This window comes from Nannobrachium achirus, assembly GCF_963921795.1.
Source record: "Nannobrachium achirus genome assembly, chromosome: 9".
NCBI lineage: Eukaryota > Metazoa > Chordata > Actinopteri > Myctophiformes > Myctophidae > Nannobrachium > Nannobrachium achirus.
In genome coordinates, this window is record NC_137818.1 from 55,732,787 (window position 1) to 55,804,875 (window position 72,089).

The window sequence follows — 72,089 nt, forward strand, 5'->3', positions numbered from 1 at the left end:
GACATAATAAGACATAATAAGACATAATAAGACAGAATAAAGCCATAATAAGAAATAATGTGTTGATAATTAGAGCTAATATATTTTATTAGACAGAAACAAAGACAGAATAGTAGAAAGAGCGAATACATTCTCTGGCACCGTTACCTGCCGCGGAACTGCAGCGGCAGATACTGCCGCACGACCGCTAGTTCGACCAGCAGTCGCACTGCATCGCCGGCGATAGGACCAGCAGTCCCGCCAGTAGGACCGGCGGCCGCCGCACGGACCGGCAGGTCCCGTAGCGGTAAACTGCCCGTCCGTGCGGTGGTGGCTGCCGCGGCAGTTACCAGCGATGCCGGTGCCAGATAATGTATTCGCTTTCTGCTATTCCGTCTCAGCCACCACCGCACGGACGGGCAGTTTACCGCTACGGGACCTGCCGGTCCGTGCGGCGGCCGCCGGTCCTACTGGCGGGACTGCTGGTCCTATCGCCGGCGATGCAGTGCGACTGCTGGTCGAACTAGCGGTCGTGCGGCAGTGTCTGCTGCTGCAGTTCCGCGGCAGGTGACGGTGCCAGAGAATGTATTCGCTCTTTCTACTATTCTGTCTTTGTTTCTGTCTAATAAAGTATATTAGCTCTAATTACCAACACATTATTTCTTATTATGGCTTTATTCTGTCTTATTATGTCTTATTATGTCTTAAAGTGTACTGTAAAAGAGGATGGGACCGTTATTAATGCAAGTACACAGGAACACAGCCAACACAGGGCACCCAGGAAAGGTTAGATTTATCATGGTGACATTTTACTGGTATTATGCACCCACTTTCTCCATGTGGCTCAGAGAAAATGCAACAGAGGTGGAGATACCCTCCAACATTAACACAATCCCGGATAGGAACTATAGTCTTAGAGTTTGAAGGTTGAGCTGCTGCCTGCATGTTCACCCCGTCCAGTGGGGGAAACTCCCCCCTGTTGAGAAGTGGCTTGGACTCCTCCTCATGCATTGAAGGAAGCATGAGGTCAGTCTGTTGCTCTCCCCAGGTTGGCAGAGGGAGTGTAGCGCCCAGGAATACATTAGACCATTGACACTGGGTGAAAAAATGGGTTACAAAAATCGAGGGTCTCATGTCGCTATGCGAGGCTACCACGCTAACAAGAGCAACAGTCGGGGGAGAGAGCAGTCCTTGTTTCCTGTCCCTCTGTGTATCTTACACCTTGAGGTTGATGTGTTAATGGAGTGAGTGCAGCCTTGCGAAGCAAAGCCCTCAGTGTTTCCTCATGATCATCTGAACTCGCCAGAGCTTACTTAACCTTGTGAACATACTGCTAATGCAAGATGAAAGGGGCTGCATGCTAAACTCCACAGTGGGTCAAGAAAGACCCACTGGTTCTCCGCCTTTTCCAAACACACTGACCTGCGGTAAACACATGACCTACATTACATAAGTGAGTCTCAGAAGTAATGTTGGAGAACCCAAACGTACTAGTGATGTCAGTCATCTCCAAATTTGGGCACCGTTTCAGCCTGAGGCTGTTACCATGGCGGCGGTATCAGTGATGTCAGCGCTGAGTCGGCTCATGCAACCTTCGCAACGCTCGACAGAGCGACTCACTCGCTGCCGCTCGCTCGGCGGTGTCTCACGTGGATCAAAGGCCGCCTGAGACGGCGCGCCTCCATCATGGTCAATGGAAACAAGGGGCCCTCGCCCAGAACTCGTACACGATTCCAAATCAAGCATCAGTGATGTCAGCATGCATGTATATCAGACAGACATCGGACAGACAGACAGACAGACAGACAGACAGACAGACATTCGGTTGTTTATTAGCAGGATCAAATCAGTCAGCTCCATGTATGGGTACAAAAGGAGGAATGTCAGTATATGGGGATATACTGATGACATCAGGGATCTCAATATATGGGTATAAAGAGGAAAATAACGGATACTATGGCATGGGGATTTCAAAGGCCACTGTGAAAGCATCATGGCAACAGTGAGAAACTCCTCTGTGGTGCTGAAGACTGTGCAGAAAATAGTGGTTCAGTTCTGTCCCTTCGAGCCGAATGTTCGATCCACCAGGGAGTTCCTGGGCATGGTGTGCTCAGAGAGGGCCAGGTCCACCAACATCAACTGTGAGGTCACCGCCCTGGTGAAACACGACCAGTCAGAGCCTTTGGTAGACGTCACGTACGTGGACGGAGAGAGACTGCTGATGAAGGGCGAGAAGCTGACCTGCAGTGAGATGTTCCAGGCCTTTCACTGCCGCTGCGATGCCAAAGACACACAGGCCAAAGTAAGAACATAATGGCAGTACTTATGCATAGCTTTCTCTGTGTGAGTACTGTATGTATGGATGTCTTCAATAGAATGTCTTTAAAATGTGCACATTAGGGCATTCACCAAATATTCGAATATAAAAGTCACTATTCGACTTTGTTCACCGAAGTCGAATATTCGCTTATTTAATTTTTTTTATAGTTTTTTTATTTAAAAATATATAGTTTATAAAGCTTGGCTAGATAGGAAGTCATAAGAATGAGTTGTCAATGCCCCTGGTGGATGAATGTGTTAATGCTCTATACCAGGGGTTCTCAAACCTTTTTTGGGGCGTGACCCCCAAAATAAACATATTTGAAATGGGGACCCCCACCCTGACAAGCACTTGGAATTGTAGGTATTACATTTAATGTGACTCGGTTCCGCAGATAAATATTGTGAAAATAGCAGATCTACATGCTCGTTGCGAGGCGTTGTGAGCATGTAGATCGGCTATTTTCACAATGTTCGCCTCTTGCTTACTTAATATTTCACAGTTTGGCCAGTCCGGTCGAATATTCAACTATTCGAATACTTGAATAATTAGAATCCTACGTGAATGCCCTAGTTTTAGTGAAAAACACAAAGTTACTTATTGGAGCACCACTCAAAAGGAGTGATTGTTTTTCTTCCAGTTCACCTCCCGACCGTGCTCCCCCGTGGCAGGGTGAGGGTCGATTGCAGGGTGAGGGCGGAGGCGGAGAGGTGGACTGCCAGGTGAGAGCCAAACGCATGTGATAAAGATGAAGAAGGCAGGATGAACTGAAAAGCTCAGAGGCTGAGGCATGACGGGGCCAGAGACACATCCAGTCCCTCCCCTGCACAGTCACTAATAGTCCAGAGCTCCCTGCCTTCAAAAGAAAAGCCAGAGTAATCTCTCCACAACTCCAATACGGTATTGATTGTTTATTTGTTTGGCAGGAAACCGTTAGTGCTTGACCCTGAGAGCACATTTTCATTATAGGTGTTGCTAGGTCAACTACAGAAAGCCAGAGTGTGACAGGGGTTGAAATATGTAAAACAAGTCCATACACATTACACAATGCATCGCTGCAAAGTTTCACAGCAATCACACGCTGCGTTCAGACAGGTCTGCAGGTCACAGACAGACGGACGGACAGACAGACAGACAGACAGACAGGGTGCAAAACATAAGTCTCTGCCACGCCTTCGGCCTTTGCGGAGACGATTCTTGAGAAGCTGAACTACGGGTAGGCTATAAAAGGTACAAGGCCAAAAATTGATTCCTCTGAGCCTGGAATGGGGCTCACTGTTAGCTGAGTGCATCTAGGGCAATGGTTTTCAACCCTTTAACACTTCGCCAGCCGAAATAGAATGGCTTGTTGGTAGATTAGCCGTGAAATTTCTATTATTATATTATGATCTGAACCGCATTCATTTTACAAGACCATCAGCGCTATATCACGTGGTCTTCATCCCCCATAAACATCACGCGATCCCCGTTGTATTCTCACCACAGTCACCAGCCAAATTCCTCCCTCTGCATTGGCTTAGAGTGGCGGTTTCGGCCGATGCATCTCCTCCCTGTGCGTTTCGCGTGCGCGATCCGTTCACGTAAATGTCGGCTCAAATAATCCAAGTGTGACTCTACAGTAGATATGAACAGTTTCGCTAGCTTAGCCCCCAGCGCTCCAGCTGTGCTAGCACTAATGTCTAAACAGAAAACGGACGGTAGCAGGGAAGCTATTACTGGGAAAGGACCTGACGTCACTTCTGCTTCATGTCAGAGGAGCCATGTGCTATCGATGGACGAGCGGTGACTAGGGAAGGTTAGGCGATCGCCGATTTTCGGATAAAAATCATTTATTTGGTTTTTAATGACATAGTACGGTAAAAGAGGGCGCGGCTGAGACATCCTTGCTCAGATGTCCGGTATATTACGGTTTTAAAGGTGATACACCATGCATTTAAAAAGTAGTTATGTCATATTGTTTGTGTCCCAAAAACGTTTTTCAAAAGGTTTGAGGCTAAATTACCACTCCTAAATAGAGAGCCTCTCTCATTTTTGAATGGCTCTCAGAGCATTTCAGCTGCAGTACCACCTTTGGCCTGAACTGCGCCACCGATTGTGATGACGTCACAATCGGCAGATGACGTCACAATCGGCAGCAAATCTGGACAGCCTGTTTTGAGAACCCGTGGGATACTTTTAACCTTCGCCTTCTCAAAACCAGAGAAAGACACAACAGTCAGAAATGGGACTTTGTGAGGATAGAAGGTGCTAGTGGGACCCCCAAAAAAGGTTTTAAAATAGGAAAAGTGAAATTTCATGGTGTATCACCTTTAATATTAAATGGCTCCCTGTGGCTTGTAAAGGGTTAAGGTTCATTATTTATTCGGCATTTGAGCCGCGGACCACCATTTGATGAGATTTATAGACTCTCAGAGCCAAAACTTTAAATATTTTGATATCGTTGGATAAGATTTTGTCCATAGCTCTATGCTGTATTGATGTGGTGCCATAGGAGAGATAAAAGGCAAACATTGACCAACTTCTTTTAAATGAAGTAACGGAGGTGTTTAGCAGTAATTTAACTCTTGAGAGCAGGAGTCCATTTGTTTTCATGACATCCAGACCAAAACACATATAGGGTTAAATCTGCCTTTTATCATACCCCTTCATACCTGCTTTAGTCCATTTTTTTCATAGCTGCCCCTGTTGCTAGATTTCGGCTGCCCCTTTTGCTAGATTTCGCAGGCTCTCTCATAACTAACACAGTGGATTGTCCTTAGGCTAGTGCGGTCATTTCTTTAGCTTCAAAGTTAGTTTTTTTTTATTGGATTGTGTTTACACAACGTCCTGAGATCAACCAAACCGCTGTTTTGACCTCACAGGCACCCTTACATGTCAAACGGCTTCTGCTCTGCACCAGAGCAGGGAGAGGAGAGGCTAGAAAGGGAGGGAGGGAGGGGTCTGTTTGACAAGTAAGGGTGCCTGTGAGGTCAAAACAGCGGTGTGGTTCGTCTCAGGACGTTGTGTAAACACAATCCAATAAAAAATTCTAACTTTGAAGCTCAAGAAATGACCGCACTTGCCTAAGGACAATCCACTGTGTTAGTTATGAGAGAGCCGATGAAATCTAGCAACAGGGGCAGCCGAAATCTAGCAACAGGGGCAGCTATGAAAAAAATCGACTAAAGCAGGTATGAAGGGGTATGATAAAAGGCAGATTTAACCCTATATGTGTTTTGGTCTGGATGTCTCCTTTAAAGACCTATAAGGGTCCATTTGGTTACCGACTCAGTTACACTGAGTGTGTGTGTGTGTGTGTGTGTGTGTGTGTGTGTGTGTGTGTGTGTGTGTGTGTGTGTGTGTGTGTGTGTGTGTCAAGGTTATTATAGTAAACGAAAACTAACTAAAAAACGAAAACTAGAATGGAAAAACATTTTAGTTAACTGAAATAAAAATAAAAACTAAGCTTTTTAAAAAAACGAAAACTAACTTAAACGGTATTGTGTGTTTACAAAACTAACTAAAATAAACTATAATTATAGAGAAAATCTCCTTAGTTTTCGTCTTTTGTCTTTTGTGGAAATAAAAAAAAAAAAACACCAGTTGGTGAGGTCAAAGAGAGAAGTTTATATGTCTCAACATTCCTGCCACTCTCAACAATATGATGTTTTGTTGATTTTCTTTATTAGACAATACTTTTTCCGGACCTTTTTTAATCTCACCCCTGACAAATACCCCATATTACGTAAAAGACTAAAACTAACACTAAAACTAATAAAAACTAAACTAAAACTAAGCATTTTCAAAAAATTAAAACGAAACGAAACTAGCAACCTCACCTTAAAAACGAATTAAAACTAAACTGTAATTGAAAACAAAACCTCAAAACTAATAAAAATAAAAACTAATGGAAAAATCCAAAACTATTATAACCTTGGTGTGTGTGTGTGTGTGTGTGTGTGTGTGTGTGTGTGTGTGTGAGAGAGAGAGAGAGAGAGAGAGAGTGCCGTGCAGATGCGTGTACCAGATTAATTGCTTGCGGCTAGTCTTTGTACTCCAGCCAGTTGGGTGGCTGAACCCAACTTCTCACACACCTCTGTGCGGTCTCCGTATGTGCCGACAGTACCTTTTCCACCTTCCTGTTGAGCTGGTGCTGACATTTCTGTGTGCCATGTACGGCCCCCTGCCTAAATCACCTCTGCATAGACTGAGATGTAGAAGTGGGAACAAATCTATATTTGCAAGTGATATTAAGCGCCTTAAGAGGATTATATCAACAATGCCCCATTTCATTTTATATCTGTACAGTTAACCATTTAATTTAATCAAAGGCTCTGAAGTTCCTACATGGTTTGTTTCTTCCTCAGCTCACAGAACGACATCGTCCATCCACACACACCTCATTTAGTCTTCATACAGCCTCCCCCTCATCCTCCTCTCTGAGCTCAATTAATCTGGGGTGTCTAAATGACCCTGAGAGAAGTCACTACAGATGATTGAATTGACTCTCCACACACTGCTCTTACAATTACAGCAGTGGAAAACCCTGGCACCTTAATCGTCTCCCTCTCCGTCCTTTTTGTGCCTGCTGCCTCTCAGGCTGGCTGTCGTACTCGTCCAGGTCAACATTTCATTACTGTAGATCAGTGGTGTTCAACCCTTTTCATATCGAGGTCCTTTATTTATTTTGGCATTTGAGCCACGGACCACCTTTAGATTTAGCCTCTCAGACCCAAAACCTAGAATATTTTGTTATTTTTGTACAAGATTTTGTCCACAATTCCATGTGGTAATGATGTGCTGCCATAGGAGAGATAACAGGCAAACGTTGATCAAAATAACAACTCATCTACATTCTCATTGCGTAGACTTCTTAGTAATGCATGTTTGACAATAATTTAATAATTTTGCTGATTAAGAGCGAGGAACTGCCATACAAACATGCACACACGAGCACGCTCATGCAAACGAAATGTACACATCTAAACATACAGTTTTGCCTGCCAGCTGTTTCCAAGATTAACTGCACACCCACAAACAGAGACACACAGAAACAGGGGTGAAAACATCTTACAATAAATGCGAGTAATCTCTGTGAGTATGTAAGTATGTATGTATGTATGTGCCCCACGTATCTCGAGAACCGTTCGTCCCACCGGCTTCAGATTCGGCACGTGCATCCCCGCCGCGGCGCGGAGTGCAGTGCCGGGCCTCGGCCCGACCCGATGCACGGTTTTCCCGAACCAGTGCGAAAAGTTCGGAATCTCTGTATGTGGAGAAGATTGTTGACATCAGGCTGTTTCTGAGGAAACCGGCGCAAGCACTGACTCATTGTGACATCACATCATAAAAGGCTCTGACATCACGTACACCACATGAGTCAACAAAAAATGCCATGGTTACGTACGGCACTTATGACAACATAATGGGGTTGCATTAAAGGGTAGGGCATTCACAGAGATCTCCATATATGGGCATAAAATGGATGCCCGGTATGCAGAGCTGTTGTCGGACATCAGAGTTTTCCGGAACCGGTACTGTACAGAGATCCCCATATATGGGCATAAGTGGACAAAGGCAAACAGATGGTCAAAACGGGTCCTATGACAACAGGTATAATGGGGTTTTCATTAAAGGGTGGGGCATTCATTCCCTATTTCAAATTCGGCACGCGAGTATGGGCATAAAATGGATACATACAGATAGATACAGATATCTCCATATATGGGCATAAATGGACACAGGCAAACAGATGGTCAAAACGGGTCCTATGACAACAGGGCGCGTATGTGCATAAAATGGATGCTTTCCAGCAGATACAGATATCTCCATATATGGGCATAAATGGACACAGGCAAACAGATGGTCAAAACGGGTCCTATGACAACAGGTATAATGGGGGCGGAGGCACAACCAGATACAGAGATCTCCATATATGGGCATAAAATAGATGCAGACAGACAGATACAGATATCTCCATATATGAGCATAAATGGACAAAGGCAAACAGATGGTCAATACGGGTCCTACAGAGATCTCCATATATGGGCATAAAATGGACGCAGACAGACAGATAACTCCATATATGGGCATAAATGGACACCGGCAAACAGATGGTCAAAACGGGTCCTACAGAGATCTCCATATATGGGCATAAAATGGACGTAGATATACAGATATCTCCATATATGGGCATAAATGGACACACGCAAACAGATGGTCAAAACGGACCCTATGACAACAGGTATAATGGGGTTTGCATTAAAGGGCGGGGCATTCATTCTCTATTTACATTGTTCCCGAGTTGGCCAGGTTGCAGACTAGACGCTCGGCCGGCCGAGCTTCTAGTAATATAAATTATGTCTCCCGGCCTGGTGGAGATAATACAGACTACCACAAATACCATAGTTCTGTATTTATATTTGTACCCACACACAAATGGATCAGGTGTTTTATTGTTTCCCAGCTTCAGATGGTCTACTTTTGGAGTTAATAAAACTGTCAATATTAAAATTCCCTCTCATGGTAAGTTTAATTTAATTTCTCGGTATAGTAGCTGGTTATTCTCCATGTGTTCGTTCTCCCTTTTCATACAGCAGTGGCAGAGAAATGGAGGTCAGATATGGAGATGTCAGTGAGGCACTGATTATGTGTGGATGTAATAACATTAACATTTTGAGTTATGTCTCTAGGGAACACTAGATGACGGTGCCCATTACCTAGACTACGCTCCCTTCCATCTGTACCACACATACCCCTCTCTCTCCCTCTCTCTCTCTCATACACTTATTCATTCTGTCACAAAATGTAGCATTAGTAGTATATCGTCACTGACGGGCAGAAACCCCCAGTTTCAAATTTGTAAATTATTTCGCAAAGTAAAGCCCTGCTTCTTCATATAAGGCTGTCGCACAATAGTAGTGAAAACAGCAGATCTACAAGCACACAACGCCTCGCACGTGCTTGTAGATCGGCTGTTTTCACTAGTTTAGTTCATTTTTTAAAATGATAAATACAAAACGAACGGTTTTGGATATACAACGATATAGTTTATAGCCATTCTGAGATGATTGAAAATTATTCTCATACTGTAGGTTGAAAATGTAACTGCTGTAACTGCCCATCTTATATTTGTAAGAGAAACATGGCTGAAAACTAAGGTTTTAGAGAGCTTTCTCCACATTTGCTTGATTTGTTAGGCCATCAGTGGTGAGCAAGAGCAGCTATGTTGGGAGCTAATTTAATTGTCACAGATGTCAGAGTATTTCACCAAGAAGAAGGGTTGTTCAGTGCTAACTGCATTCACAAATATTATAGAATTAGCATACAATTATCAATCTCACAAAAACAACAACAACAGATGCCGAATATACATCATTAGATACATATTTGTAGATCGGAAAGCGATGCATGCAGATATGGGGGAGTTGAGGACTTATTCTATTGTAACAAACACTGACTATGGTACACTACAACCAAAACTTTGATTATTAGCATGCGATCCTTGTCTTCACAGTATGCATCATGATCCCAGGCCCATTCCCTTTAACAAAAGCTTTGCTCTTCAATTTGTTGAGGATGTACTCTCCATTTCTGGTCGTGTTTCAAGGTGCTCATTAAAGAAATTATTCTCTCAGAGCTCATATTAAGTGATGTAGTATAATTGGACTGCGTGCTTGTTGATAGCGCCTGATGAAAGGCCGGCTCTCATCCACAGCTGGCCTTGTTATTTTTTATCGCACTTGTTTCAATCTACACTAAAGCCTGATTTATGCTGAAAATAGCTGATATACAAAATGTAGTGCAGGAGCGACGTGCTGTGAGCTTGTAGCCTATATCAGCTATGTTCAGTGTGTGACACTATTGTACGACTGAGTGACGCAAATCAGGCATAAGTGGTGATTTACTGATGAGGTGGCTTTTGACACATTGCCTTTTGTAAAAGTTTACTCAGCATAAAATGTTAATGCTGAGTAAACTTTTACAAAAGGCAATGCTAACATAACACACATAGAAGAATATATTTCCCAATTCCCATCCTTTGCTATAAGTCTGTTGGTGAAAACTTGAAATACGATTGCCTTATAATAACTAAATATCTACTGTTGCACAACTCTCCCCTATGTCAGAATAAAGACGTTGCAATGAGGACTGATGACTAAATGGTCATTTGTGTGGGCGGTTAACCGTGAAGAGGTTGAGGGGAGCAGGAGTCCAATGCCTTCTGACAGCTGAAGATGTAATGAAGTTTCTTCATTATCTGCATTTAGACGGTTAATTTCAGCAGCGAGTGACGTGATGGACCTTGAGTGAGAGAACGTGCAAAAGAAGGAAAACCAAGGCATGGAACTAAATATAAGTGCATTCTTATTGTAAACTCCACTAACATATTCCAGGAACCAAAAAGTGCTAAGTGAGCAGGTTAAAGCTAACGACAAGAATCAGTGCACACTTCTTCTCATGTATCAAAGAAAACCTGTGTGTACAGTAGGTGACAGGACATCAATAGGAAGAGAGTGGAAGAAAGCGTAACCCAGTAAAATATACAACACTGGTTCTAAAAAGGAAAGTGACTGGTGGTTAGGAGAGGTGTTTTTCCTTTTTACTTGTCTTGCAGGCTTTTGGCATAATATTCAATCAATCAAATCAATCAACTAATCATCATAGAATGTTAAAGATCTCACTCTCAACAACCCAGTTGCGCCGGAAAGGGTTCATTCATGCATTAAATAACAACCAGGTATATCAGTCTTATGACATTTCATTATGTCAGTCTTGTTTAAATACAAGAGCAGTATATAAAAAAAGGTAAAACACACACATGCACGCATGCCCAAACACTCATCACTTCCTCTCTTTCTCTATACCTTTCAATCTTTCCCTTTGGCTAAAAACACCATTATTTGTTTACCCTGACAACATTGTATGTGATCGATGACTGAGTTGTGTGTACCTCCAGTTCTTTGTGTTGCCTCAATGCCTTTGTTTTGAACGTATTTGTTTTGTTCATGGTCCTAGGTTCTCAGTTTAGGAGGTAAAGAGTAAACCGAGATGAGAAATTAATTTGATTGCAAGCCATTATGTATCGATTAAATATAGATAACTATTATTTATGTGGATATAATTTGTATTCAAGATTAGGTTTGTGACAGTAGTACATGGGTATTGCTACATTATTATTCAGTATTTATAATTTATTTGTAAATTCTGCATTCTTTACACATAATGACAGCTATCTTGAATACATTCCATTAAGGCACTGTGCATGACATCAATCATATCAATCATGCATCGGTGTACGTTATAACGATCAGTATTGTGCCTCGGTATGGGCTTTCAATGGCAGACTATTTGATATGCATACATCTATCTGCCTTCCTGGCTGATCTATGTTGGCACTTGGCAGCCACCCTCAATCTCTCCAAGCTCAATTTGATCTCCACGATAAAACAAACACACAACAATTAAAAGAGATATGAGAGCTGACAAAATAATTAACATGGGGACCAGCGTGACTCTTGGGGGTGGGAGGGGGGGGGGATGTGTGCAGTCAACAAGAGACAAATAAACAAATAATGATTTGGATGGCTGAGCAACAAACATATTAATTGCGTATATGGGCACGGAGAGGAAGATATAAGAGCAAACAATTACGGTAGAAATGGAAGAATATATTATTGTCTGTTTTAAAGGATACTGTAGCAACTAAAAATGCTTTGATTACATTATGAGTTTCTTATTACATGATGAGTTATTATTACGTTTATATTACAGTATGAGCCGTTATTACATTATGAACCTTTATTGTCTCCACCAGCCGAAGGCTGAGGGAGAGTATGTTTTCCCCTCCATCCGTCCGTCCGTCCGTCCGTCCGTCCGTCCGTGCGTCCGTGCGTCCGTGCGTCCGTGCGTCCTCGCAGTTTGTGAACAGCTAATCTCAGTCACCGTTGGCCCGATCGCTGCCAAACTGAGCACACACACTCCCTGGATGCCAATCTAGAACCTCTGCCCCACATTTTTCAAATCAGCCTCATGGTGGCGCTATAACAGGCCGATTTGTGTGGCCTGGTTGTTACCAGCTAATCTCCGGCGCCGTTGGCCCGATCGCTGCCAAACTGAGCACACACACTCCCTGGATGCTAATTCAGAACCTCTGCCCCACATTTTTTAAATCAGCCTCATGGTGGCGCTATAACAGGCCGATTTGTGTGGCCTGGTGGAGACCTGTGCTCGGAAGAGCACTGCTTCTAGTTACATTATGAGTTGCTACAGACACACAGTGACATCGTCTAACAACTGACTTAAAAATAATGCTAAATAATGATGAATCGTGTTATTATGTCTGCTGGTAAAGTCGTCTGCAACTTAGAACAGAGCAGGACTGTTGTTGCTGTAAGTGTCTCTTGATTTACAGTACTGTAGCTTTAGTGCCAACAGCAGGGTAGGTATAGGCATCATCTATAGATCACCAATTCACCTCACACATTCTGTCTGGTGGAAGTTTAGAGTTTACAGAGATTGTGCATTACATTCACCCATTCGCAGTGCATTCATAAACCGATAGCAGAGGAAACCATGCAAGGCACCAACCTGCTCACCGGGGCTCAGAGTCTTGCTCAATGACTCTTCAACACCAAGTCTGGGGGAGCCCGGGATCGAACTGGAAACCCTTCGGGAACCCTCCGTGTTCTAAGACGGCAACTCTACCCCTGAGCCACTACCACTGCCTGAGCCATTGCCGCTCACTGCAAATATACACACTTAAGTCAAATGTTGGAGCGGTAGGCACTGCTCAAAAATCATGTTACTCTAATAGCCAACAACTGATCATCCTCTACACAGCGTACAGCAGGTCTACTGAATAGCTTTCATAACATACTGTACCTTGACAGAATGAGACCGAAGAGGGGAATAAGAGATCTAATAGCAACCATCTCTCACTAATGGAAGGAGACACGCACGCATGTGCACAGATACTGTACGTCATATTCGCATTTTAACTGTGGTGTGGTACCCAGAGGTGGCAGTCAATGGGGGTCAGCTTTTAGCAACTACATGTGTGTGTGAGTGTACGTGTCACTGTGTTCCTCATTTAGCACTACTGTAACACTCAATGACCATACATGAAGCTAGTTAGCATTTTTTTGTTTTATTTTTTTTTTTTTTTACTGATTAGGTGCATGGTCTACAGTACCTATGACATATTATTGTTTTTTTCTAGATTGATATTCCTATGCATTTGTACTGTTGTTGATGTTCTGACATATTATCTTGCTTATCATAGTGATGTATTATCTGCTTATTGTAAGTCGCTTTGGATTAAAAGCGTCTGCTAAATGCCTAAACTGTAAACTGTAAACTGTAAACTGTCCTATTTTATTGTTTTACAACTTGTTGCAAAGTGATACGTTGTGAGCATGTAGACATGATATTTTAGCTATTAAAATAAATAAAAATAAATAAACTTTGTGAAATAGAAAACTATTAAGAGCTAAATAACCACACCGGACCCATTGGATCACCAGTTATTTTTCCCTGTTTCCTGAAGTTTTTTTTTCATAATAATATATAATAATAGGCGGGTAGTATTGCCTGTATCTAGAATATAAATAATATATTACTACAAGGTTCGACATGTTATATAGGATGAAATAGGAGCAGTCAATTGTAAGCTCGACTAGAGCAGCCGACGGCCCGAAGCCAGCGCGGCGTCAAAACAAATAACAAACAATTGGCTCACCAAAACACCAGTTAACCCCAAAGCAACACAAGTAAACAAAATAATAATAAGAGTAAGACTACATAAAAGGAAACTAAAATACAGAACTCAATCCAATTCACCTTTCCGAAGGGTGTCAACCAAACAATAACTGAACACAACAGAACTCAGGCAACAGGCAGCAACGGCGGGGAGGCTATGCTGAAGCAGGCTCTCGGTGCAGTGGCATGAGCGGCGCCCTTTTATAGCGACACAGCGGGGCGGGGGCGTCTCCCTCCTTCACGGTCATCACGTCATCGTCATCACGCCACCACGTCTCCCCGTCTGCTGTGGCGGCCGGGGTTGGCGGGCCCCTAAACCCTCCCTCTCCGCCCACCCGCAACGTTAGGGACATCACAGGTGGTTGGCAGCCAGCAGTCTTCAAAATACCCCGTTCATCAAATAATCAAAATACCCATAATAATAATAATAATACAGGCCTACAGGCCTGACAAAAGTTTTTGAAATTTTGAAAATACACAAAGTCCCCCTCTCCCCCCCAACAGCACCGACACAATTTTGGGGGCCTTAGGGCTGGAACAACATGTTGGTTTTGTTCACTCTAACATGGTGTTCAACAATGAGTCCCCTGAGAACAACGGAGCTCCTTCATGTCTCTTCCAGCGTCTCTGAGAGCACAGATACAATGTAGTCATTAGTTACCTGCAGGAGGCTGCAGCTCATCAGCATCAGAATGGTGACAACAACACTGCCGCACGCAGAGCCAAAATGGCCTCGCTATACGGCAGCGCTCACTTCATTTAGAACTCTTTGTTTCCGTTTAATTACTGGCGAGAGCTTTTCACAGAGACGTTCAACTGAGACTGCAGCCATGCAACATTGTGTTTTATTATGCAAGACAAGAGTTTGGGAATTCATTTGAATGCCCTTGTTGTTGTCTTGAGTGTGTATTTGTGTTTGCATGATGTACTGTACATGTGCGAGTAAGCGTGCGAGAGCATGCATGCGTTCATGCATAAATATGTGTGTGAGGTGACTATGGCATGTGTCTGTGTGTGTGTAGTGGTTCCTAAACTTTTTAGCTTGTGACCCTAAAGAGACATTAGACGTTTGCCCCCGACACAAACTAGTGAAAACAACAGATCTACAGACATCTTCTTAGACATTTGTGTTCTAATTTATGGAATTTCTCAGATTTTTCTTTGATTTCTTCAAGAAATTACTGAAATAAATAATTGAATTTGTTTTTTAATCCAGGAAAATTGCTGTTTTTTGGGGATTTCTTTTTTTAAATTATGTTTTGAAATAATTCCAAACAAATGAAAAAAATTAAACAAAAAATAAAGGGACCCATAAAAATGTGTCCACAACCTACAAATGCCCACACTATTACATACACTACTAAACACTATTGGGGAACCAGTGCTCTAGCGTACATATCGAGCTTTTCACACTCTACAGCTCTACAGGGATGGATCCTCTGTGAGGATGGATGGATACATCAACCTCACCCCAGATGGAATAGATCAGACTCCGCCATGAGAGATGAAATGAAATGACCCCTGAGGAGCTGTGAGGTGGACGGGAGTTCAGCTGCATCATGGGCTGAACACTGCTAAGCGCCCTGGGATGGGTTTGATGCCACAGGTTGTGTCAAAGGCAGAAGGAGAGAGATAGTGCGTGTGTGTCTGTGTGTATGTGTGTGTGTGTGTGCGCGTGCGTGCGTGCGCGTGCGTGTGTGTAATGTAGGTCAGCTATGATAGGCCAGATGGATATAAGAGCAGTGAATAAGCTGCTTATGTATACTGTATGAATACCACATAATTATGTGCCACGCGTTTAAATATAACACACTGTAATATTTAGCCAGACTGAATAAAACCAATTTGCTTTCATTATAAATATTTTGATCCCTCAAGTATTTTTGTTAGATAGAGCGGGGAAGGACAAGGAGCCAAATATTTAATTTGTCATTTTGTTATGTCAGTTAGTGTATTATGTAGTTATGAAAGCCTCCGTTTTTAGAATATATGGGTACTATAACGCAAGATAATTTGTAATGACATATGAATCGACAATAATGTATTGAAATGTCTGGCACAGGATTGTGTGTGAGTGCTTTATGAAGGAATATAATGTCTTATCCATAATTATGTATAATGTCATAATGAATATTATAATCAATAATAATACACGTCACCTATGCGTATAATCAATACTAATGCATAATGTAATAAATGACTAGTATAATCAATACTAATGTATATGTAAGTACTATGGGTACTATGATCAAAGATTGGACTGGCGGAGACCTGTGCTCAGAGGAGAAAACTTTTCTTGTTTTTTTCTTTTGAGTTTTTCCCTGAAATCCTGATTAAATCCCAAGCTCATTAACTACGCACTAAAACACAAAAGAGCTTTTCAAATGGATGCAAACAGCCTGCACAGCCGGGTGGAAAAATATCTCTATCATATGACCATGATCTCATTCCATTCCACTAATTCAAAAGTTTAACTCAGGGGACAGGGGTCTTCAACGTTTTCAGGCCAAGGACCCCTTAGTTGAGAGAGAGATGAAGCAGGGCCAGGGACCCATTCTATACATTGTATAAAATTGTGTTGCAGATTAAAAATGTTCATAGATTTGACAGCACTGTCATCATGTTGGAGTATCAGAATGTTCAGACATTTAACCACTTGAACCATCAAATACTTTAGTCTGCTCTTCTTATCCCTCATAAAACCTCTTTGCCGATAATAGACGATCTACAAGCTTACAACGCCTCGTTGTACGAGGCGTTGTAAGCTTGTAGATCTGCTATTTTTGCTAATGTTCCACTCAGAATAGGGATGCTAGGGTTCAAGTGGTTAAAATGTAAAAAACATGATTCTATCACACAAAGATTTGCCCCCCCCCTGTACTAACTCTGAGGACCCCCTAGGGGTCCCGGATCCCCTGGTGAAGACCCCTGGTTTAACTAAAAGCATCTTCCAAGTGCTGCAACAGGTTTTCTCTTGTAGTCTTGCACTATATTTCTGGATGCTGTAGACTGCTAAAATAATGCAACCTAATCTGTTGTTGCGTAGGCCGGTCATTATTATGATTCAGACTGGCCTTTCTGTCTGCCATGGGAGTAGTACGAGTGTGGGACAAAACAAGTCTTGCACACTGGGTCTCCCTGAAGACCCAAGGATCACAAGAACTCTGTGCCCACTGTGATTTATGTTCTTCTTGCTAACATGACAGGTCAGGACTACCATGTCAGGAGACGGATGCTTAATGTCTTAACTTTAATCAGACAGAGAGCAAAGTACTTATTCTAAGGATGAGTACCAATCAGTGGGCTGACCTTGGAGTAGCAGTCCTAGCACAGTGGTGGAAAAAGTACTGAAATACTCTGTTTCAAGTAAAAGTCCAGAATTAAATATGTACTTGAATAAAAGTATGAAAGTGTTAAAAAAAAAAGTGTAAGCATCAACATGTTCTCAAAGTACCAAAAAAGTTAAACCACAACGTGTTTGAAAATAGCAGATCTACAAGCTCACGTGTCGGTAGATCTGCTATTTTCAAATAGATAAGGTATAAAATAGGGCTAAAGTGGTTTAAGTATGTTTTATAATATTATAACGTATATCTCCAAAGTAACTAGTAACTAAAGTTTTCAAATACATGTACAGTAGTGGAGTAAAAGTACAATATTTGGATCCGAGATGTAGTGAAGTAAAATTGGAAATACTCAAGTAAAGTACAAATACCTCAAAATGTAACTTACAAGTACAGTATTTAAAGGTATATTCAGTGATTGTATTTCATTCAAATAAAAATATAATTGGTACATTTTCCATTCATTCTCCTCACTAGAATGTGTGCTGACCATATAAGGACTTCCACCATGGCCCGTGTTACGAGCATAGCTAGATTCAGTTTTCAGAGGTAGCCAGCCAGTCCTCGACCAATCAGGGTAGAGTATGGCCATAGTTATGTTATGATGTTTAGTTTTGATGGTCAAAATAAAGGTTTTGAGAACCACAGTCGCTCTGAATTAAGAACGTCTGCTAAATGCCTAGATTGTAAACTACTGAACTCATAAAATGCCACAGTCTCGTAGTAAATCAGTATCATACATATCCTGAAGCTGGAGATGTAGGCCTACCGATATTCAGTGATTGGGTCTAATGATCAAAACGAGAACATTATAATTGTGTAAAAAATATATAAAAAATGAGACATTTCCACGCTGTAAGGCCAGTAAGGGACAAGATGACCCCCGGCCACTTTCATTATCACTGAATACACCTTTAAAGGACGACTTTTCAACCTATCTTCATATAATTGGTCCTCACTAAATGTCATGATAAAATAGCATAATGTTTCTACTTAGTCTGTGTCTCAGAGGAGGGCTGTGGGCAGGTCAGAAACCCATCATCTTGTGACATCATTGATGGAGAATCCAAGCTAATAGAAAATGCAGGCTTTCTATTCCTGAAAGGTTGCAATATTAAAGTGGACCCCATTGTTCTTGCGATAATAAAAATCTAAATATTCTTTTCAAAAATATTGTTTAAAAAAAGAAATCTGACAAACGATGATGTCACAAGACTATGGATTTCCCACAGCTCTCCTAAGAGACTTATTGGACTGAGTAGAATTTATTTTTGCAATCAGTGAGGTCCTATTATATGAAGATATGTTGAAAAGTGGCAAAGTTGTCCTTTAAGTAAATGTACTTACAGTAGTTACTTTACACCACTGCCCGGCAGGTACCTCCAGGGGACAGTCTTTGGTAGACAGGTAGACCCTCTCTAATGCCAACAGACCCCTTTCTCTCGCACATATCCCAAGACTCACAAGGGGGCTCCTCGGCTCTGATCCCATCCTGAGGCACAGTTCAAAGCCAGGCTCAGACCCGAGTACTGATTAGGAATACAAAAAGGTGTATAGCAAACATTAACATTTTACTTTGAACACAAGAATGAGATTCAGACAATCTACTGAGCACAGACTAGAAAGTGCAAGGCACGAAATGTCCCGTGTCCATGGCAATTTTGGTAGTAAAGATGGCACGTTATTTGGGCTTTAAGGTTGGCGCATGGCACAAAGAGGTTGTCAAGTGTCAGGTCTCATTACCTTCAAGAAACAAGTGCACCTTTGTGCGCGTTGCTATGTAAATGACTGATTTAGCGAGTTGGAGATAGAGATGCAAAAAAGATTCTGCATTTCCTCCTTTTTAATTATTTATTTAGAGTAGCCAATTATTTTTTCTCCCCCTTTTCTCCCGAATGTAGTCGTTATTCCAATTAATTCCTCCCCACACGCATGTCTGTGAAGTCTGTCACTGCAATGCATCCTACTGACTCACCTGCCAGTGAGGAGCCCCCACCGAGAGGACATCGGGTTGACGAGTTGTGGTCAGAATCACTGTCAGCCTAATGTCTCTGCAGGCCCAAGAGACATCTGTGGTACGCTAACAGCCTATCATCTTAATATTCAGATTCTTAGGTTATTTTTAAGCTGCATATTAAAGTGTGAGAGAGAGGGAATGTTGTGCCCTCTGAGCCCCATTTTTATATTCTAGTCCAGTACTTTTTTTATGGCCAAGACAAAAACAAATTATTTATACAGATATATAGAGAGATGGAGAGACAGATAGATCGATATTTGACATGGTCATTAGGGAAGCAGCTAATACGATAAAAGCAGAATAAGATAAAAGCAGAGTTTGGCTAGCACTAAAATAAATGTTTATTTTCAATGTATGCCTTTCAGCGTGGCAGACTATTGAGGCTTTTTCCCACTATCGAATCATCCTGATTCCAACCTGGGAAAGATGATAATGAAATGTCTAAGCACTATGAATTCCAAAAAAAACTGGAGAAAATTTACATGACAGTGCCATGAAAATGTGCCTGCTAAGGAGGCATTTATGTATATTAACCCTGTAAAGCAGCCTTTTTAAATTCATGGGAATCAGCAAGTATGTTCCGGTCCCCTCTGTCTGACCTCGTTGTTCAACAAATAATTATGTTCCTGCCTTTGGTTTCTCTTGAATAATTTAAAGTGAAATCTTTCCCCCACTTCTACGTCCACTTTGAGCTTCTGTTTATATGCCTGGATTTTATATAGTGTGCCTCTGGAAAATAACTTATGAGTGGACATTTTTAATCATCTAAATGGCTGCAAAACCCACTCAGGTTTATGCAGGCCATTTCCAACGTATAATGCCTGCATGAACTATGCAATACTCTTCATGCTGCTGTGTTTGTATTCTGCAATCCATCCATCCAGTTCTCCTATTATTTATAGGTGTGTGATCTGCATACCACACTGAACTGTTCTAAATGAAACATTTATCAGACAAGTAAATCTTGCTATGGGGACAGCAACATAATAAGGAGGCACCAAAACAAGCAGGCAGACATATTGTTCTGACATCTCCTGTGACTTTAACCATGTTGATGAGAGTGGCCTCTGGCTCTCCTCTCACTGTTAATTACAGTAGTGTGACATCAGTGTGGGCAGCGGGGCTGCTAATGCTAAGAGACCCGAGGTGATGTTTCCTTTCTCTGGCTTGTTAATGATACGTGTCGTGTAAACAAACTCTACAGCAAAAGGATTTTTTTTTTAAATATACATATGAATAATGCATTACTTCTGGGGCAACAATCAACACATTCAACATAGGGGGATAAGTGGATATGGTGCAGGAAAGTTATTACAGCTCATAATTATGAGCTGTAATATGAGATTCCACATCACAAAGGCAGCAATAGGACATCAGTATTTCAGAGTGTGTGTGCATGCGTGTGTGTGTGTGTGTGTGTGTGTGTGTGTGTGTGTGTGTGTGTGTGTGTGTGTGTGTGTGTGTGTGTGTGTGTGTGTGTGGTTGACCTTCAGAGAACAGGTGTTGTGTCAGGCTTTCAGGTACAATGCCTAGAAGGAACATCAGAATAAAGATTCCCTTTGTATATGACTGACTGACTGACTGACTGACTGACTGACTGACTGACTGACTGAATGATTTTGTGTCATGCCACCTCGTGGCCCATCCCTCATGGGATTATATGACACCTTTTCAAACAAGGTTACAATATTCGTAAGTACATTCCTTTTTTTCATCATCAATATTATTAAACAACTCTTCTCTGGAGCTTGAATAAAAGGGACAATACAGAAAATGATACTCATTTTCTATTTCATTAAGATTGAGTGGCAGTATACCTCCTCTAATTTGAGCACAGAGTGATCTTTTTTCCTTTGGCAAATTAAATATAACATATTTTTTCTGTATAATAATCATACTTAATTTCTATGTACGCAATTTTTGTTTACTCCAAATCTCCTCTGCCCAAGTCTGTTTAATCGGATCAAAAAGCATCTCCTTTAGAGCTACAATATCAACTTGTTCTAATCTGCGGAACACGTCTTCCACTCCATATTTATGGAACATAACACACATGTACTCTATCCAGGGTAGGGCATTCACCAAATATTCGAATATTCGAATATCAAAGTCACTATTCGAAGTTGTTCACCGAAGACGAATATTCTGTTTTTTTTTCTCTCTCTTTAAAAATATATAGTTTATAAAACTTGGCTAGATTGGAAGTCATAAGAATGAGTTGTCAACGCCCTTGGTGGATGAATTTGTTAATGCTCTATACCAGGGGTTCTCAAAACTTTTTAGGCCACGACCCCCAAAATAAACATATTTGAACCGCAGATAAATATTGTGAAAATAGCATATCTACAGAGGCGTTGTGAGCATGTAGATCGGCTATTTTCACAATGTTCGCCTCTTGCTTACTTAATATTTGACAGTTTGGCCAGTCCTGTCGAATATTCGACTATTCGAATACTTTGAGGTCGAATAATTCAAATACTAAAAATCACTATTCGTGAATTCCCTAATCCAGGGTCCATTCTGCCGTCTGTCCCAGTTAAATACTTTCTTTGTTAGCCTATTATCATTCATAGTGACTAATCTGTTCCACAACCTGGCGGTGCAAACCGTATAAGTGTGTTTTGTTCACATTATTTCTGTACAGTATACGCCTGCTATTTTGCAGTACCTCGTTAACTGTATTCATGGAAATGACAATGTCTCCAAAAACAGTTTGGAGAATTTTGAGTACTCTTCAGGTTCACGCTAGGAACACCCACACATTGATCAGAACTCTGTGGTTCATCACTTATTCAAAACATTTCCTTATGAGTGTCAGCCAGTTATGGTTATGTGGTGAACCATCTATCATCGGACATGCAGTGGTGAGAAAAGTACTACATTTTTTTACTTCATCTAATACAATTTTGAAATTCAAATTCAATGGTCTGTTCAGTTGGTCAATTCATAACATGAACGGTAGATATTCTTTGGCTAAAGCCAATACCAATCAGAGGTATCTGTGTCTCCGTGTTTATGACACCATACTATTTTTTTGGGCCTAAACGTGTTCTAAATCAGGGTAAACCAATCAGAAGCCTCTGTGCCTATGACATCATGGACAAATCAACAAAATCGAAGTGTTTCATTGGTCTGGCTAACTCATGTCATCATCATTAGTGACATCATCATTTTTGTAACAAAAAGCGGGGCATAGGAGCGGTTTGCACCACTCAAAAATAGCAGATATACAAGCTCACAGCGCGGCACCGAGTGCCGCGCTTGGATAATAACTCTTTAACTCAGTGAATGCCAGCCATTTTGTTTAATTTTTCCTTTTTATGGGGGCCAAAATCATATTTTGTACTTAAATTACATATATAAATCTATGCTTCTATCGAAAGCCACACTACCCCTCTTACAAAGGAAAACATGTATATTTATATATATATATCCTATCATTAGATTTGGGCTTCAATAGAACATGTGTAAGATGACATAGATCACATTGATATATACTGTTATTTATGACTGCTGTTTGTGATCTAGAGTGCTATGGCCTTTGAAAACCACCAGGTGGTGTTCTCCTACTATCTGATCACACATCAGAAGAAGGATGAAGAACGTCCATTTTGTTTTGGTATGGGCCTTGTTTGTTTACATCAGTGCCAGGCCTTTTAGCTAACATGATATAACACTTCAGAGCCCTTGATCGCTATCAAGGGATTCCAGCCGTGCCTAATGGATGGCACGACTGAAATCGCGTGATTTTTCCGAGTTTTCTGAATACTTATAGTTCGTCTGGGAAGCACGGAAAGTGTATAAACGAACGTGTATAGCTAACGCTAAAGTGGCCGGAACCAATGTTCGGTTATACCGGTTTCCCGTCGGACTGTGTTACACTGGTGCTACAGTCAAATCGGCCGTATCGCTCCGTTCACGGAGGCTCACGGCTAACTTCTAGAGCGATTTTTTTTAATTAAAATGATGTCATGAAAGATAAAACGTTTGATTTATTAAAAAGACGTAAAAGACGTTTATGGCACTGGGTGAGTAGACTAGGCAGGATTTCAGAAAAAAGTGCTTATTTAAAGTACTGAAGGCAAATTGTGTGTGGGTGTAATCATGTCAGTCTGGCCACTTAAACCCCCTTCCTTAGTTGCCTGGGATCCACCAGGGCTCTGTACTAGTATAGATGGATCTAAATGTCATCACGCAATGACATCACAACCAAAGTACTTGTCTTAAAAGTAAACGTCCAATAAACCAAATGTGTCATTCAACAACTATTCCAACTGGGTAAACAGTCCTTTAACGAGCTGTAAACTATTAGTTGGACTGATTCACGGTGGTGCTGGAGTGTGAAATGATTCACTGGACAATAGCTCTGAAAGGAGGACCTAAGAATCCCTACCCTGCTGCTGTGGTGGTTGGACACACAATATACTCATTTGGAGGAGTCAACAACTACAAGAACAACAGTGACCAGATTGAAGTCCACGTCTTCAACACAGTGTCTTTGCGTTGGAGGACGTTGCCCCCAGTGACAAATGGAGGAGGACAAAGTCCCATTGAGGTTCCCTCTGGGCGCTATGGCCACACAGCTGCGCTGGTAGACAAAATCGCCTACATCTGGGGAGGAGGGTATCCTTACATTAGCAATGTGCTTTATGCCTTTGATGTCAACACCCACAGCTGGTTCAAACCCAATGTCTCTGTGACTACTCCAGAAGCAAGGCTCTTCCACTCAGCCTGTGTCCTGGAGAAGGTCATTTATGTGTGTGGAGGATACACCCAGCTGAATATATGGACTAATGACATGTACAAATTGGACACCAGCACAATGTTCTGGTCTTTAATTAACACCAGGGGAACTCCACTGCCTGCTTCATCACTTCACTCTGCCACCATCATTGGAACAAAGATATTTGTATTTGGGGGCTGGGGGAGCCAGGATAACTTAAACAACAACACTGTGTTTGAAACAGAGACCAACTGTTGGCTAAAGACAGCTTCTGCACAGCTTCTCCCAGAAGAACGTCGGTGTCATTCAGCCTTTGCCTACAATGGAGAGCAGTACATATTTGGTGGCTGGAATGGGAAACAGAGCTTCAATGATCTGTGGAAATTCAGTCCAGAGATCTTTTCCTGGACGCAGGTTGAGACCAAGGGGAAAGGCCCCTGTAGGATGCGTGGGATGTGCTGTTGCATGGTGGGAGATCGTGTCATCATCTATGGAGGAGACTTAGCATGCAATACAATGTCTGATGACCTGTACATCTTAGATTTAAGTCCTAGCCTGAAAACGTTATGCAAGCTATCAGTTATTCATTATTGTCTGGATGAGTCTGAACTGCCACATGACATCAGGTGGGAACTGGCAACCATGACTACCAACTGCAACAGAAAAGAATGACAGCTCCACACCACACGCACACACACACACACACACACAAAAGTGGCTTGGAAGCCGATATATTGGCACTTTTTTGTTTCAGCATAGTGGTGGCCGCCATCATTAACACATACCTTGCCATTTTAAAATGGCTGACAAAGTACCAAGCCACCACAAGTCTCCATAGACTTCCATGTATTGTTTCAGCATAGTGGCGGCCGCCACCATTAAATGGTCCATTTTGTGGGCTTAGCGGGCATTTTTGTAGATTTGGATTCAGCAAGCCTTAAAGCTATACTGTGTAAGTTGCTAAACTAGTGGTCAGTCGCGGTATTGCTTTTTTCCGCCGCGGACCACCGGAGCGGGGCCGCAAACCACCGTGACCGATACGAATCCGTAGAGGGGTAGAACGTAATTTTCTGATCAGGATTTGGGGAGTAAGAGGTTAAGAATCCTTCACCATCGTAAACACTGGTTGTTGAGGGAGGCTACTTCCTGAAGAGACGGCAGACACGCTGTGATTGGCCGGTAGTGTATCATGTGTGTATCATGCGCGATGTGATTGGCCAACGTATGTACACAACGTATACAGATGATGCAGATGACGTAATTTTGCCGCGAAATCCGGTCCCCGGCCAGGATCATAGAAAACATATAAAGAGAAGGCTTTAGAAGCTGAAAATAACGGAGTGGGTGTTCTAAAACTTTAGCGATTCAACAGTTAGGACAATTTTAAGATTTGTTTTATAAAAAAAGTTACATAGTATAACTTTAAAACTAAAAGTATCAATACTGCAGTGCAGAAATAACGTTAAAAGTAAAAGTCTGGAGTTCAAAATGTACTTGAGTAAAAGTACAAAAGTATTGGCATCAAAATGTAAAAGTACAAAATGTTTGAATATAGCAGATCTGCAAGCTCACAATGCGTAAATCTACTTAGCTACTTTACACCACTGCTGACATGATTACCCGTTACCATGGAGATGAGCATAGTATGTACAGTAGAACAGAGCAGATAATAGCATATCCACTTCTAAAGTCCTATACTGGATATACTATTAATTAACTAGAACTAGACCAGGTCAACCTGGTTGTGCCAGACCCCCTGTCTGTCATCATCATTTATGACATCATGCCTTTTGTAGGCATGTCATCATCATGTCATCATCATATATACCCTTTATATAGAAAACCCGGACAGACAGACCGACATTTGCTTATGTAGGCCTACCCATTTCATGGGTCTGGCAAATACTGTTCCTACGAAACAGTGTGGGCTAACTGTCATGTGAAGCTTTTGTACTGTCTGCGACGGAACTCACTATATAAATAACTGCCTTTATACTGTCTGCGACGGAACTCACTATTATAAATAATGAAGATAACAGTGTTCTCGCCTTTCAGGCGAGCCCACAACAACTAAAATAAAAACTCTTAATCAAATAAATTGTTCTTCATTTCTTATGTTTGCCAACGTGACTATATTCTGCAGCTAACTGTCATTTGAAGCTCAACCAATACCCCCTGAGCAAAGCATTAATACATACTCAGTAGTTCCAAACCTGCCTACTGAGTAAAAGTAGCATTAGCTGTTATGATTAGCAGCCATGTTAGCTGCCTCCTGAGAAAGGAGGCATAAGCTCTATTAGAAGTGAGCAAGAGCAATAGCATCAGAATATCATCCATGCATGATTGCAATAATAGCATAAACCTGTTTAAAGCAGGATGGGAATCCCTGCATGGAGCCATTGCATCTGAAAGGAGTGTGGTTACTAGGCCTGGGGCGGTATCGACATTTTGTTACCGCGATTACCGTCTTCCCATTTACCGCCGGTACTGCGGTAATTACCGCACCTCCGTATCTATTAATTAAGGTTCGGCGATAAGCCAAAATATTGCAATCATCTTCCCAAAAGTCGCCTCTCCACAGCCTGACTGCCCGAGTTATACTTCTCCGTACAGCACAGCGGGTCCGTCTGGCTTTGAAAGGAGCAGATCTACAAGCTCAGAACGAGTCGCGGATGCGACGTGTTTTAGATCTGTGCCCTGTCGGGTTACCATAGTAACATAGGCTCCGTACTTTTCACACAGCTGTGTGTGAACAGGGGCGTCAATTGGGTATGGCAGGGGTATGCAGCTGCCTTACCCTGGGTCCGGGGGGGGGGGGGGGGGGGGGGGGGAGATGAAAGTTAGTTCTAAATGTAAATCCATAAATGTCTCTTTGTCTATCTGTACTGGTTATTATGTTGGTAAATTACAGTAAAATAACTACAAATGCTAAATGTAACAAAATGGTCACTTTAACAAGGTATTATAATTATTGCGACCGTAAGGTCGCAGTTTAGTTGCGACCGTAAGGTCGCAGTTTAGTATGAAAACCTCCACCGGCCGTCCGTCGGTCACACGTGCGGTCGACCGCACGTCACACGTGCGGTCGACGTGTGATGAGGTCACGATGAGTCATCTATGCCCAAATATAGATTTCTAGGTCAGATGGCCCATAGAGTTTGTGATGTCAAACCTAGCAACCCAATATAAACAAACCTGATGTCAGACCTGAAGTATCCTTTTATACCCATATATGGAGATACAGAGATCTCCATATATGGGCATATTAGAAAGCCCATATATGGGCATATACGGATGACATCAGGGATATCCATATATGGGCATAAAAGGGACAAGGGCTTACAGTTAAGAGATCTCCATATATGGGCATATCAGAAAGCCCATATATGTTCATATACTGATGACATCAGGAATATCCATATATGGGCATAAAAGGGACAAGGACTTACAGTTAAGAGATCTCCATATATGGGCATAAAGGGACAAGGACTGTTACAGTAGATATAGAGATGTCCATATATGGGCATAAATGAACAAGGACTGACAAACACTGAGATCTCCATATAACCTATGGGAATATAAGGGACGAGGACTGTCAGCTTGTAGACCTATTTTCTAAATATTGTTGTACATTAAAAACTTGAAATGGGTCGTTCTGCATAGTACTTGGGATTTGTTGATGTAAATGTTCACATAGAGTGTAATAATTGGTAAAACAAACTTTTGGCCTATTTGTGGAGATAAGCGACCAACGGTCGCTTATCTCCCGATTAGGGAGTCTTACTGGTATCAAACCCTCCACCGGCCGTCCGTCGGTCGGTCGGTCACACGTCACACGTCACACCTTTGCCCTGCTCATATCTCCGCATCAGTATGACATCACACCACATGTGTACACAAACCTTTGTGTACGTTGCTGTGGCAAAAGTCTGTTGTTGCTGGTCTGTTAGTGTACGTTAGCAACCACCTTAGCAACCATGGTTTTACCCTAGCAACCAACTGTTTACCCTAGCAACCAACTGTTTACCATAGCAACCATGTTTTTTTACCCTAATCTCAATATATTGAATCCACTTTCACGATGTAAAGTCCAGTTCAACATTTCAAACACCAAAAATGGTAAAATACCAAACAATACAGGTTCTCAGGGTTCTTGAAGATCAAGAGTCTTGGTCAAATACTTCTGTTGGTTTCTGCACTGATCATTTATACAATTCAGCTGTGTTTGCTCGTGTCATCATGATGAGGTCATAAATCAGCCATGCCCAAATATAGATTTTACGGGTTTACATGCTTACTCAGTTATTCGTTATGTGAAAGTCCTATGACGTCTATGATATCTGACATCATCATACATACATTCCCTTTTATGCCCATAAATGGAGATCCCCTCTGTAGAACCAGCCACTGACATCACTGTAATGTCAGGGGAACCAAATCCCTTTTATGCCCATATATGGAGATCCCTGTGATGCCAGGGGAACCAAATCCCTTTTATGCCCATATATGGAGATATGGAGATCCCCGTGTTGCCAGGGTAACCAAATCCATTTTATGCCCATATATGGAGATCCCTGTGATGCCAGGGGAACCAAATCCCTTTTACGCCCATATATGGAGATCCCTTATGTCATCAATATTAAGCCCATATCTGTGAATATCTATGGGTACCAGATGTCTCCATATATGGTTAAATGGTCCGATATACATCACTGGCCAGAAGACCAAGAAATGGTGCAACCTCGCCCTTTGCTTTTCTCCCTTAGGCATCTTACTGGTAGGTAGTTTAATGAGGAATGCAGTATGGTGGTAGGTAGGTAGTTATGGCCTTTGATGTAAGATTTTCACTTTCTAGGATAACTATATTTGCTATTCCCAGATGATGCCCTTTTAGGGTACCCCTCATGCCCATATATGGAGATCCCCAGGCTTTACTAATTAACGTAAGTTTTATGCCCATATATGGAGATCATTGTCCCAATGTCATCAGATATATGGGCATAAATGGACACAGGCAAACTAGATGGGCTGTATGGATATCCAGATGTGTGATGTAAGTGTTTTATTCCAAATGTGGCACCCCACAGACATATTTCCAGAAACCAAATCCCTTTCATGCCCATATATGGAGATTTCTGATGTCATCAATCCCAGGCCCTGTAAAAAACATGGTTGCTATGGTAAACAGTTGGTTGCTAGGGTAAACAGTTGGTTGCTAGGGTAAGAAAACATGGTTGCTATGGTAAACAATTGGTTGCTAGGGTAAACAGTTGGTTGCTAGGGGAAAAAAAACATGGTTGCTGTGGTAAACAGTTGGTTGCTAGGGTAAACAGTTGGTTGCTAAGGTAAAAAACATGGTTGCTATGGTAAACAGTTGGTTAGTAGGGCTGTAATCTAGCCCTGTTTTAGGGATTCGAACTTCGGGGGGATTTTCCGAACGGACCATCGAACCTTCGATGGTTCGTTTGGTTCACCGAACCATCGAACGTACTGTACCTTTAACCAGCTAAAACAGTGTAGGAAATGTTTTAAATGCGCTGTTTTACCCATTGAAAACACGTGGATAGGTGGCCGCATTAACACGTAGGCTAACACTTGGAAAATCCAACCCAATCGGAGAAAATGTTGCGCAGTTTGTTGACGAACAGGCTCAATGTATAGCGGAGTTGCACGGATGATGATTAGACTTGGTGATTGCGTCGGAGCGCGTCACGTTCGGGCTGAACTGGTCTCGATGTAACAACCCCAGAAATCGCATTATAGATCCTTTTGGGGGTTGCAATGAAATCCATCTTTGCTCATGCTTAGGAGAAAGGCTGTTTAATCTTTGGGTGCATGGACGGGTGTTCGCTGTTCAGAGCACACACAAGTCTCTCTCTGCCCAGCTCAGAGTGCTGCCTCTCTCACTCTACTGTCTGTCATCAAGCGTGTGTCAGCGAGGCTGGTTCGCGGCCCAAAACAGGAGCGGAATTGGAGCGGAGGACGGTCCTTGATCGCTCCAAGCTGTTCTGGTGCATTTTATAACTACTTTAACGGTCACCATTAACTGTTAGTGTTTACCGGTAGGCCTAACTTATTTAGTATTTGGCTATCTCTACTACTGTGATATTCTGAATAGGCCTATCACATTCTAATAATTATTTTTCGAGTAAAAAAAATAAGAAAAAAAAAAGAAAAAAACCTGAACCCATTAATTACGAACTTCGATTGCCAACGTAACGAACGAACGTTCGAATCCCCGAAGGTTCGCTTGCAGCCCTATTGGTTAGTAGGGTAAACCTTCAATGATTTTGACATCTTGTTACTAATCTGTCGGTAGATAATGCCGGTCTTATATAAGGGTCATTTGTGTACGGTGTGATGTCATACTGATGTCAGCAGTGTGACAGGAGATAAGCGACCAACGGTCGCTTATCTCCCGATTAGGGAGTCTTACTGAGTCTTACTGGTATGTAGGCCTACTTCTTAAAATAAATATATCATGCCTGTTGCTAAGGTATGGCAACACCAGTCATGTTGCCATACCTTAGCTTTTTCTGAACTGACGCTACTGTGTATGAACAAACCAGAAGAGAGAGACGGGTAGTCAGGATTGTGTAGGCTACAGTGATTCTGTAAACTCCATAACTCTATGGTAAACTCACGTCTCAAAACGCAGTGATTGAGTGCTGATACAGGTTTTAGTTACAAGACTTGACAGAAAAGGTTATAAAATCGCCGATGGGGCTCGGTTGAAAAAGTTAAATAGTTTCATTTTCGGTTTTAGTCCACACGGCCCGCGCTCCGCTCGTAATCCGTATGAATAAAAAAAGAAACAGCCACAACACAAGGTATGTATTAACATACCTGTGTCGTGGATTACAGAGAAAGTTTACGCTGTTCCGTACTCCCCTACGACGCTGCTGCTGCTGCCCTGCTGTGCAGGTCTGTGTCCGAGTGACATACACTGTATGTGGCTTCCAAACATGTGGTATACGGCCCAGAGCAGAGCGGCATGGAGCGCATGCGGTCCTCGCTTCTCCCCTGTTTTAAAACTCGCTTGTTTTCAATAAAAAAATATACTATTTTTTGTCTTTTTTGACCGCGGTAAGGACCATGACACCGCGGTAGGCCTCGGTTTACCGCGGTACGGCGGTACGGCGGTTACCGCCCCCAACCCTAGTGGTTACCGGCCAACATGTTGGATTAGCTGCCGAACTAGCTGGTGTAGCCCTGTGATTAAAGGTTTAATCACGCAGCAAATGATTCCGAAGCTTCGTAAACCAAGCATTGGTAGAGAAGCAAGCCGTATTTAAAGGAGCCTTCCCTACTGATTGAGAGCTTTGATTGGAGTATGGCAGTCATGTGACACAATGACCAGCAGATATGTTAATGAGGTATGAGAACAGAGCTGAATGACATCTGACTACAGCTGAGCAGCAACTTGACTCCCATGTCCTACATAAACTAACGCTGAAGCTTCATTTTTAGGATATCTCCAATCACGCAGTCTACAACCTCTTTGAGAAATGGCGTGGGTATTGCATCCAGCGAGCAAAAAGACGATGTCATCTGTGATATGGTTTTACAAAGTTCCTCTTCATCAATTGCACAAAATGATACTAGGCTGCCCCTAGATTTATTGCGACCGTCAGGTCGCAGTTTAGTATCAAAACCTCCACCGGCCGTCCGTCCGTCGGTCGGTCACACGTCACACGTCACACGTCACACCTTTGCCCTGCTCATATCTCCGCATCAGTATGACATCACACTGCTGACATCAGTATGACATCACACCGTACACAAATGACCCTTATATAAGACCGGCATTATCTACCGACAGATTAGTAACAAGATGTCAAAATCGTCTAGGAAGGATGGTGTGAGTCATGCTGGCACCCTTCGCGGCAGGAGGAAGCTGGTGCAATCGACCCCTTGGCTTGTCGGGACCCCTGCCTACTAACGGGGTGGCAGGCTATCACCTCAGACTAGAACCCGTACGGGGTGGCCGACACCAGCCCATTGACAAGAGAGAGGCCTTGATGTCCCTTTACTCTTTGATGGGGTGGCCAGTTGACTAAGAGTTTCCGTTCGGGCCTTCTCGATATTGTACAGATTTCCACGGGAAATCTGGGGGTGGCTGTTACAAAGACCCTCACTCACCTTCACGTCATGTGGCTAGTCGTTAGGTAGCCATAGTTACACGTTGAAGGTTGAATCTCCAGATATGGAGATAACCAACACATCCCTCCATATATGGAGATAACCGACGAATCTCACTAAGTCTGACCTCACAAGCCCCATATTTGGACACAAACAACATATAACTCCATATATAGAGACATAGCTGCTGACATCAGTATGACATCACACTGCTGACATCAGTATGACATCACACCGTACACAAATGACCCTTATATAAGACCGGCATTATCTACCGACAGATTGTGGAGATAAGCGACCAACGGTCGCTTATCTCCCGATTAGGGAGTCTTACTGGTCTACACTCTTACACATGGCACCATTAACAGTATTTGCATTTGTGAATGTTCACAATTTTGTTGTCAAAAAAGGATGCAAACTCATTACACTTTGCTTTAGAGGCAGGGAGTGACTGCTTGTAGGACTGTGGGGTTTAAGAGAGATGCAGATAAGTGATTGGTCAGGTTTCACTTCACTATAAAACGGGAGAAGCGGGCGCAAACCTCATATTGATGACGTCACTCTAGCCCAAATGTGGAGGGGTGTCAGCCTGCGCACATCGGTGTTGTCAGGCATGCATGGCAACCAGTTGTTTTGTGAGTGAGGTCAGACCAGAGCTCTGCTCATATAAGATAAGAATTTTTGAATTTCACTTAATTCCACAGAGGACAGAGAATCGAGTGTCCTTACTCGCTGTTTTAGAGAAGGTGTTGAGAGCGTTTCAGTGTTAAGCTCAACATTAGGTATTTTGGCCCATACATGGAGAATTGGAGAACCTGCTTGGCCTAAACATGGAGACTTGGAGAACACTATATATGGAGATAATCCATCGTGTCATATAGGACTGTTGTCATAGACAGCATGCATTGTCAGACTGATGTCATCACTATGACATCAGACTGTTGTCATCACTATGACATCGGTAAGCTTATATAAGCCAGCATCCCGGTCATATCAGGGCAGAAACTAGTTGACTCTTGGACTAAGCACTAAGCTATTGGCAGCACTCTCGACGGCTCTCAATAGAGACAGATACCCAGAGAGTTGGACCGGGCAAGGCATTGGAAGTGTCGGAGGTTCTGCCGGTTAGATACAAGCCTACGTCAGAGCCCAGTGACTGAGCTCTATTTCAGAAGGATATAGAAAACAAAGTTATCAATTACCCAACATTACCTAAAGCTCTATCCCTACCTCAGTCCATGTATCGATGCAGATATGATGATGAACCACCGCTCCAGGAAGGAGTGTGGTCTCAATTTCCCCAGACTACGCTCTTCTGTTCGGATTCTACATACTTCAGATCTCAATCAAGCCACGATGACCTCTATTGCCAAATGCCCATACATGGACAGATCCCCTCAGAATCCTTCCAGCAAATCACCAGAATTGTAACCAGCCAGGAACAAGGAGATACAGATGAACCAACATCTTACAGTCATCAAAGGTTTACCAAGACTTTAACTCAACAAGGAGAAGTGAAGACACATCAGCTGACCTATACAGGGAAGAAAGCTCACATCTGTAAACAGTGTGACAAGAGTTTTAGTAAGTTATGTCACCTGCAGAGTCACCGGCGTACACACACTGGAGAAAAACCTTTTCACTGTGAAGAGTGTGACAAGAGTTTCAGTCAGTTGAATAACCTGAAGAGACACCTGCCAATCCACACTGGAGAAAAACCTTTCTATTGTAAACAGTGTGACAAGGCTTTTAGTCAGTTAGGTGACCTGAAAAGCCACCAGCGTATCCACACTGGAGAAAAACCTTTCTATTGTAAACAGTGTGAAAAGGCTTTTAGTCGGTTAGGTGACCTGAAAAGCCACCAGCGTATCCACACTGGAGAAAAACCTTTCTATTGTAAACAGTGTGAAAAGGCTTTTAGTCGGTTAGGCAACCTGAAAAGCCACCAGCGTATCCACACTGGAGAAAAACCTTTCTACTGTAAACAGTGTGAAAAGGCTTTTAGTCGGTTAGGTGACCTGAAAAGTCACCAGCGTATCCACACTGGAGAAAAACCTTTTCACTGTAAAGAGTGTGACAAGAGTTTCAGTCGGTTAGATACTCTGAAGAAACACCAGCGTATCCACACTGGAGAAAAACCTTTTCACTATAAACAGTGAAAACCACCATCTGCACAATGAAATGTGGTCACACCGACGTATGGCTGTAGGTTGCTGATAACTACTGCAGGTTGTGGATGGCTGTTTTGTGCAGCCCAGTGTGAATGAGCGGTGCATTTTTGTCCCACGAAGCTTGGCCAATAGTGTGTCTGCGCTGACATGGGAAAACCCTTTAGAAAACACAGAGTGATGTCATCAACCCGGGTGATGACGTCACCCAGTTCACGTCCCAGGCCATATATAAAGGCCACAAGAGGGGCTGTCTATGCCCAAAGCCAATCCGATGGGCATGAACGGGCATATGTCCAAAAATCTTGAGGATCAGTGGATTGGTTAGCTTCACATGACATCATAATATCTTACTATGAAATGGGTGGAGCGGGCGCAAACCTCTATCCAATGGGAAAACCCTTGAAAAAACATAGAGTGACGTCATCAATCGGGTGATGATGTCATAATCACCATCATCATCGCCAATGAGGGACCAGCATTCCTGCATATGCCAGATGGGCATAGATGGGCATAAATGGGCATATGTCTGATAAGCTTTTTTTTGCCAGACCCATGAAATGGGTAGGCCTACATAAGCAAATGTCGGTCTGTCTGTCCGGGTTTTCTATATAAAGGGTATATATGATGATGACATGATGATGACATGCCTACAAAAGGCATGATGTCATAAATGATGATGACAGACAGGGGGTCTGGCACAACCAGGTTGACCTGGTCTAGTTTTTATATATATACTTTTTATTGCAATAATTCAGTTTTACATTTCATATTTCACATTTTATATCCATATATGCAATTATTTTCTTTTCTCTTTTTTTTTTTTTTTTTACATAACACGTGCAAAAAAAAAACACCACCTACTTAACAACACAATAGGAATACATAAAATAAAATAAAAATAAAATAAAGAGGCTTTTTCGTTTGACGTCCGTGCCTAAAACACCCTTGGTCTGAACAAAAACACAAAACAAAATGGACCGAAACAAAAAAGAGGGGTTATAGTCAGGTCGGTTATGTAATTTTGTCAGATTTTTTTGAGGATTTGCAAACCTATACATTTTTGGAAAGGTTATTGTCTAAGGAATCAGAAAATCAATGCTCCCATTTGCCCAGATGTGTTTATGGCGTCCATATTGGAATTTACAAAATGGCCACCATAAAATTACGTTTTGTAATATCTTGGCCTCTAAATAACCTGGAACATTGATTTTAACTGCTAAACCTACATTTTCAGGGTCAAGGAATCCAATGGTGGTAGTTATAAATCTCAAATAATTACAACATTAACCCTTAGATGCTAGACTGGGTCCAAAATGGCCTGGTGTGGTTGTTTTCTTGCAATATTAGTTTCACTATGTAATTTTGTTGGATTTGTTTGAAGATTTGCAAAACTATTCATTTTTGGAAAGGTTGTTATCTAAGGAATCAGAAAATCAATGTTTCCATTTGCCCAGATGTGTTTATGGCAGCCATATTGGAATTTACAAAATGGCCACTGTAAAATGTATGTTTTGTCATATCTTGGCTTCTAAATAAGATGGAACATTGATTTTAATGGCTAAACCTATATTTTCAGAGTCAAGGAATCCAATGGTCCAAGTTATCATTAAATCTTTTTGAATCATCCCATTGAAATACACAATCCACCATATGGGTAAAAGAAAACACACAGACCAGGCAATCAGTCAGATACCAACTCAGAGTTATTAACTGTGGACTTCAATTGTTTGTGTATCTTAAACATCATGACATGTGTAATCAAAGACAGTCTTTATGCAACATCATAATCATTATCCTCACTTTCACAGCTTGGGAATCATCATCGTCTTGGAACTGGCTGCTGCACTGACACATGTCAGTACAGGCTTAGCTTTGCAGGAACATCTGCCAGAAGAACAGTCCGATTTACACTTGCATTGGACCACCCCAAGGATAGCCTTTGGGGCTGGGAGGACCTTTGTGGTTGTTGGTTTCAGCATGCCAATAAAGTGTTTGAAATACCCATTTTGCAGGGGATCCAGCTGTGGATCCTTCAGAGCAATGGCTGCTTGTGTCCATGCCCTTGTTTGGACATGGACTCTCAAGATGTGCTGATTCAGAACTCCAGGTGTTGGGAGCTTGTCACTTTCTGCCCTATGTTTGCAGAATACAAAGGACTCAGTGTTGACAGCATTCCTTCTGTCACTTCTGCTTCATCCAAAAGCATCTACATTGATAACGTCTTCATCTGTGTTGAGGTACATCTGCAGCCAGGTTGCCTTGCCTATACAGGAGAACCTCCCTGTGTTGTCGACCCCAGCGAATGCATGGAAGGCTGGCAAAGCCTTTGCTCTTTCTTTACCTAGAGCTCGCCACAGTGGTTCAATCTTCACAACACCAGAGGCCATAGAAATGGATGTGTTCTTCAGCAAGAGGCCACAGTTTGCTTTGACCTGCACTAAAATGTCCTTATCTGGGTAGGGAAATACAACTTGCATTAGGTGGGTTTTGCTGTGAAGCCAGCACAGCCTGGTGGATCAGCAGTGTGTCTGCTTCTTTGCGGTTATTTTCTGCAAAGACCAGGTCTTTGTTGCTCTATAGATCTTCTAGATGTATCTAGAAGCAGATGTGATGATCAGCTTGGAAGATCCCCTGATCTACTCCACCAACATACACCAACATCAGACACATAACACATTATGTGTTTGATGTTGGTGTCATCTCTGACTTGATACTTAATAGAAGCTTCTCCTTGTCTTCGTTTATCTCTGGTTGCACTCTTCAGAGAATCTTTTATCATAATCTTGTGTTAGTTGCAGCAGTCTGTCATTGAAGAAGCCATTCAGATCCTTGACTATCACTACAGTCACTACTACTCGCTGTTTTGCTCAGCTTCTGCGCAAGCACCATGCCATCCACTGTATAATGTATAGTGCTCTATAATGACTGTAAATCCTGTATCTGTTGCATCTTGGTGGGTAGAATTTCCTGCTTGAGGTGGCTGGTCTTCATGGGGCATATCTTCTCTTGTCACACAGGGAGGTTCTCCTGTATAGGCAAGGCAATCTAGCTACAGGGTCTACCTCAAAACAGATGAAGATGTTGACAATGCTCTGCAGATTGGATGAAGCTGAAATTATGGAATGAATGCTGTCAACACTGGAGTCCTTTGTATGTGCATCAACATCAAGACAATCCCTGAAATGCCATGGCATCTGTTCTAAAAACATAGGGCAGAAAGTGACAAGCCATGTCCAAACAAGGGCATGGGCACAAGCAGCCATTGCTCTGAACGATCCACAGCTGGATCCCCTGCAATGAGTACTTCAAACACTTGGATGGCATGCTGAAACCAACAACCAGAGAGGTCCTTCCAGCCCCAAAGGCCATCCTTGAGATGGTCCAAAACTAGTGTAAATCTGACTGTTCTTCTGGCAGATGTTCCTGCAAAGCTAAGGACTTACACTAACGTGTCAGTGCAGCAAACAGTTCCAGAACGATGACGATTCCCAAGCTGTGATGCATGAAAGTGATGATGATGATTATGATGATGCATAGAGACTGTATATGATTAGACTTGTCATGATGCTTAAAATGGTTACACAAACATCCAAAGTTCACAGCTAAAATACATCTCAATAAAAAGATTAATATCTGACTGACGGCCTGAGCTGTGCCATTTTTACCCATATGGTGGATTATGCATTTCAATGGGATGGTACAAAAAATGAAATGATAACGTGAACCATTGGATTAAATGTAGGTTTAGCCATTGAAATCAATGTTCCAATTATTTATAGGTCAAGATATTACAAAACATTTTAGGGCAGCCATTTTGTCAATTCCAAAATGGCCACCACAGACATCTGGGCAAATGGGAAAATTTATTTTCTGATTCCTTAGACAATATCCTTTCCAAAAATGTATAGTTTTGCAAATCCTCCAAAAAATCCAACAAAATGACATAGTGAAACTAATATTGCAAGAAAAAAAACACACCAGGGCGTTTTGGACCCAGTCTAGCATCTAAGGGTTAATGTTGAAATTATTTGAGCTTTATAACTACCATCATTGGATTCCTTGACCCTGCAAATGTAGGTTTAGCAGTTAAAATCAATGTTCCAGCTTATTTAGAGGCCGAGATATTACAAAACGTAATTTTATAGTGGCCATTTTGTAAATTCCAATATGGCTGCCATAAACACATCTGGGCAAATGGGAACATTGATTTTCTGATTCCTTAGACAATAACCTTTCCAAAAATGTATAGGTTTGCAAATCCTCAAAAAAATCCAACAAAAGTATAAATCAAAGCATAAGGGACCTGACTATTATGTGGGCATGCCATCCTTACTTAAAAGATACGCGGCCCACCTCTTTTCAAAAACGTTTTCCTTACCATTAATTCTATATGTCACCCTCTCCTTAGAGTACATGTCCTCCACTTTGTCCAACCATTTATCCACCCTGGGAGGTTCCAAACTTTTCCAACCCCTTGATATTTGTTTGAGTGCTGTAATTCTCAAAATCCAGAAGAGATATAAATCTCTGCTCTGCAGACCTTGGGGACGTGTTCCCAGAAGTATATTGTGGTTTTGTAAATTTAAAACTCTCCCAAATATATGTCTGATAAGCTTGAGGATTGGTGGATTGATGAGCTTCACATGACACTTTGACCAGACTCAGGGCCGTTTTTAGCTATAGGCGGACTAGGCGGTCGCCTAGAGCGCCAGCCTAGAGGGGGCGCCGAGGGGGCGCCGAAATGGAGGGAGTGGACCCAAACCAGCCCAAAACCGACCCAAAACCGACTAAATTCACGGCAAAACCCGCAAAAATCGCGCGCGCGGGAGTGGGGGGCGCATTCGAGAGAGCTCGCCTAGAGCGCCGATTAGGCGCGCTACGGCCCTGACCAGACTATATACCGTAAGTGATTGGTCAGGTTTCACTTACTACTGTATAAAACGGGCAAAGCGGGCATTTTCAGCTAAACGAGAGGTGATTCATTAGCAAAGGAACTCTCACTCTAGATATGAAGTCACCAAGACGTCCCCACCAACCAACAAGTGTCATCACATACCCACATACCCAGCACCGATTGAAGTACTTGTGCGCTCTGTTGGCGCACCAGTAGGCCATAATATATGGCCACAAGACGCAAGTTGGCACCTCGACAGTGCAGTTTAGTATTCTTAAATAAGTCATCATTTTGAAGCCCATTTACCCACACGGAAAGGAAATATATGCACATATATGATATTATATGTGACATATATGAAACATATATGTTGCATATATGCCATATTCATGGTAATATATGTTCATATATGTGGATATATAGGAACATATATGTGTCATATATGGCTTATATATATCAACATATATGCCATAGTCATGGTCATATATTTGCATATATGTCATACATAATGTCTCATATATAGCTCATATATGTCTGACCTTATGCATATATGTCATTTATAATGCCTCATAAATAGCTCATATATGTCTGACTTTTTGCATATATGCCATACATAATGCCTACATCTCACTTTTATTTGCAAAATAATGTGCATATAAGTTTTATGTAACACAATTTATCATAGTACTTATTTTCTACTTAATGCAGGAGGCCGAGTTATGGCCTTTTTAGCGTGCTGCAGTGGAGGGGGTGCTCCACTAGGGGGTGCAATCACTTTTGGATCTGTTCTGGAGCAGCCGGAGTCGGTGGCCCCCCGGGAATTCCCCATGAGCAGCCCTGTTGGGGTGGTCATTTGGTCATTTTTGCACTTTTTGGCAGCTGGAACAGGGGGTCCCTGGAGCTCCGGGGGTCCTGGGAGGGGTGGAGGTTGTGGTTTGCAAGGCAAGGACTGTGTGTGCAAAGTTTGGCATGGGGCAACGGTGGCAGAGATATGAGTTGGGGAAAAGTGTGACGTGACGGACAGCCAGCATTTTCACGCGACGGGACCAACTACATCGGACTCAATGTCAAAAATCAAGTCAGAATAAGTGTATTTTATCTGAAAAAATATATAATTGATGCTGTGTGTTTTTTTATATAAAACTAATATAACATTCCTATGTAAAATAACATCCGGATTTATTAATATAATTATAGGCTATTAATTATATTATTAAAATTATTTATAGTATGTATTATAATTATAATAGTTGTAATAATTATTGTTATTATCATTATCGATCAATTTATTATCTAATATAATCTTTGCATAAGTGTTGTTCATCACATGAGAAACAATGCATTGTTGCATCAGCAGTTACAGGGTTAAGTTCCCAAACTTGGTTAGACCAGTGACATCACACAGTGCTTTGATGTGCCTGCAGAGTGAAACTGGATTGAACCGGTTTGTTTGAATTGCTTTCAGTGACTCACTGCCACTGCCAGTGAGTGTGAATGCAGGCAGAAGGCTCTCTCATGGACTACATTTATATCTCCTTTTGGTAGGTGAAATTTAAACAATACTTAACCACTGGATAATGTATGTTAAGAATGTTGTCTGTGGTGTTTTTGTCTGTGGTGTTTCCTGAAGGGCCCATGCTAACCAGTAGACAAATACAAAGCTAATGCTAACTGATGCTAAAGTTATTACAGTACATCCTAAAGGAACTGAATGTTCCAACTGTGTTGAATAGCTTATACTATGCCCTTTTGATAGAAGTGGCAGTTTTTTTGTTTTGTGTTATCATAGGTGCTTTGCTGTGTACTGTAGTATGTGTGGCTATAAGCTAACATTAGTTAGCAATTGTTCCATGTTAGCAGCATGTGTTGTTTGTAGCTAGCTAGCTAATGTCAATTTGCTAGTTGTTCAATGGTAGCAGAGAGTGTACAAATGGAACCAAACAACCCCTAACAGGTTAATTTGGTTCCATTTGTACACTGTTAGAGTTAAGGGGAGACCTTGACATTTTAATCTGTTGTTGACTGTTAGCCCCCAAAATAATCACATTTGAACTGCATGGGGACCTCCCAAAATATTCACATTTTAACTGGGGACCCTCCACCCACCAAGTACTTGGACTGCAGTGAGCTTGTAGATCTGCTATTTTCACATTGGTTGCCTCTTTCTTATATCTGACAATTTGGCCAATGTTTGACCAGTTTGTATTTAGTGTTGTTTACTTTTGATGTTAGATCTTATAGTGGAGCTGATGTTAACACCACTGACACCAGCCAGACAAAATGACACACATCTGACACTCAAAGGAGGCATGTGCTTGATCCATCATCATTTGTCAGATCATTTAATTTAATTTCTGGAATCAAATTGGTTTAATTAATTGATAATGTGTGTGTGTGTGTGTGTGTGTGTGTGTGTGTGTGTGTGTGTGTGTGTGTGTGTGTGTGTGTGTGTGTGTGTGTGTGTGTGTGTGTGTGTGTGCACACTGTAAGAGTCCTTCAAGGCGTGTTAAAGAGGACTACGCAAATCACTGCCTTGTTTCCATACCTGGCCGATCCCTAGGGCACTTTGGGCTATGTAAGTACATAATACAAGTCTAACTTCCTTACTCCTCACTCCTGGAATTGCCCGAAAAGACAAGAGTGAGATTTCAACTAAATTTCAACAAATTTTCTATATGCTGACCCCAACAAGTTGATCGCCACAGATGTCAGACCTGTTGACCTTGATTTTAGCAATTCTCCAGACAAGGGCATGTGTTTAGTTTTTTAAGGAGAAAAAATAAAACACGTTCTTGTTTTTTAGGAGCAGTATTACAATCCAGTAGATGGGAGTGGGTTTCTTGCATGGAGAGTGAAAACACTTCAAAACGAAGCCTCAGAGGGACAAAAGAAGAGAAGAAACACTCAGCCACTGACAGGTATGAGATTTTGATTATAGTTAGAATTTCACATGTTAAATAATTTTTTAATGTGCATAGGCCTATAGTGCATTTTTGCTACTGTGGTGGGCATCGCAAGGGGGTCCAGTAAAAAGACAAGTGGCCCTCTGGTGTAAGGGGTAAAAACTGTCTTAACGTTTTTGAGAAACTAAACCCAACATCACATTGTAGCAAATCGCGTGGGTGCCCACTAGGCCACTTGTTCCCAAGCAGTGGGTCGGGATCCATATGTGGGTCGCAGACACATTTTTTAACGTCCCTTATATTTGTATAAAAAAGTAGTTAGTGAAAATGGCCTAAACTAGTGAAAACAGCAGATCTACAAGCTCACAATGCGTCGCACCGCATTGTGAGCTTGTAGATCTGCTGTTTTCACTAGCTTGGGTCCTGGGCATAATTTCTCTTGAGCTAATAGTTTGGGAACCACTGCTCCAAGCCATGGCCCATTGGTCAGAACTAGTCCCAAGTCCCAACATACCTTTCTCCTAACCCCTACAAGTACATACCTTTCTCCTAACCCCAACAAGTTGATCGTCACAGATATCAGACCTGTTGACCTTGATTTTAGCAATTCTCCAGACAAGGGCATGTGTTTAGTTTTTTAAGGAGAAAAAATAAAACACGTTCTTGTTTTTTAGGAGCAGTATTACAATCCAGTAGATGGGAGTGGGTTTCTTCAGCTAACGACAGAAACCCAGTGTCTTGAGGGCATCGCACTGATGATGGTCAAGGAGAAGATGAAACAGACCTTCACCCATTGCCAAACAATGGTTCATGACCCAGTGAAGTTCCTCTGAAATATTCACCACCTTTACAAGATTTCTTGACATTGCAGGAATGGTATGTCGCTCTTTAACTGTCTTGCCTTAAAGTCAAACTGAAATGAAAAATTACTTTAAACAGATCACATCCCTGGTCATAGGGTGAACCCATTAAAATGTATGCCATGTTGTCTGTATTCCATCCTGTCTGCAGATACAGGATTTCAGTCTGATGTTTGGTGATGACATCGCTGCAGAAGTGGCCTACTTACTCACTACATGCAGTAAGTCCTTGAACAAAGCTGTGGACTCGCCCAGACAGGCGACCATGTAGATCTGCTTCATAATGCTGAATCCACAACAGAAGAACTGGAAAATGGTACGCTGGAATTAAAGGAATAATACTAATGGAAGAGGGGATGGTTTTGAAACCAAAATGTAAACAGATTTTAGTAAAAATGTCTTTGTTTCCCCCCCACCCTTGTATTTTCAGGATGGGACAGTGAGATGTCCTCCATCTTGCCTTATCCACCACATGCCACCCTCACCTCAAGGCCGCAACGAGACCAGGAAAGCTCTCAGCCCGACAAGCCATTGACCACCTTTTGAAGTTTATCTAGGTAAGGTTACAGTTCAATTAAAGTTTTTAAGATGGCTCACTGTACTGTCCCTAATATTCACCCTTAAAACTATACTTTTCTGAAATTATGCGATGACCATGCTCATCTGTAATCAGCGACTGATATGTGTCTGCTTCTAAATCTAAATACTGAATGAAGAAATTCAAAAACTGTCCTGGGTGTTCCCAAAAGCCTGATTAGATGCTAAAATGACAAAAAGTAATTTTGAAATTGGAATATCTCTTTAAGTTACTCTAGACCCCCGGGTGTGTTGTTATAAATATCCCCTACCCTGGCTGGGTCACCCACCATTCACAAAAAATGAAGCATAGTGTTGCAGTTGTCAATTCTGCCAGCTCATTTCTTTGTCTCACTTGAAACTTTACATTTTCTGTTTACTGGAGAGATGGGGAGAGAAGGTTGCCGTTGAACATGACAATCCCTGCTACTGAGAAAATAAATATTCCATAGCAATGGCATAGCAATGACTGTTATCAGAATATAGCGCTATTTAACACTTATTTGTACTCAACCTTTGAATATGTTGGGATTGTCATAATATTTTTTCCTCTTCATTCCAGGCATTGAACACCTGCAAGCTCTACAGGGACTTGTTGAGATGGTTGGGGACATGGAGATGGCAGATCCAATGTGAAAAGTTTAGGTGTTGGCCATTGAGGTGCAAGAGCTATATCCAGGTATGTATAAATGTATAATGGATTTTACATTTTTGATGGTTATAGTCCAGGTAAAAATTTGGGAGGTAGACGAACATGTTCAATATACATTTCACACTACAGTGAGAAGATTAACTATCTTAACTATATCCCATACTACGCTTTGTGATCTGTTAGAGCTAGAAAGTTAAGTTTCCTTTAGGCCTGCTTTACACTGGCAGTCAAATCCAGCCTAAATCAGATCTGAGTCACATTCAGATTGGAATCCGATTGGCTTAAATGGTCACATGGAACCAATCAGATTCCAACCCGGATGTGACACAGATCTGATTCAGGCTGGGTTTGGCTGCCAGTGTAAACCAGGCCTAATTAGATCACACAATGGTCTGTTTCCATGGTCCACTTGAAGAGCAGAAACTTTGTGAAATGTGTTAATCATGGAATCCTTGTTCACTGGCTGTGGACTCTGTGTTCTCGTTGGAACAGGTAGCCATTCACCACAGTGCTAAGAAGGACTGCAGTCGCCTGTTCCACCAGCTGTTTGACAAATTCTTCACGATTGAAGAACTGGAAGGATGCAGTTGTCACAGGGAGGCATGGTGTTGTTCCAGAGCTCGAGGGCAAACATATGCTGGACCCCACCAAAGTGGAAAAGATTCAAAGTAAGTTTATCTTACACTTACACGTTTTGTAAAGTATATTCAGATATACAGTATGATGTCACCATTGCATTGGTTATATGTGGGAAATAATGTGTCTGACACATTGTGCAGTAGTTAGTAAAGAAATGCTGCCCAGCTTCAACATGATGTTGCAGTGGTGAGAGTCTCTCCCAGTCTAGTCAAATACTTTTTAATGTAATATTGTAACATCCCCCACTGACTGAGCAAAGGACCGAACATGGGGAAAACTAGCCCCATATAGAACCTCACTCTCCGCTGCATACCGTTGTGCTCCTCGAGATGAGGTCCTAAGCGGATATCCCTGGGCTGCAGTAGAATGCCTCCACGCCGAGGTAGAGGTTCTATCCAAAAAGTAAAGGTAGTTCCATGCTCCCAGAGTATGATTTTCCATCCCGCGGTGCATAACAGTATGCAGCAGAGGTTCTATATGGGCTAGGGGAAAACATGTTTAATGTGCTATTATAGCTAATTCCATCTTCTCTGTCTCCAATCTTACGGTATAGCACCGGAGCTGGATGGAAGGCAGTATCGGTGGAAACATCAAGACTGGTTGGACAACGCTGAGGTGATTCACAGCAAGGGGAAGAGCAGGCTGTTCTTCCTGAGAAGACTGCGATCGCTTTGCCACCAAACAGTTTTTTTTTTATTAATGTGGAATAACGTGCTGGGGAGGAACAACTGAGCGAGTGACACCTTCAACTCAACAGACTGGTGAGGAAGGCGGGCTCCGTTGTTGGGTTCTCCTTGTAGGGGGTGGAGGATTAATTGGCCAGGATGCAAATGGCTAGGACGCTGGATATCCTCCCACCCCCTCCACCTTCCTTGGATAGACAGAGGATCCGATAGATTCATCTACCCAGGACGGAGATGTGAGAGACTGGGAAAGTCCTTTGTGAATGTTATACAATGAGAGACACAGCGGTCGTTTGGACAACTGTAACTTAACTGGAATAATTGTTACTGACTGTTCCTGTGCGGCTTTGCTGGGAGTCCAGCCCATGTCACTTCTACTTTTTTGCACTGACCATGACCAATGGACATTTTGTATTCTCTGTAAGTATGTGCCTGTATGTTAATTACTGCCCACACACACACACACACACACACACACACACACACACACACATGTGTGCCAGGCTACAGCAGATATGTCGTCAGTTCAGTTTTCAAATGGAACATACAGTATCAGTGTCAGTTGAGTTCTTCTTGTATGTGAATAAATGCTAATAATGACTTCAAGATTGTGTGTTTTATTTTGTATTCCTGTAGGTATATATAGAGAGTATGGTATGTGTATCATTTAACACATATATGTACATATATGTTGTGCATATATGTGCATATATTCTACATATATATGTGTACATACCAGTCAAAGGTTTGGACACAGCTTCTCAAACACACATTGAATAGAAGCTGTCCAAACCTTTGACTGGTAGGCTATGTGCATATATCTTGCGACCATAAACATGTGTGCATATATACATATATGTACATATATGTTTATATGCACACATATATGACATATAGGCGGCCATTTTTTTATATGTGGCATATATGTTAGACATATATGCATGCATATATTAAAAACATATATGTTCATATATTTTTCTTCCGTGTGGGTATCCACTGAAAAACACTCCAAGTTCGGGACTGATTCCCTCTCCATACAATACAAGCATAGTTTTCAGCACTTTCCCATTCTTTTACTGCTTAGTGTTCCACATGCGGCTGTCTGACATGTGTGCTTGGGAACGTTTGAATTTCCCTGAATTAAAGCCTACTACAGTATGTAAGTTGCTCAACTACTGGTCAGTAGCGGTATTGCTTTTTTCGGCCGTTTTTCGCCCGGAGTCGCCGCGGACCACCAGAACGGGGCCGCAAACCACCGCGACCTCCTCCGCCTCGCCGATACAAATCCGTAGAGCTGTCTCCCGTCATTTTTAGACCAGAATTGGGGGAGTATCAGGCAAGATTCCTTCACCAACGTAAACACTGTTGCTGACGGAAGCTACTTCCTGAAGAGATGGCAAGACGCGCTGTGATTGGCCAGTAGAGTATGATCCGCGCTGTGATTGGCCAACGTATATACAACCTATATGGATGATGCAGATGACTAAATTTTGCGGGAAATACAGCCCCTATCACGGCCACACGGGCGCAGTAGAACACATATAAAGAAAATACTGGGTGTTCTAAAACTTTAGCGATTTAATAGATCGGATAATTTTAAGATTTGTTTTATTAAAAAAGTTACATAGTATAGCTTTAAACACCTATGGATTCTAAATGACACCATTTAACTTGCGTTTAAGTGGGGTTTAAGGATTGATTGATTTAAGACTATTAGAAGGTTGCATAGGAAAAGTTACAATCCACTGGTACACGGTCAACAAAAAAGAGACCCTAGTAAGCTTTACGGCTTATTTACACAGGAACCCTTTATGTATCTCATATAACATTGCAAGATAGACGGATAGACAGACATGGGCCCAGACATTTCCAAGCATTCATTACTCCTGTCACCTGAGTTGCAGTGTTAATGTGAAGAGTGTGCGCTAAACCACTGACCACTCAGATAGCAAAATATGGTTGAATCAACGTAGCAAAATAGTTGGCCAGAACGGTTGAATCAATATTCAACACCAACGTTGAAACTATGCTGAAATCACAACGCCATTTTATATTGATTCAACATTAGTGTTTAAGCACTATTTCAGCATTGATTCAACCATGATTCAACCATCATCTAAATGGTATTCTGCAAGCTGATTTTTAGTTGATTTTACGTTGAATCAACGTTATGAATCAATATTGATTCAACCATCATCTAAATGGTAATCTGCATGCACATTTTAGTTGATTTAATGTAGAATCAACATTAGGAATCAACATTGATTCAACCATCATCTAAATGGTAATCTGCATGCACATTTTAGTTGATTTTATGTTGAATCAACATCAGGAATAGAACACAGATTTAATTTATAAATTGATCATACTGAATCATGTTAGGAATCAATATTTATCCTGATCATCCAACAACCTAATGGTAATCTGCATGTACATTTTAAATTATGTGTATGCTGATCACTGTAAGGCTAGATCTTGTTCAAAATTACCATACATTTCCCAAAATGTGAAAATATAAAAATACAATGAGATTAGAATCTTCACATTTATTAAACTGAATTGAAGGCATTTAGTTCTGCTTTGAACTGCTTCAACAGATGATATATAGAACAAAACAGATGAAATATAGAACATACAAGGTTATAAATCTGCAAAAAGAAGGGGAAAAAAAGTCCAAGTTCAAAAACAAAACGCTGTCCCGGTCTAGATGGGTTAAGACAAATTTCACATCACCTTGTTGTCAAAACACAAGACACACTTTTCAGGTTTGCACACACTTCTCACATAAAATCTCATAGCATCAATCCACAACACACAAATATTCAAATCTCTAAACTTTCGGGTCAGGCGAGCAATTCAGAGCCAGGTCCCACTGCTTCAGGCCATGGAGGAGGCTTGTGGAGATGTGGGCTTTGAGGCCTGTCAGGGCTTCATGCGGCACTCTAGGCCAGGGGTTTTCAAAGTGGGTGATGGGGCACCCTGGGGTGCCACGACGGCAGTCCAGGGGTGCCGCGAGATCATTTGATAATATTTGGAATTTATTTGGACACTCAAATATTATTTAGTATAATTTTAAACTTGAAGTACAAAGTTATTTTCAGTCAGTTCTAACCAAAATGGCTATTATGTAATGGCTCAACGTTTTCCTCGCAACATAATCACTAAAATATCGTCACTGTCGGGCAGAAAACTTGTATCTCCAAGTTTCAAATGTGTACGGCTTTTGGTAAAGAAAAGCCCTGCTACATCATACAAGACTGTCGCACAAAACTATTGAAAACAGCCGATCTACAAGCACACAACGTGTTGTGGGCTTGTTTGGAGTGTTTGGGGGTAAACCTTTAGACCTACAGTCAATAAAATGTTTTGTCTGCATATTTGTGTGCTGTTTTATGTTTGTCTATGAGAGAAGTGGGCATACACTGGGTCATTTTACAAAAAGGGAATTGGTTCATTTACCAGAGTAATTGACATTCATTCAGTGTGTTCCATTTCGACAATTGTGTTTTCAATTTTGCTCTTCAGTGTTCTGTTCATGCTTGGTAGTGTTCAGCCAAAAGCTAGTTGTGTTTATTCAATGAATGCATGTGTGTGTCATGTGAAAATATGGCTGTGTTTACCAAATGAAAACACGAGTTCCATTTTGTGAACATGTTAAGAGATTTGATGGCAAAGAGTTGTTTTGCAAAGGGATGCCAGGGTTTAGCAATTTGTGTTTGATGTTTGGAGTTTTGTGTGTGCAGTTTTGAAACAAACGTACAGTTTTGAAAAATGTGTTTTAGCAATCGAAAAAAACTGTAACATACAGGCACATACTTACAGAGAATGCAAAATGTCCATTGGTCAGTGCAAAAAAGCAGAAGTGACATGGGCTGGACTCCCAGCAAAGCCGCACAGGAACAGTCAGTAACAATTATTCCAGTTAAGTTACAGTTGTCCAAACGACCGCTGTGTCTCTCTCTCATTGTATAACATTCACAAAGGACTTTCCCAGTCTCTCACATCTCCGTCCTGGGTAGATTAATCTATCTGCTCCTCTGTCTTAAGGTGGAGGGGGTGGGAGGATTTCTTCAAGTTTGTGTCCAGCTTCCACCCTGGCCAATCCTCCACCCCCTACAAGGAGAACCCAACAACGGAGCCCGCCTTCCTCACCAGTCTGTTGAGTTGAAGGTGTCACTCGCTCAGTTCCTCCCCAGCACGTTATTCCACATTAATTAAAAAAAAAACCCTGGCATAACAATTTGGTGGCTAAACGATCCCAGTCTTCTCAGGAAGAACAGCCTGCTCTTCCCCTTGCGGTGAATCACCTCAGCGTTGTCCAACCAGTCCACCGATACTGCCTTCCATCCAGCTTCGGTGCTATACCGTAAGATTGGAGACAGAGAAGATGAAATTAGCTATAATAGCACATTAAACATGTTTTCCCCTAGCCCATATAGAACCTCTGCTGCATACTGTTATGCACCGCGGGATGGAAAATCATACTCTGGGAGCATGGAACTACCTTTACTTTTTGTGGAGGCATAGGGATATCCGCTTACGACCTCATCTCGAGGAGCACAACGGTATGCAGGGGAGAGTGAGGTTCTATATGGGGCTAGTTGTCCCCATGTTCGGTCCTTTGCTCAGTCAGTGGGGGATGTTACAATATTACATTAAAAAGTATTTGACTAGACTGGGAGAGACTCTCACCACTGCAACATCATGTTGAAGCTGGGCAGCATTTCTTTACTAACTACTGCACAATGTATCAGACACATTATTTCCCACATATAACCAATGCAATGGTGACATCATACTGTATATCGGAATATACTTTACAAAACGTGTAAGTGTAAGATAAACTTACTTTGAATCTTTTCCACTTTGGTGGGGTCCAGCATATGTTTGCCCTCGAGCTCTGGAACAACACCATGCCTCCCTGTGACAACTGCATCCTTCAGTTCTTCAGTCGTGAAGAATTTGTCAAACAACTGGTGGAACAGGCGACTGCAGTCCTTCTTAGCACTGTGGTGAATGGCTACCTGTTCCAACGAGAACACAGAGTCCACAGCCAGTGAACAGAGATTCCATGATTAACACATTTCACAAAGTTTCTGCTCTTCAAGTGGACCATGGAAACAGACTACACTGGCAGCCAAACCCAGCCTGAATCAGATCTGTGTCACATCCGGGTTGGAATCTGATTGGTTCCATGTGACCATTTAAGCCAATCAGATTCCAATCTGAATGTGACTCAGATCTGATTTAGGCTGGATTTGACTGCCAGTGTAAAGCAGGCCTAAAGGAAACTTAACTTTCTAGCTCTAACAGATCACAACGCGTAGTATGGGATATAGTTAAGATAGTTAATCTTCTCACTGTAGTGTGAAATGTATATTGAACATGTTCGTCTACCTCCCAAATTTTTACCTGGACTATAATCGTACCATCAAAAATGTAAAATCCATAATACATTTATACATACCTGGATATAGCTCTTGCACCTCAATGGCCAACACATAAACTTTTCACATTGGATCTGCCATCTCCATGTCCCCAACCATCTCAACAAGTCCCTGTAGAGCTTGCAGGTGTTCAATGCCTGGAATGAAGAGGAAAAAATATTATGGCAATCCCAACATATTCAAAGGTTGAGTAACAACAAATAAGTGTTAAATAGCGCTATATTCTGATAACAGTCATTGCTATGCCATTGCTATGGAATATTTATTTTCTCAGTAGCAGGGATTGTTCAATGGCAACCTTCTCTCCCCATCTCTCCAGTAAACAGAAAATGTAAAGTTTCAAGTGAGACAAAGAAATGAGCTGACAGAATTGACAACTGCAACACTATGCTTCATTTTTTGTGAATGGTGGGTGACCCAGCCAGGGTAGGGTATATTTATAACAACACACCCGGGGGTCTAGAGTAACTTAAAGAGATATTCCAATTTCAAAATTACTTTTTGTCATTTTAGCATCTAATTTTGGGAACACCCAGGACAGTTTTTGAATTTCTTCATTCTGTATTTAGATTTAGAAGCAGACACATATCACAGGGCAGTCGCTGATTACAGATGAGCATGGTCATCGCATAATTTCAGAAAAGTATAGTTTTAAGGGTGAATATTAGGGACAGTACAGTGAGCCATCTTAAAAACTTTAATTGAACTGTAACCTTACCTAGATAAACTTCAAAAGGTGGTCAATGGCTTGTCGGGCTGAGAGCTTTCCTGGTCTCGTTGCGGCCTTGAGGTGAGGGTGGCATGTGGTGGATAAGGCAAGATGGAGGACATCTCACTGTCCCATCCTGAAAATAAAAGGGTGGGGGGGAAACAAAGACATTTTTACTAAAATCTGTTTACATTTTGGTTTCAAAACCATCCCCTCTTCCATTAGTATTATTCCTTTAATTCCAGCGTACCATTTTCCAGTTCTTCTGTTGTGGATTCAGCATTATGAAGCAGATCTACATGGTCGCCTGTCTGGGCGAGTCCACAGCTTTGTTCAAGGACTTACTGCATGTAGTGAGTAAGTAGGCCACTTCTGCAGCGATGTCATCACCAAACATCAGAAAATCCTGTATCTGCAGACAGGATGGAATACAAACAACATGGCATACATTTTAATGGGTTCACCCTATGACCAGGGATGTGATCTGTTTAAAGTCATTTTTTATTTCAGTTTGACTTTAAGGCAAGACAGTTCAAGAGCGACATACCATTCCTGCAATGTCAAGAAATCTTGTAAAGGTGGTGAATATTTCAGAGGACTTCACTGGGTCATGAACCATTGTTTGGCGATGGGTGAAGGTCTGTTTCATCTTCTCCTTGACCATCATCAGTGCGATGCCCTCAAGACACTGGGTTTCTGTCGTTAGCTGAAGAAACCCACTCCCATCTACTGGATTGTAATACTGCTCCTAAAAAACAAGAACATGTTTTATTTTTTCTCCTTAAAAAAACTAAACACATGCCCTTGTCTGGAGAATTGCGAAAATCAAGGTCAACAGGTCTGATATCTGTGACGATCAACTTGTTGGGGTTAGGAGAAAGGTATGTACTTGTAGGGGTTAGGAGAAAGGTATGTTGGGACTTGGGACTAGTTCTGACCAATGGGCCATGGCTTGGAGCAGTGGTTCCCAAACTATTAGCTCAAGAGAAATTAGACATTTGCCCAGGACCCAAGCTAGTGAAAACAGCAGATCTACAAGCTCACAATGCGGTGCGACGCATTGTGAGCTTGTAGATCTGCTGTTTTCACTAGTTTAGGCCATTTTCTAACTACTTTTTTATACAAATATAAGGGACGTTAAAAAAATTGTCTGCGACCCACATATGGATCCCGACCCACTGCTTGGGAACAAGTGGCCTAGTGGGCACCCACGCGATTTGCTACAATGTGATGTTGGGTTTAGTTTCTCAAAAACGTTAAGACAGTTTATACCCCTTACACCAGAGGGCCACTTGTCTTTTTACTGGACCCCCTTGCGATGCCCACCACAGTAGCAAAAATGCACTATAGGCCTGCACATTAAAAAATAACTTAACATGTGAAATTCAAACTATAATCAAAATCACATACCTGTCAGTGGCTGAGTGTTTCTTCTCTTCTTTTGTCCCTCTGAGGCTTCGTTTTGAAGTGTTTTAACTCTCCATGCAAGAAACCCACTCCCATCTACTGGATTGTAATACTGCTCCTAAAAAACAAGAACGTGTTTTATTTTTCTCCTTAAAAAACTAAACACATGCCCTTGTCTGGAGAATTGCTAAAATCAAGGTCAACAGGTCTGACATCTGTGGCGATCAACTTGTTGGGGTCAGCATATAGAACATTTGTTGAAATTTAGTTGAAATCTTACTCTTGTCTTTTCGAGCAATTCCAGGAGTGAGGAGTAAAGAAGTTAGACTTGTATTATGTACTTACATAGCCCAAAGTGCCCTAGGGATCGGCCAGGTATGGAAACAAGGCAGTGATTTGCGTAGTCCTCTTTAACACGCCTTGAAGGACTCTTCCTACAGTGTACACACACACACACACACACACATTATCAATTACACACACACACACACACACACACACACACACACACACACACACACACACACACACACACACACACACACACACACACACACATTATCAATTAATTAAACCAATTTGATTCCAGAAATTAAATGAAATGATCTGACAAATGATGATGGATCAAGCACATGCCTCCTTTGAGTGTCAGATGTGTCATTTTGTCTGGCTGGTGTCAGTGGTGTTAACATCAGCTCCACTATAAGATCTAACATCAAAAGTAAACAACACTAAATACAAACTGGTCAAACATTGGCCAAATTGTCAGCTGATATAAGAAAGAGGCAATGTGAAAATAGCAGATCTACAAGCTCACTGCAGTCCAAGTGCTTGGTGGGTGGAGGGTCCCCATAAAATGTGAATATTTTGGGAGGTCCCCAAAACTCCCCATGCAGTTCAAATGTGATTATTTTGGGGGCTAACAGTCAACAACAGATTAAAATGTCAAGGTCTCCCCTTAACTCTAACAGTGTACAAATGGAACCAAATTAACCTGTTAGGAGTTGTTTGGTTCCATTTGTACACTCTCTGCTACCATTGAACAACTAGCACATTGACATTAGCTAGCTAGCTACAAACAACACATGCTGCTAACATGGAACAATTGCTAACTAATGTTAGCTTTGTTAGCCACACATACTACAGTACACAGCAAAGCACCTATGATAACACAAAACCAAAAAACTGCCACTTCTATCAAAAGGGCATAGTATAAGTTATTCAACACAGTTGGAACATTCAGTTCCTTTAGGATGTACTGTAACTTTAGCATCAGTTAGCATTAGCTTTGTATTTGTCTACTGGTTAGCATGGGCCCTTCAGGAAACACCACAAACAAAAACACCACAGACAACATTCTTAACATACATTATCCAGTGGTTAAGTATTGTTTAAATTTCACCTACCAAAAGGAGATATAAATATAGTCCATGAGAGAGCCTTCAGCCTGCATTCACACTCACTAGCAGTGGCAGTGAGTCACTGAGTCAATTCAAACAAACCGGTTCAATCCAGTTTCACTCTGCAGGCACATCAAAGCACCGTGTGATGTCACTCTGTGTGATGTCACTGGTCTAACCAAGTTTGCGAACTTAACCCTGTAACTGCTGATGCAACAATGCATTGTTTCTCATGTGATGAACAACACTTATGCAAAGATTATATTAGATAATAAATTGATTGATAATGATAATAACAATAATTATTACAACTATTATAATTATAATACATACTATAAATAATTTTAATAATATCATTAATAGCCTATAATTATATTAATAAATCCGGATTTTATTTTACATATGTTATAAAAAAACACACAGCATCAATTATATATTTTTTCAGATAAAATACACTTATTCTGACTTGATTTTTGACATTGAGTCCGATGTAGTTGGTCCTGTCGCGTGAAAATGCTGGCTGTCCGTCACGTCACACTTTTCCCCAACTCATATCTCTGCCACCGTTGCCCCAACCATGCCAAACTTTGCACACACAGTCCTTGCCTGGCAAACCACAACCTCCACCCCTCCCAAGACCCCCGGAGCTCCAGGGACCCCCTGTTCCAGCTGCATATTAATACTACTACTACTTGAATATTGATACTACCCAGATAGCAAAATATGGTTGAATCAACGTAGGAAAATAGTTGGCCATTAATAAACTTGTTCCCAGGCCATAAAAGATTTGCCAAATTCTCCTGGCCAGAGCAGAGTTCATTTTTATACCGAAAAACAGTCATTTTATACACTAACTGACTCTCTTTGACTTAGTAGCATTAAGATATTGTGTTAATATTCAATCTGTTGTCACCTGAACAGCAATCAATTGCTACTCTGAAAAGTACACTCACATATATATTTATTTTTGCATCTTAAAAGAATAAGCTAAACTACACCTCATCTGTTTTATTTTGTAGGAACTAAAATGACCATGCCCTTGAACACATGGAAGTATTTGAGGGTAAACTGCTTCCACCCGATGCATAAAGTTAAAGTGTAGTCCATCTGATGACTACAACATGACGTAGGCCAGTGTTTGATGAGATCAGTGACGTGATCTTCATATATGAGGATCAGATAGTCATCTCCATATATGCATAGAAACATATATGGGCAGGGATATGGCAGGTGATTATAGTCAGCTCCATCTATGGAGAGACACATAAGGGATCTCTGAATGTGTCCATATGGACATTACCTATATATGGGCCCATATATGCCCATATTTGGAGATCCCCGAGGGTGACATGAGATGTTGAGTCATTGTCATTCCATATGGATATCTAGGTGATGATCCAGTCATCTCCATGTATGACTATGTAGGGTTTGATGAGGTCAGTGTTGTGATATTTATGTATTGAGATCCAAGTGATGATCACCCCCACCATCCCTTTGATGTTTTTCTAATATCTCATGATTTGTTTAGGCCCAAAGGTCAAGTTTTCAATATTTTCAGTGACCTTTCACACTTACAAGTGTCGCAGTCATTCAGGACCAACTCCATTGAATTTTCCATCTCTTTAATATGAATAATATTTCCTGCCTAGTTGTGTGTGTGTGTGTGTGTGTGTGTGTGTGTGTGTGTGTGTGTGTGTGTGTGGGTGTGGGTGTGTGTGTGTGTGTGTGTGTGTGTGGTGTCGGGGTGTGTGTGTGAGAGAGAGAGAGAGAGAGAGAGGTTTCACGTTGGTCGTGGACGCAGCCCCCCAAATTATACATGCATGATGTGACATTGTGTATTGAAGCACGGCCTATCGTCGTCAGTTGATGCACGAGACGACTGCCTGGTGTAATATCCGAGTGAGGGACATCGTCTTTTTTTCCTTCCACTTTGGGTCGCGACCCATAGTTTGAGAACCGCTGCACTTGGAAATTGAAGGACAACTCCGCCTAAATCACTTCTAGGCTGTGTTTCTTACTTGTGTTGATCCAAAATTACTGTCCATGGGGTCTATTAGGCAGAAATGCTCCTGTTGTCCGATTTCCACAGCCGAAGCCAGCAGCCCTCAGAGCATAGACTGGAGCCCATAAGCATATTGCTTGTACACTATTTATTGTGGTCAAAAGTGATTTTTCTTTTTCATGAATGTGTTACTAGTTGTCATTACAAACACATCCATGCCTTGGATGTCTCAAAAAAAGACACCACACACTGCTAAACAGATGTTAGGCTGTTATGCTTTTTGCCAAGTCCCGGAAAAGACGCACTGTGATTGGCCAGTACGTTCACTTTGATTGACAGTTCAGCAGAGTGCTGACCTCAAAACATGATTTTAGAGACTGTGGTGGCTTGTATGGGATAACAAAGGCATGGATGTGTTTGTAATGACAACTAGTAACACATTCATGAAAAAGAAAATTACTTTTGACTAGAAATAAAGAGTGTAAAAGCAAGAGGCTTATGGGTTCCACTTTATGCTTTGCGGACTGCTGGCTTTGGCTGTGGAAATCAGACAACAGGAGCATTTATGCCTAATAGACCCCATGGACAGTCATTTTGGATCAAAACAAGTAAGAAACACAGCCTAGAAGTGATTTAGGGCGGAGTTGTCCTTTAAGAGCCTATAGTTGTAAACCGTAGGTCTGTGTGGAAGGAAACTTATATTGGGCGAATCGGAGCGACGCACTGATCGAGAATCTGATTTTAGATTCACTCCATGGGCTCCAGAAGGCTAACCCTAACCCAAGGGCAGCTAAGGTTAGGGTTAGCGAAGGTAGGGGGAGGAGGGGAGGGGAGGCGAAGGCATCCCCCCTCTCTCACCCGTCAAAAAAGAATAAGGCAAATGTCATAGATAAACATTGAATCAATGTTGGTAGGAGGAGGAGGGGGGAGGGAGGAGGGGGGAGGAGGAGGAGTGGGTTGCCCCCCTCCCCCCAACAAGAAAAAAATAAAATAAAATGGCAAACTGCATGGATAAAACGTTGAATCAATGTTGTCATTTCAATCATTATATGGGGGGAGGGGGGGGTGTGAGGAGGGGTGTGCCTCCCCCCTCCCCCCATCAAGAAAAAAGAAAAAGAAAAAGGCAAACCGCATAGATTCAATGCTGATTGAATGTTGACATTTTAATCATTGAATTTGGACCATAGATTCAACGCAGATTCAATGCTGGCATTTCAAGCCTTGAATGTTGCGCTGCAATACAACAGTGAATCAATGTAGAAAAACCATCAGTCTTCAATCGTAACCAAAATTCAACACTACCCACTATATGTCAACGTTGAATCTACATTTTTTGCTATCTAGCTTCTGATGAATGAAATCTCTCTTTTTTTGGGTTTGATAACGGCTGCTGGGACAAATTGACAAGAGGCAGGTTAGAGAGAGAGACAGCTGTTGGGAGTTGACTTTTCCTGCATGGTCATTATTACATGGCTTGGTTGAAGGATCGATTCTGATTGGTCAATCGCTGAATTTGGCGGTGTGTTATTTCTGGATAATGACCGCTCAGCTCAATAACAGACCTGTCTATTCAAAGGCTCAGAGCACTTGGTTGCACTGCTTGATGCTTTATGCTGCATCCAACACATGGAAAAGAACAGTGGGAAAACATGTTCATGTAATGTTGTGGGATAATAATAATCTGATTAATCACGCTGAGGAAGGCCGTGGGCCAAAACCTCCTTGTTTGATCTGCAGCTGGGATTTAAGAAACAAGAAATCCTAAAAGAACCAATAAGTGAGCGGTGGTGGTCTTTTTTTGTCTTTTTTTTACATATTGTTCCTGTAAGAACTGTGCATCCGATAAACATGAACCGTGAACTCTTTTACTCTCGTTCTCTTTTAACTCTTTTAGTGCCAAAAAGGACAGGTGCCCCCGCGAGCCACTGGTCACTGCGCTGGTTCGTGTGGCTCCCCCATTCCCCGGACTCTCCGTTCGTCCTCACCACACAGCAGAGTGCTGGCCTATCTCCGTTTCAGCCTATCACAAGCCGCGGCCGACACCTCATCTCCTATGAACACAAATTGTTTCTGTAGACGCTGCCTTGTAAAGGGAGCACTGCTACGCAGTGCAGATGAGCTGTGACACTCGACCGTTGATCGTCAGCCCGCCTTCTTTGCATATTAATGTCTTAAATGAGTTAGCTACTTTTTGACCGTAAAATCACATTCCTTCCTTTCTGGCCCGTTTCACTCGGAAATGCGTCACCATAAGGAAGTGAAGCACTTCCGTTGCAGTGCGACTTTAAGATGTACCGTGTAGAACAGATGACAATGAATGATCCCACTATTATTGTGTGCTGTGCACTTCTCCTGTAGCCTGGAACCAGACCAATCCACCAGGGCAAAAAAACATGCCCTTGGCGAATATAATAGCCGATACGCAGTGAGGAATTAGTATGAGCAATGCCAGTCTACTTCTCCTGTGTTGGACTGTTGGCTGTTGAGTTTCCATCTCATTTAAAAGTCTTTAACTGTGCTGTGCCTGTCGTCTCTGCTTTCATGTGCTCTCTCTCAGGTAATTGGGGGACTAGTTAGCAACTCTCTTTGACAGAGAACTCATCTTGTCCTCTGACATCAGTGAGGTGGACAGTTATAGTCCTATAGACTCATTCCTCCTTTCCTCTTTCAATTAATTATGACCTTGAGAGCTGTGTGGGAGCTGAAGTCATCTCTGCTCTGATGCATGCTTCTAGCCTTCACTCTATTGTGGACAGCCTCACATTTGGGTTACTGTTTAATTCCTCATGCCCGTGCTACAAAATCCAGTCTTGATATCGATTAGAGTTAAAACACCCCCATTGAAAAACACTTATGCTAGGTTGGAAGTGTATGAGTGCACACATGTCGACATCTTATGTAAATTAACTTCCGTTTCTGCCATCGGTTGTCTATATCTAATGTCATCGGTATACCGAATAATTCTTGGGTTTCTTCCTCTCCACTCTTTAGCTGTTTGATCGATCTATCTATCTAACAAAAATGGTAATATTCTGATAACTGTAATGTACAGTATGTGGCCGTGTTATACCTTTGTACCAATTGCCCAGAAGCCCAGCACAGTTTTTCAAGTGCAGCATAAATTGTGCCAAAATAAAAAAATACAGTAGTCATACAAAAATAGTCATGCAGCGCCTTCAAAGAGCCCAATTATCCTTAATTACTCATTTCTCTCTATTATGCTCTTAAAATGCTCAGAGGGAGAAAGGCATGTTTTAGTCTTGTTGCTAGTTACTTAACACGGTGTTTATGAATAACACAGCCTGTTTTATTTTCTGCTTCAAATTAATTATTGCTTTAATGTAATTAAATACACATGATATTAGTGATTTGATTTTTTTATAAAATAAATAACAGCATGCCATCTTTGGCTTATATAACCCTCACTGATATCAGTTAACACATTGACCGCCATTTTAACATACCTCCGTACTCCCACCTGCCATTCGTCTCCATAGACTTCCATGTAATTGGGTGTGCACGGATCATGCACACCCATGCCTAGATAATGCACCACGTGTGTCCACCTTGCTCACAGCTTTCAAACAAAAAAATCCGAATGGAAATCCGTTCAGGCATTCCTGAGATAACAGCCACTATGTTTAACAAAGATGGCTGCCAAAATGGCTGCCATGCTTGAAAGATGGGGTTGCTATGGGGGTTAAACATGAAATTTCGCGATTGCTATCATGCCTACTCCATTTTTTGAGGTCAACATTTTTTGAAAAAAAAAATTTTTTTTTGAATTTTTTTTTTTTTTTTTTTTTTTAATTCTCGGGACTATCGGGCCTGGCGGGGAAAGACATTGGAATAATCTCGGGACTATCGGGCCTGGCAGGGAATGAGTTAAGTGGAGCCATATGGAAATATGAAGTACTCACTGAAAGCAAAAATAGAGAGGGGAAAATAGGTGATAAATACAATCTCACTCATTCAAACCACCAATTTACAGTTAGGAGAACTCACTAACAGAATCCATATATGGCCAAGACAGATTGCACGACCTCGCCCTTAGGCGTCTTACTGGTAATATATGGTAACAAATTGAAATAGTAATAAAGCATGTAATGGGGCTACATACTGTGTGACAACTAATGTCTGTGTACTGTATATACAGTATATCTTCTCTTCATACATTATTGTACAGCAGTGACATCTGTAATATTTGAATCATACAGTTGAATATAGTACAGCACTGTTTCCCAAACTATGAGTTGTGTAGATCTTGTAGATTTTCTAGTTTGGGTCGAGGGAAAACATAACATTTCTCTTTTGGGTCTCGAGCCAAAAGGTTTGGGAACCACTCTGGAATATAGAACATGTCTCATGTGAATCTGTGGTATTGTTGAGCATGCCAAAGCTTGTATATGCCTATTAACATTTTATGTAAACACCCCATTTCTTTCTGTTCAGTGAACCCTAATGAATCTTTGATAATGCTGTGCAGAGCAGTGTGGGATGAAAAAAAAAAAAAAAAGGAAATGCGTGTGTCACAAGCCGAGTCAGTGTGTTATTAGGCTGAGCTAAGCTGAACGTTTCCTCTTGCTTTGGGTATTCTTCACTGCTCTCCTGGCTAGTTTCATTAAATAACAAACACGTTTTTTGCCACAGTAACATGTGGGGTTATTTAATGAAACCATTGTGGCCGAGCTGGTAGGGGATTAGAAATAATCCACACAGGAACCTTGCTGATAAGTGGAGACATAACAGCATATGGCCAGAGCTACTCACAGCAATAGTTCTTCTCCATAAATGTTCAGTTCAGACATTCATTACACAAGTGTAAACTATTCATAAGCATTGAATCTCTCATCGATTCTCCCTGGGAGGGAGGGACATGCACGCACGCACGCACGCACACGTACACACGCACACACGCACACTGAAAGTTTGATCTCCTGTCATATTTGGCAATTTAATACTTTTAACTTATGTCACCAAACGATGCACATTTCTTTTAGTAGTGCAATATTACTGCGGCATCGTTCTGTAAAAGCTAAAACAAAAGAAAAAGAACATTAAAGCAATTTGTAAGACTTTGGTACATTTTACTCTTGGACTGTTTCAACCAATCATAACAGTCTTTCTCCTGGTAAATTTTACTCTGAATTTAAAGCAATTATGACATGCTGTTTTTACCAATCATAACAGTCTTTGTCCTGGTCCTGGTAGATATTCCATCCCTATTCTATGACAACTGAAAATGTATTCGGAGACACCATTTACATAATGGAAACATCATCCTTGTAAGCACACATTTAATACAATAATGCTGATAAAGGAACAGAGAGACAATAATGCCCAGTTTATAAAGGCACTCAGGAGAGCAACTTAGAAAATGCTCATGCACAAGCCAACAATACACGCATACTGCTGACTACTGAGGACCAAATTAATTCATTGAGATAAATTGTTCATTAGCGTTTGCCATCGTAGATTGCCGGGGATTTGAAAAGTTCAGTGCAATTTTTGTTAACCGAGTTAACTGTACATCAGTCTAATTCCTCCTCCAGGAGACTACATTATTTGTGTGCTGTGAGGTAACTGTGACAGAGACTGTATATCACTTCTGTCCCCTGTTACTGCTCAACCAGATTCATTGTTTTCATCAAAAAACAATCCACGTCCAGTCCCCAAAAAGGCTTTAGTATCCAGAGCCTTGATTTAACCACATGAACCCTAGCATCCCTGCTCTGGGCATGCCATAATAGTTGAACATTCTGCGACAATATGCCAACATTCTGCAAAAACAGCCGATCTACAAGCTCACAAGAAAGGAGCGGACCGAGTACATTACAGTATACAAAGTAAACCCCTGGGGATCCCGGTTAACAATGTATATAGGGTTTAAGTGGTTCACGCTCTTGATTGTGCTGTGTATGGCTTGTACGTTGGAACTACGTCTTATTGGCGTGATATATTGTGAAAATAAGTTATATGCTGGTCTGCATTGATAATGTTTTTTTTTAAATGGTGAACCCATGAAGTCTGTCCTTGCTGAAAGTAAAAGGTAGAAGCAGGTGACATCAGGAGGGAATTTAAACACTGCAGCCTTCAGTAAGAGCCCTCTGTGTCGCCCACTCAACCTTCAAATGTGTGTTAAGTGAAAAAAAAAACCTGACAGCTTGACAGCGAAGCTTTCATCTCTCACCACGAGTATCTCCGCAATCAGGTACAAAGGACAAAAGAAGAAGTCATTTCAGAAGGCGTTTTGAGAATGCGAGGCGAGGCTGCCGAGATGGAGCAGCCTCTTTGGTTGCCCTGCTGGTTAAACATAGAACAGCAACCTCTCACATCCCCATTTAGACACCGGTGTGTCACTTGGGAGGAGGTCGACTTGGTGACAGACAGTGACGAGAGGGCCCAGATGCTAGACATGCTGTCAGCAGCGCTCGTTAAAGTCAGCTTGTTAAGGAATTAAATAAATAAATAATAAAATATGAGAGAGAGATGGAGAGAGAGAGGTGTTGCATTGCGATGCAGTGATATACTTCAGGCAGTCAGCGAGGAATAGGGATTTAGCTTCAACCTGCGCGATACAGCGGTGTTTTCTGCAGCTAATGATTCCTTACAGGAAGTGGATCAGAGCCGAAGCACTTGTCATGTGTCACCTAACCGTGAGTTTAGGGGAGGAGGGGAGCACGTGAGGACAAGGCTACTAGCTAATGACACTGACAGAGACAGTTCATATACATAAAGATAACCAACCGGTTGTGTGTGTGTGTGTGTGTGTGTGTGTGTGTGTGTGTGTGTGTGTGTGTGTGTGTGTGTGTGTGTGTGATTATTAGATTATTATTATTTATTTTTCATTTTAGTTTGATATGTTATCAGTTGTCAATCATTCACTACCTGCAGACTGACATGTTTTTCAATGTGATAACTTAAAGGTACAAACTAGGTAACCTTAAAACACATTTTTAATATATACATATATACATATATACATCTTTTAGTAGTCGTTTCCCTTTATCAGCCACTTTATTATTGTTCTGGGGTGTTTCCTTGCAGAAAGACACCCCTCATCAAAAAACACTACTGAATCACTACACAAAACCTATTCGTGTAGTAGTGACTGTGTAGTCATGTGTAGCAATTGTGTAGTAAATCTGTAATGTATTCACTACTCATGACACACCAGTAGAGTTTTGTAGTGAAACAGTAGTGTTTCCAGTAGTAATCAATCAGAGTAGTGAAAAAGCTGTTAAAACACTACTGCTTCACTACAAGGGCATTTAAATAGTGATTATGTAGAAATTTTACTACTTGTTTATGTGTAGTGAATATGTAGTCACAACACTACATATTCACTACTCATGACACACCAGTAGAGTTTTGTAGTTTAACAGTAGTGTTTCCAGTAGTAATCAAGCAGAGTAGTGAAAAAGCTGTTAGAACACTACTGCTTCACTACAAGGGCATTTAAATAGTGATTATGTAGAGATTGTACTACTTACTTGTGTAGTGAATATGTAGTAACAAGTAGAGTTTTTTACTACTTGCTCATATAGTGTGTGGCAATTGTAGTCCTACAGCGGCCATGTTTTTTAAGGGGGGGGGGGGGGGGGCCAAACACAGGTGTTCTGATTGGAGTAGAACATTATTAGTTCTATGCCAATCAAACAATTGAAACACCTGTGTTTGACCCAAAACATATAGTGAATATGTAGTAAAAACACTACAGAAACACTACTTGTTCTACCTTGGAACCAGTTTAAACCGGTTTGTGGGAAGCTGCTGCTAACAGCCAGGAGTTTTACCAGCTCTCATGGAGTCATTTCATTTATTCCTTTTCGGTAGGTGAAAATTAAAACACTGGATAATGTAGCTGTTACATGTATGTTAAGAATGTTTTCTGTTGTGTTTTTGTAGAAAGTGTGTATTTTCCTGCCTGCTAGCAGCTAACCAGTAAACAAATACTAAGCTAATGCTAACGTTAGCTGATGCTAAAGTTATTACAGTACATCCTAAAGGAACTGAATTTTCAAATTGTGTTGTGGACAGCTTATAGTAGGCCTATGTCCTTTTGATAGAAGCGGTCATTTTTTTGTTTTGTATTATCATAAGGTGTTTTGATGTGTAGTATTTGTGGGTAACAGAGCTAACAGAGTTATTTAGCAGCAGTTCTTCTTCTGTACACTGTCAGAGTTAAGGGGAGACCTTGACATTTGAAGAAACACTGTTGTGAATGGTTATTCATTGTATTGTATCCACATCCAGAAGCTATTTATTGTTTTTATTGTTACAAGAATGTTATACATTCCTGTTTCTCATTATGTCTACATTCAGTAGCTATTTGCTATTTGTTTGTAAAGCCTCCTGGGACCCCATGCTATATTATTAGAAGTTGGGAACCAAATGGACCTGTCCCATTTGAACACTGTATAGGGGAGTTATGGGGGATTATAGTCAAATGCATAACTGGGGGTCCTTGAAATTGAAACGTTGGAGAACCAGTTCTGGGCTCAGCTGAGGTGTGTGTGTGTGTGTGTGTGTGTGTGTGTGTGTGTGTGTGTGTGTGTGTGTGTGTGTGTGTGTGTGTGTGTGTGTGTGTGTGTGTGTTTTTAATATGTTGAATCTAGGGTTGCAATACCTCCCTTTCTTTTCCTAAGTGTTGAACTTTGGAAGTGCTCGTCTTCAATAACGCAACGTCCCGCTGCCTCCTACATTATGTGACATTTAGATCCAGGTGGTACAGTGGACCATTGAGTGATTTCCCACGAGCGCTTCCAAACTCCAGCACTTAGAACCTGAACTGAATTTCTTGACAGAGATCATAACATGTCTATGTGGATTTTTATGTAACAAACACTTTGCAGATAGCAAGAGGATACCGGTAATTCAAGCTTTCCATAGAGCGCAATATTGGTGAGTTTGACGTCGTTTAATATAATCAGATTGCAAAAAAACTGTTTTGATGCATTGGCTGCCTATGGGAGGTATTGCAACCCTAGATTCAACCAATTAAAAAAAATCTAGTGTTGCAATTTGCGGCTAAATGTGTACATTGCTAGTGCATAGTGACTGTGATATCCACCCCTATACTCATTGATGATATCTGCATTCATTCATAGATGTATTGACATAATATTAATTCATATAGGTCTAATCAGTGACCCTGTTGACTGTTAACCATTCAAGCCCCCTAAATAATCATATTTGAGCTGGGGACCCTCCACCCTGACAAGCACTTGGAGTAGTAAGCTTGTGTAGTAAGCTTGTAGATCTGCTATTCACAATTGTTGCCTCTTTCTTATATCATTTGACAATTTGGCCAATGTTTGACCACGTTTTATATAGTTTGTTTTTCACTTTTGATGTTCATTGTTCCCACTATGGCAATATATATATATATTTTAAATTAATTATAACAACTAAAAACAAATTTGTGTGTTTGTGAAGATGCAGCTTCTGAAGACGGTTCAGAAAGCAACAACTCCAAAAAAGGAGTGATCCCTTCAAGAAAGAGAAGAGGGAGACTTTGCTTTCAGAGCAGCCATAAGTTTCCAATGAAGACAGTCAAGACACCAATGACTCCACCATCTCAGAGAGAGAGATCTTCCACCATCTCGATCAACACAATCTGGATGCAGCATTCCAGAGGAGGTTCAACAGTTGGAAAGGTAGGAAGTATTGTTTGTTTAAATAACTGGCTGCATAAATTCATGTTTTTAACATTACAGCACGTAACATTGCAGCATGCCCGACATGTTTCCATAACATAACGTTAGGATATCACTAACTCTGGTCCATAGCATTAGTGGAGTTCTCCCTAACGCTATGTTAGTCTACCTCCACACCTCCTTGGCAAAATCGGAAAGCCCGCTCGTCTGGTCCGAAAAAAAATAAAAACTGTTTCGCCCTCACCAAACCAAAGGTATTAGTGGACAGTTGAAAGCTTACTCTACTTAGTGGATGCAGTCTGGGCCCCTCACCACACACTTAAAATACATATATAGGCGAAATGAAAAGTCTCATTGGGTGTTATCTCTGTGACGTTGGAAGCGCTGTTTCATAAAATAGTCTTCAACCAGGAAGGGTGTCTCCGTCAGGTGGATTATTTTTCATTAACGCTATGGACCAGAACTAGGATATCACATGCTTGACAAACTTTCATATTTGACTATACGATTAAAAATACAATAAGTGAATTGTTTGTGATATTGCTTGTTTTGTTTTTCTCTTTGTGTTTGTGACAATCTGCAGAAGACCCCAATACCTTTCTGCAGGCGAGACCACTCGGCCTGCCGTGATCGTCGGTGAAACCAACTGCACAATTGGGGCCATGCCTGTGTTGACGATGTATCTCATAACGTGTTCACCTTTCACCTCACATACCCCAAGTGCAACATGACTAAAGGAAAATACTATGGCCCGAAGGCAAAAAAGTCTGTGGTTGCACAGTGGACTGTATCGGCTGACCCCAGAACTGATCATTAACCTTAAAGGTGCTGTAAGTGATGTCTTTGTTAAAATGTGATTTAAATATCTCTTTCCATAGCAATCATTGCTATACTGTTTGTTCAGTAAGAAGAGCAGTTTTAGTAAAAGCATGAGAATTTAAAATTTAAAATAAAATGTAATAAAAAGTAAATGAAGAAAACATGTGTTCTGTGCTTATTCTCATTATGATCTTTTTACATTATTTTAAACATTTTGGTTGATATGAGACAATTTGTCTAGATTAATGAATATTTTGCTTGGATTAATTGGGGCTTTTTTGCAGTGTGTAAAAGTAAAAGGAATGAGCAGTTGTTGTCGTCATTGCTTAATAGTAAGACTGAAGTGATTGAATGATAATCGTGTACAGTTTCAAAAGTGATTCAAAAGGGTTTGTGTAGAAACTAAAAGTAATTCATTAGTGATCAGTAGTGATAAAACACTACCTAAACACTACAGAAGGATGTAGTAATTCCACAGGGATTGAGAAGAGATCCAGCAGTGAATGTGTAAGCATTGTGTAGAGTTTCAAAAGTGATTCAAAGGGGTTTGTTTAATAGTAAGACAGAAGTGATTGAATGATAATTGTGTAGAGTTTCAAAGGTGATTCAAAAGGGTTTGTGTAGAGATGAAAAGTAATTCAGTAGTGATAAAACACTACAGAAACACTACATAAACACTACACATACAAGGATGTATTAATTCCATTGGGATTGTGAAGAGATACAGAAGTGAACGTGTAAGCATTGTGTAGTAATTCAATAATAAATGTGAAAGAATTGAGTAGTGATTGGATAGTACTTTCCCAAAAGCCAATAGTGATACTGTAGTAATTAAGTAGCAGTCGTGCAGTGATTTGAATAGTCATTAAGTAGTGATTATCAGTAGTGATTCAGTGGGTAAAACCAGCCATTTCTCTACTCATTACTACTGGGAATCACTACATAAATCACTACACATTGCAATAGTAATCAAGTAGTGAAATTGTAGTGTTTGTGTAGACATTTAGTAGTAGTGATGAGTAGTGATTCAGTAGTGTTTTTTGATGAGGGACATCCCCCTGGCTGTATTTTATTTCCGTTCCACTGTTGACATCCATCGCTGGCAGGGACTTATTTGTCTGTGAGGGGGGAGCTTTTTTTGCATCTAGTGATGGCCATATCACTACAGATAATATGCTCTAAAACATATTTTTTATTTAACTGCATCTTTAAAAACTTCTCCTGGGTGGTAACGCATGCGATGCGACAGCAGAGGTGAAAAAGTTAAATCACAGAGGACAGCTACGGTAGGCCAAAGGCTACTTTACACACACTGTACATGCACACAAACACGTGTAATCAGCACTCCCATGCTTATTTCATACACCTGGGATACTCAAACAGCCTGGGGGCAACTTGTGTAAAGTGACAGATAGCCAGAGGCCAGTTAATGCAATTGTTTGTTTTCAATGTCAAACATTATGTGTTTGCTGTCTTCAGTCATACAGTATTGTGAGCTAAAAGAAGGACCAAGGAAATATTTGGTCTATTGTTCTTACACGATGGCATTTAAAGGTGAAAGTTTAAAAAGTTAGTTTATTGCTACTGAAATGCAGTCTGACTGCTGTAAGTTGCTTTAAATATTTTGAAAAACATAATAGAGAAGGCACCACTGAAGAAGAATGTTTTACTTAAGTAAAATTATAAATTCTTCCACTGTTACAAGTAAAGTTTGGAATTCAAAATGTAGTTACTTTACACCACTGCTGTTCTGCACAGTGTTTTTTTTATGTACTCTGTCCTTATGAAAACTAAAGGCAGTAACTCACATCACCTCCAGTGTCTTTGAACACGGTTTATTTTAGGAAAGTAATTTCCGATGTTCCTAAAAATGCAGGAGAACGGTCTCTAGTAGTCAGTCATGTCTGAGGACAGAAACATCAGCTTTAACCAGAACAATTTTGCAGCCGTTTTGTTCAGCCAGCCAGTGTGCTCCATTGCCCAGGAATTAGCAACAATTAGTCTAGCAGATGACCTATGGTATGTTTCAATAACCAATTGTTTCGCTCTATTTGTCCGTCTTTGTCTCATCGGTATCTCTCAACATCCGTATGTGTATCTTGTCTGGTGTTATGCTATGGTAGTTGTCGGGTGGAAACCTTGTATGTCAAAAACAGTTCATTTTGTATTCATCATGGTGGCACAGTCGGTAGTGCTGTCCCCTCACAGCTAGAAGGTCCTGGGTTCGGTTCCCACTGGTGACCATGTGGACGCTGGGGGCATGTTCTCTCCTTTGCGTCATTGGTGCCCATACCCTAGGTGGGGTTTGGCAAAAGGGCCTTTCTGTGTGGAGTTTGTATTTTCTCCCAGTGTTCCCTAGGATAGGTACTCTCACAAAACATGCAGTAATCCTGGACTCTATAATGCCTCCCCCTGACCAGCCGGGCCGCCTGATGGAGGGGAAAGGAACTGGTTGGAATAACGTGTTCCTTCCACGGCTTACGACCTACCGGGGAAACTCCCCCCTGTCAGGTGATAAGAAGTGGCGTGCTCACTCCTCATGTACTGAAGGAAGCATGAGCTCAGTTCGGGGCCCTCCACAGGTTGGCAGAGAGAAGGTAGAGCCCAGGATTACAGCTTAGGCATTGAGTGAAAAATGGGTTGCAAAATTGTGGGATATAAATATCAGGGAAAAAAATGTGAATATATATATATATATATATATATATATATATATATATATATATATATATATGGTCGATCTACACAACGGCTTGCACCTCTGAATCCGCCCCTAAATCTGCTGTTTTCACTAGTTGTGTGACAGTTTAACAGTATGATGAAGCAGGGCTTTACTTAAAAAAAAACGTACAAATACTTGGAGATACGAGGTTTCTGCCCGACAGTGACAATATACAATATTCTCTCTCTCTCTCTCTCTCTCTCTCTCTCTCTCTCTCTCTCTCTCTCTCTCTCTCTCTCTCTCTCTCTCTCTCTCTCTCTCTCTCTCTCTCTCTCTCTCTGGCAGACAGACCACAATCACCGGTCATTTCTCTAAAGGTGCCAAACTGAGAAAGCTGTGTGCGAGATGTGGACGGACCGGTGCATGCTGGGAGACTCTATAGGAGAACTCTTTGGCATGCTGTGGGGTTTGTCCCTGTCCTGTGACAGCCATCTCTGTGCAGGAAGTACTACTGTTTGTCCTTGATTCAAAACAGATCAGTGGGTGACAGTGGGGGGTCCATTTGATAAAAAGGACACATGAGATAGGAGATGTTTGGTGATGTTGATGTCTTCTATTGCTACAGTATGACCAATCTGTTTTGGTGCACATTTTGGGCAGGTACCAAGGTGCACGAGACGAAAACCTCCTTCTGCACATAAGGAGAATAGGGATACAGTGTACCCCCCACCACACACACACACACACACACACACACACACACACACACACACACACACACACACACACACACACACACACACACACACACACACACACACACACACAGCTGTGCCCTTGTGTTAGCTGCCCAGCTCCTGTCAAAAAGAGAGTGCAAGCACTTGCATTCAAAACAGTAGGATTGCATTGGGTCTCTGGAGTGTTTCATTTCTGGAAAACTGAAAACGCTTATTCATGACGCTGCAGATTTGTAATGGACTTCACGTAAGCATAGTTCTCAGACACACGAAATCATCCCCCAAAAGCACAGCAGTAAACAGCAAGACCTCTTACGCAGTAACTTTTCTCTCAAACATTTTGTGCAAGATAGGCTTGCTTGCTTCAAGTTTGCCCTCAAGAGAGTCTCGTCTCGGCGCTGTGCCTACAGCGTCCCACGCCGCCTGTAGCCGCATCACACACCTCTCACTCACTCTCCGTCTGCCGATGCTCTGGCCTAGAGACAGCCACAGGCCACAGGAGCCAGAGTCAGGAGAATAGATGAAAAATCATCCTCCTGCTCACCTTGCTTCAGAGCTTACTGCCTACAATACTTTTCCACCAAGCCTAGAAAACGTGGAATGTCTTCCTGCTGTGTTCCCCAGTCTGTTGGTTTGTATGAGCCACAACTCTCAGCACAGCAAACCACTGGTGAACTACAAAAAAAGAAAAAAAAAAGATGATTTCATGGGACATGCAGCTAATCAACTCAAGGTTTCAGTAACATTAACTCTTATACTGCTTTGGACGTTCCTGTTCGCCCCAATTCTATTGAGTGAGGACGGCCAATACGGCCGTTCGTTCGTTTGATGTTTTTTATGGATTATGATAAAAGCGGTCCTTGCGCAACTTGTGAATCTATAATTGGTCGTCGGGGTCTTTTGAGGACAGCCGGAAACCGTTCATAAAAAAAAAAAGTAAACAGACTGTCCTGGCTCCGCCTGCCCAGAGCGACTCTGCGCCTGCCTAGCTGCTAGCCTTGAGGGACTATATTGTTTTATGCATCGGGCTGTTAGTAGAAAAAGAGAGAGAGAAACGTTGGTAAACGCGATCATTTTGTCGGAAATCAGTTGTTTTATAGTATTAGTAGTATAGTAATTGTAGTAGGTAGTAGTATTTAGCAGTACTAGAATATTGAGATGTATTAGGCCAAGTACTAGGCCCTGCTCAGTATCAATCCGCCGAAGCAAAGCGACCATCCCCCACCACCCCACGGCCGAGGTCGCACAGCAGATCCACGGAACGGAAGGAAAGTTTCGACAACAAACTTTGTTAGAATTAGGATTACAAACCTACCCGCGTTGGTGACCCAGGACCAGGCAGCGCCCGCCACGAATGGTGGTGGTGGTCGTGATGATGATGATGATGATGATGAAGAAGAAGAGAAAAAGATTCCTGTAGTGTAGCCGTTGGCTTTGAAGAGAAACATTCCATTTCTTGGTGCCGTTGGTCGCGAAGAACCGGGTCAAAAAGTGCATCAAGAGCCTCCTGATATCCCGATATGGACTCGGAGACCCCCGCCATACCTGACACCCCCGCCGTTCGTTCCTGAGAGTGAGACCCCCGCGCTGGATCGGCACGGCACA

The 72,089-nt window shown here is 41.6% G+C and overlaps 2 long non-coding RNA genes across 2 annotated transcripts; one reads left to right on the plus strand and one right to left on the minus strand.

Annotated features, from left to right (window-relative positions):
- The first annotated feature begins 43,274 nt into the window (after positions 1–43,274).
- Positions 43,275–44,294, plus strand: LOC308292070. The gene is made up of 3 exons (XR_013962383.1): positions 43,275–43,408; positions 43,523–43,649; positions 44,231–44,294. It is a non-coding gene; the product is annotated as an uncharacterized lncRNA (long non-coding RNA).
- A 5,592-nt stretch (positions 44,295–49,886) lies between these two features.
- Positions 49,887–53,663, minus strand: LOC308291289. The gene is made up of 8 exons (XR_013962326.1): positions 53,551–53,663; positions 53,209–53,323; positions 52,346–52,546; positions 52,049–52,210; positions 51,808–51,934; positions 51,110–51,226; positions 50,492–50,666; positions 49,887–50,001 (listed from the first exon to the last, which is right to left on the minus strand). It is a non-coding gene; the product is annotated as an uncharacterized lncRNA (long non-coding RNA).
- Between the last annotated feature and the right edge of the window lie 18,426 nt (positions 53,664–72,089).